This window comes from Glycine max, chromosome 17 (assembly GCF_000004515.6).
Source record: "Glycine max cultivar Williams 82 chromosome 17, Glycine_max_v4.0, whole genome shotgun sequence".
Classification (NCBI taxonomy): Eukaryota; Viridiplantae; Streptophyta; class Magnoliopsida; order Fabales; family Fabaceae; genus Glycine; species Glycine max.
This window is the reverse complement of record NC_038253.2, coordinates 27,170,933-27,243,021: the sequence shown is the minus strand read 5'-3', so window position 1 is coordinate 27,243,021 and position 72,089 is coordinate 27,170,933. Positions and strand designations below refer to the sequence as shown.

At 34.1% G+C, this 72,089-nt stretch overlaps 1 protein-coding gene across 6 annotated transcripts; it reads right to left on the bottom strand.

The window, feature by feature from the left end:
• Positions 1–27,559: 27,559 nt before the first annotated feature.
• On the bottom strand, positions 27,560–53,796 carry LOC100799324 (protein FAM135B). Of its 6 annotated transcripts, XM_006600992.4 has the most exons (17): positions 53,623–53,796; positions 52,618–52,991; positions 52,445–52,530; positions 50,460–50,614; positions 47,215–47,279; positions 46,940–47,119; positions 46,229–46,283; positions 39,979–40,224; positions 39,424–39,557; positions 38,459–38,624; positions 38,284–38,343; positions 37,834–38,082; positions 30,552–30,810; positions 30,264–30,469; positions 29,371–29,421; positions 28,464–28,750; positions 27,560–28,005 (listed from the first exon to the last, which is right to left on the bottom strand). In XM_006600992.4, the coding sequence occupies exons 2-17, from the start codon at positions 52,719–52,721 to the stop codon at positions 28,002–28,004; spliced, it is 2,307 nt and encodes a 768-aa protein (XP_006601055.1). In that variant the 5' UTR covers positions 52,722–52,991; positions 53,623–53,796; the 3' UTR covers positions 27,560–28,001. The 6 variants fall into 6 exon arrangements, with proteins under 6 accessions (XP_006601055.1, XP_006601058.1, XP_006601056.1 ...); XM_006600995.4 differs by having other exon boundaries at positions 27,560–28,750; positions 37,957–38,082; XM_006600993.4 differs by having other exon boundaries at positions 27,560–28,750; positions 52,618–52,798.
• Positions 53,797–72,089: the final 18,293 nt, after the last annotated feature.

Below are 72,089 nucleotides of genomic sequence, written 5' to 3'. Positions count from 1 at the left end.
TATAAGAATTAAACACAATACTAAGATACATCACTTTTAATTAATTGAATTACATTCCACGGATGTATGTAACTATGAAAGTTAATTGATTTTTACATTAATTCTATTAAAAGTCATTACTACCATAAATTCTCATTAATTGATTATATAATGTTTTTTACACTAATCAAATTCATTACTAAATTTTAATATATCTAAATAATTAACGAACGGGTTTGGATATAATTTTTAATTACAAACTTGGTCCCTCGTAATTTCAAAACCGATGTTTACCAATTTGTTATGCTTCTAACAAATTTGGTCCCTCCATAGAAAAAAGGAAACAAATTTGGTACCTCATAATTCTTGGCTTAAAATATGTTTCCATATCTATAATATATTTATTTTTTAATTTACTATTTAATTTTTTTATTTTATTATCTAACATTTTTTCAAACTTTTTACTTTTAATACTTTTTGTTAGTCTACTTCAAATAAATAATACGTGACAAGTTAACAAAATATCATATCATCTATTAAACAATAAAATAACAGGACAATAAAAAAATATATTAACACTCAATTGACTTGATGGAAGCTTGCTTGTGGAGCTTCTATGGAGGCTGGATCTTTGAGCTTCAATGAGGTCCTTCAATGGTGATTTTTCACCATGGAGATGCAGCGGAAGACAAAGGAGAAGAGGTGAGAGGAGGCGCCATCCATTAAGGAATAAGCCATGGAAAAAAAGAGCTTCACCACCAAGATGAGCCTTGGATAAGAAGCTTGGAAGGATGCTTCAATGGAGGAAAAGAAAGAGGGAGAGAAAGAGAGAGGGAGGAGCACGAAATTGAAGGAAGAAAAAGGGAGAGAAGTTGAACTTTGAGTTGTGTCTCACAAGACTCTCATTCATCAAAGTTACAACAAGTGTTACACATGCTTCTATTTATAGACTAGGTAGCTTCCTTGAGAAGCTTTCTTGAGAAAACTTCCTTGAGAAGCTTCTTTGAGAAAACTTCCTTGAGAAGCTAGAGCTTAGCTACACACACCCCTCTCATAACTAAGCTTACCTCCTTGAGAAGCTTCCTTAAGAAGATTCCTAAAGAAGCTAGAGCTTAGCTACACATACCTCTCTAATAGCTAAGCTCACCTCCTTGAGATGAGAAGCTAGAGCTTAGCTACACACCCCCTATAATAGCTAAGCTCACCCCCATGACAAAAAACATGAAAATAATAAAAAAAAAGTCCTTATTACAAAGACAACTCAAAATGCCCCGAAATACAAGGCTAAAACCCTATACTACTAGAATGGCCAAAATACAAGGCCTAGACGAAGGAAAAACCTATTCTAATATTTACAAAGATAAGCGGGCTCATACTTAGCCCATGGGCTCGAAATCTACCCTAAGGCTCACGAGAACCCTAGGGTCTTTCCTTGGATCTCTAGCCCAATCTACTTGGAGTCTTCTAGCCAATGCCCTTGCGGGGTAGGATTGCATCATTCCCTCCACCTTGGAAAGGATTTGACCTCAAATCCCGAGGTTCTTCATACTCTGGGCTCCTTCCCTCAACACCTGTAAAAAGAACAAAAACACATGTATTAGTGGTGTTTGGTATGTTGAAGTAAGGTAAGGTCTGAAAACTCATTTCCTGGGCATCTTCCCATGAAGGAACATGGTTTCTCACCAACTCAATGAGTGGTGCTACAAGTATAGAAAAATATGGGACAAACCTTTTGTAAAAGTTTGTTAAGTCATGGATGCCCCAAATTTTTCTTATACTTGGTGGAGTGAGCCACTCAGGAATGACCTTTATTCTCTTAGGGTTCATGGGAACCCGTTGATCACTATTTGAAAAATTAAGAAAAGTAACGCAATAAAACATACCTTTTTCTGTATTTTCATATTGATTATTCCTACCAAAAAGTATGACAAACCTAAGGTGTCCCATATGAGTACCTAAGTTTGTATTGAAACTAAAAATAAGAACAAACCTACCTAATGGGTCCCTATGTACACACACCATGAAGATGTTAGGTGTACGAGTGATTTTACAAAAGAGGGTTGCACCACTCAAAACATTCATCATACCACCTATTTTAGGGACTTGGTGCCTAATAATACCTATTTTGGGCACCAAAAAAGCACAAGGATTTAAGCTCTTGCGAACCAAACCCTCATCCAACAACTTCTTTACTTGAGGAATAAACTCAAGCCCAAGAGGTGTTGCAATGCTAGCAAGTGTCTTTTTACAAAAGAGAAAATGTGGAGGTTTTCTAAGAGGGAAAGTTTCTTTAATGTTTGTCTTTATTATAAAATGAGTTTCCTTCTTAGCTAACCTCTTGGAGGAGACACTTACCTCCTTACACTTCTCTTTAACCACTAATGGTTGTCCATCTTCTTGGGGGTAGATTTCTTCACTAGATTCTTCCCCTTTTGCTTCTTCACTTTCACTAGAGGAAGGTGAAGTAGTAGCCTCATCTTGGCTACTATAAATGTCTTGGCCCCTCATAATCATGGTTTTTGTGGTGGGGCATTGAGAAGTAATGTGTCCTCTTCCAAGACATTTAAAGCACTTTATAGAGCTAGTTTTCTCTTGCATACTAGCCTTAGGGGCTTGCTTTTCTATTGCCTTCCCCTTATCATCTTTGGGCTTAGAAGGTGTCACCCCTAAGATGCCTTGACCTTGGTCTTTCTTTGGATAAGAGTGAGAGCCATAAGATTTTGAAGTAGACTTCTTTTTAAGTTGTTGCTCTACCCTTATTTCCCAATCTAAGTTAGCCTCTACATTGTCCTTCCCATGGAAGTATGAGAGGTTAATGTTAGCCTCTTGAGGCTTTCTTTCCTTTTCTCTTCTATGGGAGTGAGGTCTAAGATGTGACCTATGCCTTCCTTCGTAATAGTCACGAAGTTCTTCACTTAGGCTCTTGCAAGAGTTATGACTACTATAGGAGGCATGTTTTTCTCTTTTCATTTCTTTCATTATTTTTCTTCTTTCTTCCTCTCTTATTTTCTTTCTTTCATCTTGACTTATTTCTTCCACTCTTTTTTTTCCTTTTTCTTTTCTCTCTTGTTTTTCTTTCCATAACTTGAGGGAACTCAACTCATCTAAGATTTTAGATAAAGGGTCTTTATGACGAGTACCCTCGCCATTAACACTAGATGAATGATGACTCATGTTGGTTCCTAAGTTGTGGTTCTTTCTTGTTGGAGGTTTGAAAACAAAAGGTAAAAGAAACTATGGTTGAAACTAGCCAAATAAACACTAAAAGAGGTGTGAAAGATAAGGTAAAAAAAACTAATTGGTAAAATGCAAGTTATCTAGGCGGTTTGACAATGGAAGGTAAAAGAAATAAGCTATGAAAGTAAGCAAGAAATGTAAACTAGGTGAATCCTAATAGTGTTTGGATGACCACATTCAAGGTTCCCAACAAAACACTCACTATCCTAAGTAAAAATTGCCTAAAATTATTACACACAAATAGAAGTTTGGTAACCTATTGGAGGCTCCCAACACACTTCCAATGAAAGGCCTTTTTGTTACAAAAACTTGAAAGCAATGAAGGTAAGTAAATTGCAAATTACAAAATTACAAAACGGTCCTCAATTTTGGTGGTTGTTCTCTCTTTGGTGATTCACTCAATTTGGAGTGCTTCTTTGTCCAATAGCTCTTAAGGTGGTTGGCCCCTTGCTTCTGGACTCAAATTCTTCAAGGGATGACACCAATCCTCCTTCCAATTCCCTATATGGCAACCCACAAACAAGGAAACAAAGAGACAAGCAATAACCAAAGACCAAAAAAATGAAATGAAAGCTAAACCAATGGAGTTTTAACAAGACAAATTTTCAAGGATTATTCAACAATTAAAGCAATGAAAAGGACATAGAAGCAAGCTAGGACTCAAAGAGAAACTTAGAATGGCTCTAGAGTAGAGTAAAAAAAACTGAAAAAAAAGGCTCAACAAAACTCTAGCTTTGGCACTTGTCTTCACACTAATTTTGAATTGAAATTTCCAATTATAGAATAAATTTTGAGCCAAAACAACAAGCACCCTTCCCTTTCACCTTTTTTTTTTGGATACTGATTTTCCTGCCAACTTGTGCGATTTTTCGTATTTTTTCCTTTTATCCAAATCACTTGTTTCTTTTTTTTATAACTTTTTTCCAGATGTCTATAAAATTCAGTAAAAAGTTTAGCTCAAAATTCGAAGTAACAAATTCTCAGTAATTTTTACAAGTTTGTATGTCCAAGCTGCCAGCACCAGCGATTTGTTTCTTTAAGCATGGTATATTGATTGCCTTGGGCTTACTTTCAACCTTCCTATGTATGTTGAACTCACTAGGATTGTTTACCACAGTTTTCGGAGTTCAATATTCACTTAGGATCAACATTTCAGCCAGCAATTCAATCACCAAAACTCAAATTCACAATAGACACAATCATAAAGAAACCTAAAAGTTCAAGAAAAGGTTCACAATCATAGACTCTCTAAGAATTTTGCATGAACATGTTAAGGACTAATTAACATGAAAGATTTGACTCAAATCAAATAATAGGCTAAAAGAATTTCATACACTCATGAACAAATGAGTTAGACAAAGAAACAAGAAAATAAAATTCAGCACAACATAAGAAATCTTATGTGACAAGTTTCATGACTAGACATGACTTCTATGACAAAACTACAATAGGTGAACAAGTCACTCTAGATTTATGAGGTTTTCTTCTACTTTAATATTTTTGTAAGAATTTTATGTTTAGGTTTCAGCCACAAAAAATAACAAGACAAAACTCAAAGGAACCTAAACTCAACACAATTCATGGTTCAAGAACAAGAACAAGAAATTTGAACCATAGAAAATCAAATCTAACTTCTATAGCAAGTTTAATCGGTGGAAACTCTAAAGAATCATGTTAACAACATTTAGAACAAGACATGTGAGGAGATACATGGAGAAAAATTAAGAAACAACAATGGAAGAGAAGGCAAAGAAAAAAAATTAATGGAGGTTTAAGGAGCACCTACTTGAAGCTCTTGTGCTCTGATACCACTTGATGGAAGCTTGCTTGTGGAGCTTCTATGGAGGCTGGATCTTTGAGCTTCAATGAGGTCCTTCAATGGTGATTTTTCACCATGGAGATGCAGCGGAAGACAAAGGAGAAGAGGTGAGAGGAGGCGCCATCCATTAAGGAATAAGCCATGGAAAAAAAGAGCTTCACCACCAAGATGAGCCTTGGATAAGAAGCTTGGAAGGATGCTTCAATGGAGGAAAAGAAAGAGGGAGAGAAAGAGAGAGGGGGGAGCACGAAATTGAAGGAAGAAAAAGGGAGAGAAGTTGAACTTTGAGTTGTGTCTCACAAGACTCTCATTCATCAAAGTTACAACAAGTGTTACACATGCTTCTATTTATAGACTAGGTAGCTTCCTTGAGAAGCTTTCTTGAGAAAACTTCCTTGAGAAGCTTCTTTGAGAAAACTTCCTTGAGAAGCTAGAGCTTAGCTACACACACCCCTCTCATAACTAAGCTTACCTCCTTGAGAAGCTTCCTTAAGAAGATTCCTAAAGAAGCTAGAGCTTAGCTACACATATCTCTCTAATAGCTAAGCTCACCTCCTTGAGATGAGAAGCTAGAGCTTAGCTACACACCCCCTATAATAGCTAAGCTCACCCCATGACAAAAAACATGAAAATAATAAAAAAAAAGTCCTTATTACAAAGACAACTCAAAATGCCCCGAAATACAAGGCTAAAACCCTATACTACTAGAATGGCCAAAATACAAGGCCTAGACGAAGGAAAAACCTATTCTAATATTTACAAAGATAAGCGGGCTCATACTTAGCCCATGGGCTCGAAATCTACCCTAAGGCTCATGAGAACCCTAGGGCCTTTCCTTGGATCTCTAGCCCAATCTACTTGGAGTCTTCTAGCCAATGCCCTTGCGGGGTAGGATTGCATCATGACTCATATTAATGCAAAATATCAAAACTAAATATTTAAAAATTGTTAGGTAGTACAATAGAAAAAATTATTTTATGGGAATAAATTAAATATATATATATATATATATATATATATATATATATATATATATATTAATTAAACATATAAAAATATATTTAAGTTTAATTCTAGTGTTTTCTTTTTTTCTTTTTCTATCATAAGTTCACGTTAAGAACAAGAACACCCCTTGATAAAATGACATAAGGGGATTCTTTTTACAAACTATTTATCCCACAGGGTCTGTTTTCAAACAATTGCTGGAGGGAGACTATTTTTCTAGGATTCCGTCAACAGGAATGACAAAACCCTTATTTCACCATCACTGTTGGCAGGATACCCCAAAGGATTACGCCAACACCAGAAGCGAAATACATGCATGTGGGTTACGCCAACAGCACTGGCGAGAAATACCCATGCATGCATCATTCACCCATGCACCCTACCCCATGCTTGCCACGCCACAGCATGGGTTATGCCAATATGGGTGGCGGAATACCCATGCTTGTGATTACGCTAGTCCCTCTGGCGGGACAGTATGATCCATGTGGTTCCGCTAGTCCCTCTAGCGAAATATATGTTATATATATGAGAAAGTTAGAGAGAAAAACACAATACAACAAATTGTGTGTTTTTATACCTAAGTTGGGTAAAATTTTCTCCGAAAACCCATCTACCTTCAACTTTTGTAATTTTTAGGTATGTTTTGTGCTATCTTAATTTTTTAATTTCTCACATTTTGTCATTTTAATATACGCGCTATCTTTATTTTTAAATTTCTGAGAATCATTTATAATTTTTTTTAAGATTTAATATTAAGTCTTTTTAGATTTAGATTATTTAATTTTTAAGGGATTAAAATTGATACCAGTTAATTTTTTGTTAATTTTCGGTATGTCTCATATTTTAATATTGGTTGTATATGTTAGTTTTAAATCCTCATATGATTTACAAATTATTTTTTGATATGTCTCCTATTTTAATATTGGTGGTATATTTCATTTTAAAATGATGACATAATTTATATATTTTTTTTCGAATGAACTTTTAATCTATAGTATTTATTAGATTTAGATTATTTAATTGAAAATTTGTTATTTTTTGGTATGTCTCCCATTTTAATATAGGTGGTAATTTTTTTAAAATCCTCACATCATTTATATATATATATATATATATATATATATTTAGAATTAACTTATAATATGTAGTATATTATTTTTTAGATTTAGAGTATTTAATTTTGAAGTTATTAAAATTGCTTCGGAGTTGAATTTTTGTTAGTATAATTAATTATTTATAAAATTTTTTGTAAGTATATTTTGGTATAAGATGAATTTTGTTAGTCTTATATTTCAATGGAAGGGTATATGAAGAGAATGACGGTATAATGGAAAAAAGTACAAAGCCTATTTTTTATAACATTAAAATTAAATTTGATATATTTTTGTTAAAAATTAAATTTGATAAATGATATATTTTTGTTATTCACCAATCACCAGAAGAAAAAAGTATACTTCTATTTTGACATTCATGTTCTTGCCCGTAGGAATTTATTATCACATTAAAATTAAAATTTGAATAGATAAAAAAAATTAAACGGACAATATTTAAAACTTCGAGTCAATTACTTAAAAAGAAAAAAGACATAATGATTCAATGACAATGAAAAAAATATTTTGTATGGTTAGTTCATGGTCTTTAAACTCATTACTAAAACAAGCAAATCAAGATTCGTGTATGCCTAAATAGCAACTTAAATATTATTTTTTTAGGCAGATTTTTTTCTTCATATTTCAAGGTAACAGTAAATTCAAAATTATTCAACATTTAAAAACTGAGACAATTACTTAAAAAGAAAAAAGACATGATTTGTGATTCAATGAAAATGAAAAAAATATTCTGTATTGTTAGATCATGGTCTTTAAACTCATTACTAAAACAAGCAAATCAAGACTCGCGTATGCCCAAGTTGCAACGTAATTTTTTTTTTTTTTTGGTAAATACTTAAATGTGAAATGCTCTTTAGTACAAACATATTTACTTAAAATCTGAACAAATGTAATTTCCCACTAACGCTTATTTTATATTTCAAAATTAGTACGAGCATCGCACATTGTATCTAGCCAGTATGACTGGCGGAAACAATGGAAAAAGTACAAAGTCCATCCCGCTACCTCGAATGGCGGAACCAATGGAAGGGATCTTGCCAGTTTGACTGGCGGAACCAAGCATGGATGGATGGCGTTGATGGATGATGGGATGAATGGCATGGGGTATCTCACTAGTGGGATTGGCGAAACCCTTTGGGTTGATTTACGCTAACACCACTGGCAGAACCATGCATGCATGGGAATTTATGCAAGCAAGGGTTCCGCCAGTCCAAGTGGTGGAACACCTTTAAAAAACAGACCCTCTTCGACAATTGTTTAAAAATAGACCCTGTGGGATAAATAGATTGTAAAAGGAACCCGCTTACGTCATTTTGCCACACCCCTCTCTGCATCCTCTCAACGATAACACCCCTCTCTGCTTCCTCTCAACAATAAATTCTATTTAATAATACAAAGCAGAAAAAAGAAAGAAATGTAACTAAAAACTGTCCATTCGTGACAATATTACAACATGAAAATTTAAAAATTTAAGGAAAATAGCAAAATGAAAATTTGAAAATTTAAGGAAAAGCTTATGGTTGAAGTTAGTTGCTTTTGATCAGCCTTAATATAAATTTTATATTCTCAATTAAAGAATATTAATCCTAAGCCAGCATGAACTCGTCTACCCCTATACCTATTAATTTGGTCAAATGTGAAGGAAACATAAACATAAACTGATGGAGCTCATCTAGAGGTAGGGGTCTTCATGTCATACAATCTAACAAAAATGAGTAAAATTCAAATAAAAAATTAAGAAACAAATAATTATATTAAAAAAAATGCAAAAAAATAATTATTTTATTATTGAAATAGACTAAATTTCATATCTAATTTTGAAAACTTGAGGATATTTTTGACAAAAGAAGTTGAAAGCAACACAATTAGCTTATGGTTGAGAGTTAAAGGATGTTAAGATAGCTTGTTGAATTATAAGTGTTTGGAAAAATTATTTATTGAAATAAATGTTATGTAAAATGAAAATCACAAACTAGGATTGACCTTGGGCATGTGTGTGTGTGTGTGTGTGTGATTTGTTAAAATTGTTGAGTAAAAAATTCTTTGTGTTTTAATTATGACAAAACTTTTGAATACAAATCATAAACCTTATGAGTTATGTTTATTGATGAGTTTGCTTAAGTATATCAAGAAAAGACTCAAAGAACAACAATTGAAGTAAACTCATGACTATCATGAGTCACCCAGAAATGATGATAGGCTTAAAAGCTCAAAAGAAGACTCAAAGTATCCTTAGTTATATATTACAATGAGCTCAACATGCTTATTGGATGAAGAGAAAACTTCAAGCTAAGAAAAAGAATCAACAACTAAAGGACAAGAAGACAATTGCTCTAGATGGAACAATTATGAGCAATTATGAAGAACAACATTGTTGCAACAAACTTGAAATGGAATTTCATAAGCAAAATGAGTTCATTCTGGACATCGTATCTGGAGTTCCATTAATGAAATTAGCATGTTCTTGATGGCTATGGAAATCTTGAAGAAAGAACTTCAACTGTTATGAACAAGTCATGGTCTGAAACTGTTGAATCCACATCCATGATTTTAATTACCACAAACCATTAGCAATGCAAATTGTAAGGATGGTGGATTTTATGTGATGACTAACATTATGTTCAAGTGTTTAAGTGTTAAACTTATTAAGAAGCATACATGTTCATGCATTTTGAGGTGCTCAAAATGATGTTCAGAGCGGTTGTCTCAACATCTGTCAAGAGTAAAGAACTTAGAAGATTCATTGAAGCCCATCTGCATGATAAATAATGCTTCCCTCTTAGTACTTGATTTTAGCAAAGTACAAGACAACAAGGCCATACATAGAAGACTCATCAAAGGCTATAAAGAGAGCATCAAGCATCAAAATAATGCTACATTAGAGTCTTCATTAGAATGATGAAGATCTTGACTCTGAAGATCGAACTTTAGAATTTTTATTTTCTACACCTCAAATAGAGCATTTCACCTTTCATTTGCTTCCACTCACTCTGAAGGCACATAAGAAAGTGGATGATAACTTCATTAGAACATGCAATCAATTTGAAAGCTAAATTTTTCCATGGGAAGAAATGATGTGGAACATTAGAGTGGAAGATTGAAGACATTGCACAACCTAACCTTAGATAGGACACTAACACACCAATAATTATTCTTCACTTTTCTTTTATGAAGCAATCTACTTCATAATGTTTTGTGCTATGAAGATGTGTTAAGATTGATGAAGTTTTGCCACTTCAAAATGACCCTGTGAACTTCATCAAAAGGATCTACTTCAAGTTTGAATCATTTTCTCAGCTAACATTAGAATCACCATTTTGATTTTAGTTTAGAATTGTCATCAAAAAGGTTCCTCATAATGACCTTGTTAACTGTCATGACATGACAACTATCATCTTTGTCTGCTTCCTTTAGAAGTTTGTAGTTGGTATTTTATCTCTTCAGTTGGCATCAAAGCTTAACTCTTAGGGTTAAGCACACTTGACAACGTGAGAGGAAGATCTTGGAAGAAGTGATGACTACACAAGCTCCAACAATGTTCATACCTGAAGATGAGGAACATGTTGTCAACTTGTGTCTCATGACAAATTTTGACAAACAAGAGGTATTTGACTCTGAAAGTGTTTTAGATTATTCAAATCATAAAGAGTTAGAAGAAGCTTTTGACAACTTACTCAATGACACTCTTATATAAGCATTGTACATAATTTGAGATCAGATCATTTGAGATTTGTTTCATTGATATGATCAATATTTCTTTATCTTTTATCTTTATTATTTTATTGTTATTATTATTATTATTATTATTTAATATAAATATAACCACCATTTCTCTTTCTTTTTATTTTAACTAAAAGGCTTACGTGAATAAATCCAATTACCATTCATGTACAAGGTCTGGGGATGAACCCCATCTGGATGCCTATCGCCTTGATTATGTTAAACAGTCATGTTGTAATCGTATTTGGCTGAGTTGCTTGCCATGTAGGCATAAAGGCCATATTTCATTGGACCAACGGTGTTAATCCCACCTAAATTATCCCAATCAGATGTGGAGAATCAAGATTAATTACCTGCTCGACACTTCATGGTTTCTAGGCACTAAAGAAGCAGAATTGTTTTCCAACATGCATCTTTCTTTCTTCCAAATCCTTGGATTGCTACATTTCGTTCTACACCAAAGGTTTGACTATTTTGGTTAGTTTCCCAAACAATCGGTACATTATGTCATGTATTCCATGTCTATCTGTTGTTGTATAAATAAGGTAGTCATAACAATAGGCATTTCCTCATGCATAAGAGCATCATTAGACAACACGATAGACATAGTGCATCCTAAATTGTCATTAGAGAAGTAGGCATCCCGAATTGCTACAACACAATTCCAAAATTTGAATCCATGATCAAGCAAGCGATTTGTAGATTGAAAGGGGAAATCTGCCTTTCAACTGAAATAGGTTCCCAAGTTACTTTCGAAAAGTACTTGTTTGAGAGTGAACTGTAACATAACTTTAGAGATAATTGGGAGGAAAAGATAAATGAATTTGAAAAATGAAAAATAGAAAGCAAGTAAACTTGAAAAAAAAACCAAAAAAAGATAATTATATTGATTTGATTGGATTGTGTGTCCTAATGTTTTCTAAACACCTATTTATACAAAAATATGAAAATAACTGCTTTTTGAACATCCTAGATCACGTTAGTCCACTAATTGTCAGTTGTACTATCAATTTTGGCTATTTTACAAAGGTTTCAGCTAAGGTGGTTCTCATTCACGCCTCGTTGTTTCCGAGTTTTGTTCCTATCTTCAAGGGTTCAATTGAACTCATCTTCATTATCTTTGTCCTTTGAAGCCGTTTTATCTAATTGTTCCAAGTTTGTCAGGCCCATGGTGAGCGAATCTTAGTTGACTTTCCATTGACCCTATCTTTCTTCTAATCATGCTCTTTAACTAATGATAAAAGTTCACAATTCAAAATTAATTTGAGTATATTTATCTTATCACTATCCCCTCAATTTGGCAGCAAACTTTTCTCTTAGCTTTATCATTTCGGTTATTCAAAATAATTTTCAAGTGCCAATAGAAGAAGTATTGTGAGACAGATCACAACATAAGAGGAAAAAGGGAAGCATCAAAATTTAGTATGAAAACAACTTTTCAAAAAATTAAAATCTAAAATATAACTAGCATCAAAAAATATTTTCTAGTAATCATTAAATAATTAGAAGGGAATATTCTATCATAAAGTCTCTCCCTAATTTTTATTTATTTATTTAAGGTTTAATCATCTATCTAGTCCCTATAATTTTAAAACTTATCTCTTACCCTCCATATAATTAATAAGTAGATTTGTTAATCCTGAAATTTAATAGATAAATTTTTTAGTTCTTAAAATTTACATTTTAATTCTCAAAAGGTTTTTACCGTTAATTTTTTTAACTCTATTAGTTAAAGCGATATACACATTTTAAGAATTAAAATATAAACTTCAGATATTAAAAATCTAGGGAGAACAAAATAAATAAATTTAAAAATAAATTAAATGAGTAATTAAATCTTTATTTAATAATAAATTTGTGTCAAAAACGGTTAGAGGGGGGAATAATTGTATCTTAAATCCCATCGCTAATCTATGAATATATTCTCAAAAAATTTGTTGCTGACAGGGGATACGGTTCTGTCACTTTCCAAAATTTATTCAAGATTAACTAAGTTTGTAGTGTTTAAATGTTTTCGAAATTTGATTTTTTAGATCTTAAAGAAATTTTTTATTGGTATAGATCTCAATTTTTTTTAATTTTATTAAAATTTTTAGTTTTTAAATTTTTATTTGACTAATCAAGATCACTAAAATTTTAAAAATTTCAATTTTTAGTTGATAAACAAAAGCTTGAAGTCATTTTTATTTATTTAATGAGATTTCAAGGATTAAAAATTATTTTTATAAAAAACTAGGGACTAAAAATTTTAATGAAAAAAAGTTAAAATCTTAACTAGTCAAACTTTTATTTAAAAATTAAAAATTGAATTTTTTAAAAATTTAAAATGTTGACCAGTTAAACTTTAATTTAAGAAGTAAAAATTGAATTTTGAAAAAAAGTTTATGAAATAAAAACATAGCTAATCCTTTATTCTATCCACACATGTATAAATTGATATGTGTGTGTGTGAGTTTCGGTGCTGTATTCCGTTTCAATGTTTGATCTTTTTAATTAATCATTTCTATACAAACTTAGATAGAAAAATCTTTCTGTGTGTGTTAATTGTTAGAGTCATTTTTGTTGTGTAAATTGAAAAAATAAACCTGAAGGTATATTATTATTATTATTATTATTATTATTATTATTATTATTATTATTATTGTAGTTGTAGTATGGTTCTACTATTCTTTGCAGAGGCAGTTAACCAGTAAAAAGTAAGAGAGAACAGGTAAAGTAAAAAAATAAAAATGACTTCCATTACATAACAAAGCAACACGTGTAATATGTAGTTGGACGGATTTTATGTATAGAGATGACTCAAAAAAACATAGATACCTACGTGCCCCGGTTCAGACAAATTCAACACCTAAGAATTTATCCTTATTCTTTAAACCATATCTTTGAGCATGTGCGTCGACATCAACTTCAAAAAAAATGCAAACTTTTATATTGCGAGAAGCCACAAATCGTAACTTTCAACACCATTAGCTTATTCCAAAAATCAAATCACAAAAAATTAAACCACAAAAAATTAGGCAAAAAAAGGAAAAAAAAATAGATAAAAATAAAACATTTATTCTTCAATAGCCTATCTCAACTCTTTCATGGACAAAGCGTCGTAACCTTCAGTACTGTCGTAAAAATCAAACCACAAATAATTAGATAAAAAAAGGGAAAAAATAGAATATTGACATGAAACAAATTAAAATATGGACGGACGCAAAAGAATAAAGGAAGAGAAACAAAAACAGAATGGATGCAAAAGAATAAAGGAGGAGAAACAAAAGTGGAGAAGAAAAAAGGAGAAGTTGGGGAAGAGAAAAAAGAGGAAACTGAATATTGATAGAGAAGAAAAGAGAAGAAGTTGAGGAAGAGAAAGGGGGGGGGGGGAGAATGTGGACGGATGCAAGAGAAATGGAAGAGAGAGAACAAAGTTCTGAAATTAAGGAGAATTAAATGGTGCGGTGAATTAAATGGTGCGGTGAAATCCGCCAATTAGAAAGTGACATGTGACTTCGTGGTTGTGGAAATAAGGAATTGCACCAGCTGGCACAAAGAAGAGAGAATGGACCTTGTAAAACACAAATCTTCAGAAAAGGATGAAGCCTTCACGTGACAATGAGCAAAGAAACATAAAAGAGGGTTTATTATTGGACAGGTGTCAACACGTCGACTAAAGTGAGCAATGAGCAAAGAAGCATAAAAGAGGATTTATTATTGGACATGTCTCAAGAGAAATGGAAGAGAGAGAAGAAAGTTTTGGAATTAAGGAGAATTAAATGGTGCGGTGAAATCCGGCAATTAGAAAGTGACATGTGACTTCGTGGTTGTGGAAATAAGGAATTGCACCAGCTGGCACAAAGAAGAGAGAAGGGGTCTTGTAAAACACAAATCTTCATAAAAGGATGAAGCCTTCACGTGACAATGAGCAAAGAAACATAAAAGAGGGTTTATTATTGGACAGGTGTTAACACGTCAACTAAAGTGAGCAATGAACAAAGAAGCATAAAAGATTATTTATTATTGGACAAGTGTCAACAGGACAAAGTCCCGTAATTGGACATGCGTCAAAAGGACAGAGCCCCAAGTAATGAGGGGCTTACTTGTATAATAGATAGAGATTACTACTACTATTATATTTGGAAGGAAGGCACCATCAGTTCCACTTTTTTTTTTTTTTCTTCATAAAGTTAATTTTCCACTTTATTTAGAAGTATAACTTAATATTGTTAATATAAATCTTAGCCGGTATATAAATAATGAAGATAAAGGATTTAGAAGGGCGTTTTTCTATGGTACACGTTTGAATGCCCCAATGTCATTTAATTCAATAAACTAACTTATAAGATATTGTAAAAAGATAGTATGCAGGTATATATTATATATAATATTGGTCCTTAATTATACTATCAACTCACAAAAAAAAAAAAAGAATGACTATTTCTTTTAGAATATATATTAAAATAGTCCCTAAAATTATAAAAAAAATTAAAGTCATCAAACATCGATTATGTTAATCCTTATTTTGGCAATTTCGACGAACTCAAATGATCACTGTTTGACGTTCAGGACTACAATTATATTTTTGTAACTTTTATTATAGATGTTTACTTTTATACTATTAATTATTCCAGATATTTTTGGCAGGTACAAACAACAGTGCTACACGGGATTCGTGGGCTGAGGGATACGGAAGAGGAAAAGAATTTGCCAAAAAATTTATCCCGTAACATCTTCTATGCGTTAGGTATGAACAGTACAAAGAAAGTCAAAGTCATAAAAATCACAAAGAGGAATCACAGGTTTATTTTCGTTCAAATTAACTGAAAAGTTAATTAAAAGTTAAAAAGTTAATTGGTAGTTAAAAATTAAAAAATGGTAATTGAAAATTAAAAAATTAATTTATTAAATTATAAGTATTATGTAAAATTAACTTTTAAATTGATTAGAAGCTATGCAAAGTAGTTAATTTTGATGGAACTATCCCTCTGCTCAACGAATCAAAACCTTTGCTAGCTTGCAAATTGATAGTTTTAAATTAGTTATTATGGTTAATCATGTTTGATTGATCGGCTATGACAATTGGTTCGGTTGAAGTAGTTAATAAAAAAAAAAGTAAAAATTAACTCAAATATTTTATCAAATATAGTCTATATCTAATATATAACGTACCAAGTACTGCTACGTTGCTACTTGCTCTACCCATCCTAGTATCTTCAGTAGAGCATTTATAATTAAGGATTTGACGAAGTTATGCGCTGATGTTGTTTTACTGAACCTGAAAATGTTGGGTTAAGATCGAATTTGTCAATTTTGTTGCAAGGGTGGATATATGAATCCGAATATAATATAGAATACTGTACTGGTATGTATTGGTAGCATAAAATGTCATAGATACTTGTATATCAATTCGGTTAGTTTCTTTTATATTTAATAAGGAATGGACAATTTATATTGAACGGTCAAAATTCTTACATGTATGATTAAAATACGTTTAAATATATTCGTGTTCATCCTTACATCAATGTTTTTTTTTCAGAAATCTGATATATATATATATATATATATATATATATATATATATATATATATATATGTATATATATATATATATATATATATATATATATATATATATATATATATATTACCTAAATAACTTGTTTAGTTCTTATAAATAATTATTTTTTATTTTAATCCTTTAATTTTAGTTTTTTAAAGATTTTTTTTAGTCTTTATTTACTGTCAAGTAACAATGTTAAATGATAACATGATAGTGAAATTGATAACTTGTTAACTTGTCATATTATCAAAGAGTCTAGCAAGACAATGTCACATGTAAATGTCAAACTAGTAGATGAGAAATTTAAAAACATAATTTGTAAAAAAAAATAAAAATTACATGTGATTGTTTTTCAGACTCCTCCTTGATGATGTGATTATTCAATAGGTTGTCAACATTGTTGTTATATCCTCAATTAATATTTTTAATTAACAAAAGACACAAAAACAAAAATTTAAATCTTTAAGGGATTAAAATTAAAAAATACTTTATTTTATGGAGACCAAAAGGTTATTTAAGTCAATAATTTTAAATATAATTATTTAATCATACAAATAAAAATTATTTTATAATATTTTTAGTAAACCAAATTAATATAAAAAATATTTAATTTAACTTAAATTTGAAGATAGTAATATATATTTTAATTAAAAGGCTAAATAACTTATTTTTTGTTACAATTTGATCCCTTACAATTTTTAAAACTGTTTGCTTTCAATTATCTGTGTATGAAAATTTGTGAGAAAAATTATAAAAATTTTCTTTCCAAATTTCTATAGTTTAAGATTTTAAATTGTTGGAAAATGACTCAAAAATTTGTTAGCTTAAATAGCAGAGAAAATAAAAGTGTTAGGCATTGAACCGAACTACGTCCTTGAGGGAATGATATTTTACTTTTACTCTCTACTTATACGATTAAGTACACTTGCCTAGAGATGCTTAGGAAATTTACAATTTCTTTGATTTCCAAACGAATTTGGAAATTTCATATCTTCCAAGTAGTCTCTTAGATCTAAATTAAAATGGTTCAAAAGTTGGGAATGGAACCTATATAGCATGCTATGCACTCATTAAACCTACAAATAGATGGGGTGCCACAATTTGTTCTAAGCATTGTGCCATGTGCTAGTAGAACCTACAATCGGATTGGCCACCTGAATGGAAGGCCACGATTTTCAATTCACTAGACAGAGGGCATTTTAACCGCTAAAAAACTAAATGTAGAAGTTAAATAGATATTGGGTGTTAAATGTCGTGAGTTGAACTGTTGTTGTGATGTACATGCACTCATGCATGAATTTGTAGTTGCGACTATGTTTTTAGCAAGCACGTAAGCTGTGAGTCTTAGTAGAGACCTCAACCTAATGCTGGAAAGGTCAGTGGGGTGCCATTGCACTTAGGGCTTGAGGGATATGTAAATGGGAATTTTCAAATGAGACCAAGATTGTTGCAAGCCTTGAATCATATATGGTGAGCCACTACCCACCTAAATCTATATCATGATAAACAACATGATCTTCTACATTGATCATAATTAGTTACAGCCTTCCCTCAATGGTTTATTGCATGTACCGAGTTGAGGATTTGAGTTGTTCGTTGTTGTTGTACCATGTTAAGGATATACCACACCATATACCTTTTTCTTCCTCATTAGATTTCTCGCCCTAGCACCAGCAATCCGTCATAGATCAAACCACCATCGGCTTGTTCCTTTTCGCTTCTGCCATACCTCCGGTGATCCTCCTTCGACAACAATTTCCAGCCACCGCACGCACCGCCGATACTCGTGCATGACGAACCTAGATTTTTGTGCCTGCTCGTCAATGACGAGGCGCATACGCAGAGACGCTACGGCGACTGGACCTATTGCTTCGGTGGTTCCAAATCGAAGAAAGGGAGTTTTGTACCTGCTGATGAATGTATTTTTGTCTAGTTCTGAGAAAGGGAGTGCTTCAATTTTTCCCATATCTGGGAAACGGAGGATGGTTGCGACATTTTAGAGAGGTGCTTCTCTCCGAAACATTGCTTCCCCTTCTCCGCCCTGCAGATTCAACTTCTTTATGATTTGTTGCCGGGCGTCGTAGGCAGGAGAGCAACCATTGGCATCACCATGTCTCCGCCAAAAAACCTGATCCAACAAAAGAAAAGGATATGGTTCGATTCCTTCGCGCGTCACAGTCACTTGCCACTTCTATCGCACTGTGTGAGTGCAACCTCGGGTGGGTAAGTCGTGGCTGTTGTGATGATGATATTCTACAGAGCGAGATGCATTATGGCGTTTGGTGGAAGGAAAAATGGTGGTCAGTATCCAAAATATTTATCAAAACTTGAACATGGGACATGCATATACTCAAATCTCCATTCTTCAACCTGAACTTTATCAATGCTTATATTACAAATTGGCAAAGAATAACATTTTTTTATAATTCTGTTCTTATCATTCTAAGTTGTGCAACCCTATTCCTTTCAATTAATCATCCATTTAATATGATTAGACTCTTTATTTTAAGCAGTTCAAATACTTGCACTGTTATTCCTCTGTATCGGTGTCTGCATATCATCCAAAGCAACAAAGGTTGAATAATTTTATTTCTTGGATACTGTTAGTCCAGTTCATTTTGATGAAGTAATTTTTTTTTTTTTTGCAGTCATCCAAGAGTGTTTTCGAAGAAGAAAAATTATTTTTCGTGAAGTAATCTTTAATAAAAAAAAACCCTATAAATTGCACAAATGTTGTGTGTGTGTATATATATAACTGATTTGTTTACCCCTCCCCTTGTTTTTAACTCTTTTCTTGTTGTTGTTTTGGTAGTTAGTAGAGGAAGGTGAAATATCAACAATGACACTAGTGTATTAATCAAAGATATAATAAATTTTTATAATTTTTAACACATATACATGAAAATGTAGAAGAAAGATAGGTTATCCACTAAAGAAAAAAACATTTTTAATAAAGACAAGTTTGATCGTCTAGAGACTTAATAATAGAGAGTTTTTTTAAAATAGTTTTTCAAATAAACACTTAGTATTAAAGAAGTGGTAGAGAGTATTAATAAAACACTCAATAAACCATAAAAGAGAAATAGAATCACTTGGTTTATACAGGTTCACTCAACCTAAGTTACGTCCAGCTCTCCATAAAGGGTTCTACTAATCAACATTTGATTACAAAACAAGTATTTTAACGTGTCACTCATGACTTTACAAGTATTCTTAATCTCACTTCTGACACTTTTTTAGATTCCTCCTGAATCTAAAAAACTCAAATATTGTTTAACACTAAGCCTCTCCAGGCTTTCACAAAGAGTAGTTTGTATGAATACAAGTATTCAACAACACTTAAAGAGTGGATAAACAATAAAATTCAATTACAAAATGAGTTTGCTAAGCAAAGAATAAACAGATGAAAACTTTGTATTAGTCGTCAAGTAATTTCAACAGAGTTTTGCTTCATATAAGTTTTTTCTTTTTCATCAATATTTCTCACACTTGCTTTTTGGGTAGAGACTACCATATAGACTTCAGTGAGAGATCCGTTACGGGATTAGCATCGATTCCTTGAAAAGACCGTTGTCTCATAGTGGAAGATAACACAACATGGCGTGCTCTTATTTGTAAGGAATTGCACAATAGTACAGACAACACCATGTGCTCTTTGTCCTTAGCAAAAGAGACCTTTAGAGAATGTTTTGTGAGTACCTTCTATTTTCTTCTATTTTTTCCTTTCCTTAAATTCAAATGTTTGAAATTTAAAATAGAGAAAGGCAAAATGAATTTGTATAGGATAGATTACATGTACTTCCCTTTTTCGGTTATCACAATCTTTTTGCCCAATGTTGATCATTCCAAAAGGTGTGTGAGTTGCTTACTCGCTGGACGCATGGAAAAACCAAAAAAATGCTGAGTATCACACTACTTATCATAGAGAGTGGACGCCTTTTGATTTTAGCATATTGGATGCTGGATAGATTGTAAACAGAGCAAACTTTCTTGGACAGTTCAAAGTATTGTTAAGTCCTTTAATATTTGAACCTGTCCACTTGTCAAAAAATCATTAAAATGTCAAGAATTTATACTTTTGTTATTCATCAAAATCCAAAATAGACGAGAAGAGTAGTCGTTCAGACCTAACAATCTCCTCCTTTTTTATAATGACAAACAACATAAATTTTGATGTGTATCAGAGTTTTAATAGAGTAAGATGAATGAATGTAATGCATTTAAACTCCCTTTGAGTTCAATCATGGAAAAAATATGACAGATAAATATATATGACTTGTGTGGCAGCGGAATAATAACTATGATAAATACAGACAAATAAATAACTAAAGAAAAAACACATGGATGTACTCCAAAACCATTTTTATTTAATAAAGATAGCTCTTTACACTCAAAATTCCTTCTTCTCCCCCTTTTGTCATAAGCAAAAATTGGATTTTAAGATAGTAATAATGAGGAACATCATTGTCATTCCTGAGCAGGTGGTGATGGAAGTTGAGAAGGTAAAGGTGAGGATGGAGGAGGTTGTGGTGTTGGGCCTAAGGTTAGTGGTGGAGGTTCAAGAGGTTGAGGTGCAGGTGGAGGTTGAGGTACGGATGCAGGTGCAGTAACAACTCCAAGCATAGACATTTGAGCCTGTTGAATGTTTAGGAGGAGAACAATACCACGATTGGAGAACTGGGTAGTGACGACATTCTGCATGGAGAACATGAATTTCTCATTTTCATGACATTGTCGTTCGGTGAAGGATTCCATTGCTTGCCCTATCATGTCTAGCACTTGATCCTTGGTAACAGTAGCAGGTTATGCATAGTTCAGATGAGTAGGACCTGAGTTGGTGGAGTAGATGATGATGACAAGTGGTTCTCCCTTGTCTCTAGAAGTAGCCTCATTTGAAGTTGTTGAATTCTTGGATGCAAGCTCTAAAGTGTTCGGTTCAACTTCATCAGCTATAGCTTCACTGGATACCTCAAGAGTTTTCATCCATGACACAAGTGTTGGTAAGATCAATGATGACCCAACGTACAATGGTGTCATCCATAGCTTTAGCAGACACTTTAGCTTGGATGGAGGCATCATTTTCTTTCATTGCAGCAACAACAACTTCATCTTCTTCTTCTTCAGCCTTCTTCTTTTTTCTGAGCTTCATGGAGTCGAGTCACATGAGCTATCATTTGTTCTTCAGTTATCTTCTATATCTTTTTGGAGATACCAAAGTTTTTCAGACCTTGATCTTTGTCAGCAATGGCTTTGGCTAGCCTTTTTTGCTTCCTTTTGTTTATGGCGTCCAGGTCCACCTGAGGAGCCTTCTTTTGGCTTTGTTCTAAAGCAACCTTCCTAGATTTTAGGTTAGTTTGGCTAAATTTTTTTTGTTTAGCAATGGCTAAACCCTTGTCTATTAAGGTGTGCTTAGAATCATCATCCATCTTGTTGAAGACATGATACACGCCTTGATCCCACAACATCTTGTTGATGAGAGCAGCGTAATAGATGTCGTCTAGACCACCCACGCCTTTTAGGTTTCTCAAGATTTTGATGTAGATGGTGTGCGGAAGATCAAAAGGTAGATTCTCCATCAGGTGAAAAAGAACAAACTTGTGAAGATCTGACAAAGTTAGTTTTTAGTCTGCTTTGTGGAGAAAACTCTTATTTAGAATGTTGACCAAGTTTTTTATGCCATAGCTAGTGATTTTCTTTAATAGATAGTAAGGAAGATACCTTTTGATCTGTGAGATCACCCAGTCTAATTTTGTAGAGGTTACCTTTTCTCTTGGCATTGAATAGAGGAGACCCATCTTTACATAGGATGGCACACTCATCTTTGTTGAAGGAGACATTATATCCACTATCACATAACTAACTTATGCTCAGTAGATTGTGTTTAAGGCCCTCAACAAATAGAACATTATCAATAGAAGGATAGGGTTGAATACTTACGTTACCCACTGTGGTTATCTTTCCCTTTTGATTTCCTCCGAAAGTGATTGTTCCACCATGATAGGGAGTCAAGCATTGGAACATACACCTTTCTTGTATCATGTGTCATGAGCAACCACTGTCCAAGTACCATGATAAGTGTCTGCTTCTTATTATCAAGGACATCTGCAACAAGAATAATATTTTTCTTAAGTATTCAAATCTTTTTGAGTCCTTTTGTGTTAGCTATAAAAGTATTGATTGTACCTTTCTTAAGTCGATCTTTACACTTGAATGTCATATGACCAGTTTTTCCATAGAAGTAGCAAACAATGGTATCCTTATCATGAACATATACCTTTCCATCATATCCATTTCCAAATTTGTCTAAGGAACATCTACAATATCCTAACAGTTTGTTAAGATTATTCGTTCCATTGACAAATTTGGCTAATGTAGTTTTCAAGGTTCTAATTTCCTCATGAAGTTTGACAACATCTTGAGGTTGACCCTTAACTTCTTGATTCTTCAAAAGCTTATCATTCAAGAATTTCACAAATCTTTTGAGTTCTTTACATTCCACCCAAAGATTATGTTTACTCATTTTGAGATCTTCATAATCTTTGTGTGCTTGTGCACATTCTCTCTGCAAATCATATCTTTCTTCCTTTTGATAATCATGAAGTTCATTTAGCTCCTTCAGATCATTTTGAAGATCTTTTAGTTTGTTTTCCAACTCCTGAAAGTTCTTGCAAAGATTAGCTTTCTCCCTAGCACTTGTCTCAATCTCAAGACATAGCTCAGGCACTTTTTCTTTAAGAGTCATACAAGCTCCACATGTTTGAGTGGACGCGGCTAGTGAAATTTCTATTGATTTTGAAGAGTTTTCTCAAGTTTTAAATGATCTTTGGATAAATTCTTGAAATCTTTTTGCAAATGTTTGTAAGCTTTTGAGAGAATAGATGAATTAGATATAAGTTCATGATAAGATTTTCTAAGAACATCTAGGTCATCGAAATTTACTTCATCTTCCTGATCTGATTCAGATTCATCAAAAGTTCTATCTGCCATTAGACATATGTTGGCTTCTTCATCAGTTGAGATGTCATCTAGATCTTCCTAGGTACTCATAAGGCCCTTTTTTTTCTTTGTTCTTGAATTATTTCTTCTTGTCTTGACCTTTCTCCAGTTCTAGACATTCAGATTTGAACTGTCCAGGCCTTTTGCATTCGTAAAAAATTATAGAGCTTTTGTTTTTATTTTTTTTCTTTGGGCATTCTTCTTAAGGAGTTTTTCCAATTAGAGCTACCTCTGTTTCATCACATTTTTTGGATTTTTCGTGAAATGAAGGCGAACTCATCTTCATCAGAATCTTCCTCAGATTCATCATCAGATGAATCATTGGCCTTAAGAGCTTTGGACGAACTTCTCGATACTTATTTTCTGGAAGATGTTGCCTTCTTGTTCTTTTGGTTGTTGGGAGCCAAAGACTTTTCTCTTTTGGTTCATTCGTCCTATTGAAGTTCCTGTTCATTAACCTTGAGGGTACTAACTAGTTCCTCAAGGGACATAGAATACAGATTCTTTAAGGCTCTTAGTGTTGTTACCTGTGGTCCCCCATTTCCTGGATAGGCTTCTCAAAATTTTGTCAATATGATCATAATTATCATAAGTTCTATCTAAGGATCTTAGTTCATTGAGAATGGTTTGGAAGCATTTGAACATACATTGTATGTCTTTGCCTTTTTCCATAAAGATGATTTCATACTAATGAGTGAGAAGACTGAGTTTGTTCATCTTTACCTGTGATGTTCCTTCGTATGTTACAGCCAAGGTGTCCCACATTTGTTTGGCACTTCTGAAACTATGTACCTTGGTGCATTGTTCTTCGGATAGCATGCACAACATTGCATTTGGAGCCTTGGAGTTGAGTAGGAATCTAAGTTTTTGCTCCTCCATCCATTGGCCTCTAGGAATCTCATTCAGTTGATCATCATATGGAATACAATCTCCATTTTCCACCACATCCCATAGATCTATATGAATAGATTCAAATTGAGCTATCATACGCTCTTTCCAGTAATCATATTTTATGCCTCTGAGTAAAGGTGGTTTGTTGGTGAAGAATCCTTCTTACATATCTTTGATATCCTGGACCTTTTCCTTAGTATTTTTAGATACTTAACCCTTTAAGGCCAAGCGGTGATACAAACTGAAATGACAATAATCACACTAGAAAGGGGTTAAATAGTGTGTTAATCAAATATATAATAAACTTTTACAACTTTTAACACAGATATAGATGGAAATGTAGAAGACAGATAGGTCATCCACTGAAGAGAAAAACACATTTTAATAAAGACAAGTTTGATTGTCCAGTGATTTAATAATATAGAGTCTTTTCAAAACAAATTTTCAAATAAATACTTGGTATTAAAGAAGTAATAGAATGTGTTAATAAAACACTCAATAACTGGTTCACTCAACCTGAGTTATGTCCAATTCTCCTTTACTCAACAGTAAAGAGTTCTATTAATCAAAACTTGATTACAAAATAAGAATTCTGACCTGCCACTCCTGGCTTTACAAGTATTCTTAATACTACCTCTAGCACTTTTTTAGACTCCCCTTGAATCTAAGAAACCCAAGTATTGTTTAACACTAAATCTTTCCTGGCTTTCACAAAAAGTAGTTTGTATAAATACAAGTATTCAACAACACTTAAAGAGTGGATAAACAATAAAGCTCAATTAGAAAATGACTTTTCTTCGCAAAGAATAAACAGATGAAAATTTTGTACTACTCGTCCAGTAATTTCAACAGAGTTTCACTTCAAATAAGTTCTTGCTTTTTCGTCAATTTTTCTCACACTTGTTTTCTAGGTAGAGACTGCCTTTTTTAAACTTCAGTGAAGAATCCATTATGGCATTAATGTCGATTCTTTGAAAAGACCGTTGTCTCACAGGGGAAGATAAGACTACATGGCGTGCTCTAATTTGCAAGGAATTGCACGATAGTACAAACAACACCATGTGCTCTTTGTCCTTAGCGAAAATGACCTTTAGAGAATATTTTGTGAGTACCTTTTATTTTCTTCTATTCTGCTCTTTCCTTAAATTCAAATGCTAGTAATTCAGAATAGAGAGAGGCAAAATGAATTTGTATAGGATAAAATTCATGTACTTCCCTTTTTCGATTATCACAAACTTTTTGCCCAATTCTAATCATTCCAAAAGGTGAGTGAGTTGCTTACTCGTTGAACGCATGGAAAAACAAAAAACACAAAGTATAACACTAATTGTCATAGAGTGAATGCCTTTTGATTTTAACGCGTTGGACGCTAGATAGATAATAAACAGAGCAACCTTTCTTGGACGATACAAATTATTGTTAAGTCCTTTAATATTTGAACATGTTCACTTGTCAAAAACTCACTGGAACATCATTAATTTATACTTAGTATTATTCATCAAAATCTAAAATAGATGAGAATAGTAGTCATCCAAACCTAACAAAAGGTGGCGGGGTGAGGGCAATACTGATGCAATCAAGAACAAGCCAAGGTTGTGACATAATGAATTGTCGGCAAAAAAAAATGTAGCATTGCCTCCGTCAGCGGCGTGCAGTTTTTGGTGGCAAGTTTCATAGGAGAGAGAGTTGGAGAGGAATGATATAGAATAAAAAGTCCTTGATAAAATATTGTACTAAGGTTGATCCAAGGGTTAAGAAAATTTGTGCAGTATGAACCAAAATTTCAATTTGTGCGCCGTAGTCTACACCTATATATATGTGCGCACGCACACACACACACCCATCTACAAAGATATCAAAATTGGGATTGAATACACCTTTAACACACACAAGAGAAAAACCAAGAGTTGAAACCCTAACAAAGATTAAACTCCTACAAAGATATCAAAATTGGGATTGAATACACCTTTAATGTGCAAATCAAAACTTATTCAAGCTCTTTAAACGAATATCTACCCATGATGGAGATTCAAAGATCCTTGTCATGTCGATCTCTTATGAAGAAATGCAGAAAAATCCCTTTAGATGACTCTTAGAAAGTATTTTCAAAAAAGATTGTAAAAAGAGCCACTAGTGAGAAAGAACAAGTGAGGATATTTATAGATTTAACTAATAAAATAGGTTTAATTGATTACCAAAACTTGTAATTGATTTTTTTTTTATCAAAATACCCTTGTTTTGCATTTCTAGAATTGTGATAATTGATTACTGTAAAACCTTAGAAGAGTCACACCGGAATGAAAGGAATTCAATGGTTGTTCAGGCATGAGATAGTAAGGGGAGTTAAATATTTTTTGTCTAATTACACATAAGATGTAACTTTTGATCTTTGTATTTATATACATCTAATCAAAATTATTGTGGGTCCTAATTTATCTTATGACTTAACAAGTGGTTTGAAGCTTTTGTTGAAACTAAATTGGAAAACAAAAAATTCTGGCAGACAAAAATGGATGGAAAAATTTCTCCTTATACCTTATTTTATTTTATATTGTTAATTAATTATAATTTATATTGTTAATTATAATGAAGATCAAACTTTTTATATTATTTTAATTTATGATAAATAAAAATTTCTTTCAAATCATTTAAGTTCATTATATTTTTATAATAGTAAATAAAGATCATACTTTTTAAATTATTATAATTATAATTACTATGACCTAAGTATCTACAAAATCGTATGCCTATTTTTAGAATTGACCATATTTACTATTTGTACAAATTATTAAAGATGCATTAATTATTTTGAATTTTTGTGAATAATTGTTTTAAGTAACAAAAGATTATACATTTAAGACTTAAATATATTTAAGCTCTCTCATAAATAATTGATTTTTATTTCAATCTTTCATAAATTTTTTCATTGTATTAAATCAAGATATATTTAAATTTTTGTTTGAAGTCTATGTAATTAATTAAGTGATGATGTGTAACCCTAATTAGGTGATGACACATCATCACTTAATTAACAATGAAAACTCAACAAAAATTTTAATTAAATAAATCCAATGTAATGAAAAAATTATTAGAGACTTAAAATAAAAATCGATCATTCGTGAGAACCTCAAACATATTTAAGCCTAAAATTACACACGGGAATGCTAGTTTAATCGCACATGCTTCCATAAACGAAAGGATATATATGAATTCAGTCTTTGTATTCAATGAGAACTCCCTTTTCAAAAGAAGCGTAGATTGAGCAACGAAATGTTTTATTCCTTCAAAGAGAAAGTAAAGCAAATTAACATAAGTGAGAATTCAGTTTTTTAAGTTTAAAATATGCCTATTTCTTAGTAGATAATCTATGCCTAATTATTTTTGTTATTGCGTTCCCATGCGCGCTGAATCCCTTCCCCATGGCATTAACAGCTTATCTACCTAACCTAAAATAATTACATCACTATACTAAGAACTGTTTCTAAAGCTATATATGTATACAAGTATTGCAAATAAACATTTGAAGCCGACTAAATATGCAGCTTCGATGCATATCCTCCTGCCAATTTACACATACCAAGATGGTTGCCATTCTTTGATTATCTTGTGAGTGAAATCTGGCCACAACTGGTCTCTTGAAGGTGGTAGGAAGCTTGTCAGTAGGGGATGCTCAAAATTTGAGTATTCACATAACTATCACCTACCTAATAAATAACTAGATTATAAGCCGATATTATAACTATAATCATAACTAAATTTTAAAATATAAGAATAATTTGATATAACTAGTTATTATTTTTAAAATGAGTATATACCTAATTATGAATAAACTAATTATATAATAAGTTATATTCAAAATAAATTACATAACTAATAATGGATGAACAAAAATAAGTTATTTAAAATACCCATTTCTATAAAACTAATTATAATTTTATAATTATAACTATTTTTTAAATAAAAATAGATAATTTGAAATATTCATAACTATAAAATTAATTATAATTATAGTTTTATACCTACTTTTATATAACTAGTTATATAAACCTACTTATTGTTATAGATATTTTTTTAAAACTAGTTTTTTTCAGCATCCCTACTTGTTAGTCTGAATCCCTTGGAAAACCTGAATGCAAACAGGGCCAACGACAGGAAACTCTACCGAAATAGTTCCGGAAATGACCACATTATGAACCTTGCAAAAATGTCAGACTCCAGAAACTCAATATGTGCAGCACGCCCAATGAAAGAGTTTAAATTCTTGCCGTAGGAAGTGGCATCAAAATTGACATCACAACGCATGAAAACTCGATGTTCAGAGGGATTGGCACGGATTTGGTCCAAACAATCATTCAGCATCTCAAGGAACACTCTACCCTTCTTTGATTTGTCACGTGAAGCAGCCTGGCATAATTCTATTCTAGCAGAATGGTAAGGCACATAACCATCCTGGAAAAAAAAATTAGTTTATCTGCCAACGTATTGTTTTGACAAAGTGAAAAATCCAGAAAATCTTGTTTATTTTCTAGGTTTAAATAGGTTTCAGATCCTATATATATACCCAATTTTTATTGAATCCTTGATAAAAAATTTTGTTATTTTAAGTCTATGATATATTAAAAGTTTTGTTGGGTCTCTGTTGTCAATTAAATAATAACGTGATACTATCTTAACGACTCTTCAAATATATATATCATTGAAATGATGTCACATCATTACTTAATTGACGATAGAAATCCAAAATAAAACTTTTGATATATCAAAAGCTCATAACAATAAATTTTTTTATCAAAAACTTAAAACAAAAATTAGTTAGGTATATTTCAATAAGCTAAAAGTTATTTAAGCCTATTTTCTATTTGGATTCATTTCAGATGCGCCGTGATCATAAGACACGTAATTTTTATTATGTAATAATAGATGATCAAGCATCACATGTATTTATATATCAGAGTCAGTCAATCAAATCCAATTTAAAATACCCATATTATACCTTAAATGCAAGTTAAGAAGTGGCAGTAAAAGGCATGTCTAAAAATGATTTTAAGAGTCACAAGACAAGGGAAAACCTGAGGGGAAGATAGCAAGATAATATGCCTAAAATGATCCAGAGTCTTCTGCTGAAAAAGAAGAGAAATGTGAAAAAGTATTAGAAGCTTATCATCCAATTAATTAAACTACACATAATATTTAAAGGTTTAAATACATTTTTATTCTTATAATTTAGAGTTTTTTTCATTAGTGAAAAATTATTTTTTTTTTTTATTTTTAGTCCTTATAAATTATGTTTATTTTGTTTTTAATCCTTAAAATAAGGTTTTGAATAGTGAAAAAAATGTTATCCAAAATATCTAAAGAACTTAAAACAAAATAAACATAATTTGCAAGAAATAAAAATTTACAAGGAAAAAAATAAAAATCACACTAAATTATAAGAACTAAAAATTGTATTTAAGGCATATATGAATGATCTAGGACTTTGAGGAAAGAAACCCCCCAAGTCTCAGTTTAAAACACACAAATTTGAACATTGTCTTAGTCACTTTCAATCCATTTATTATGACAATGCATCTTCACTACAGCCCTTGCTCATATAATTTCCAACCAATTATGTTCATCAATTCTTTGGTAGAATTATTTGTACAAAAATAACCATTGGATGCTAACAAAGTAACTTTTGAAACAATATAATTTTTAGAGAAAAAGGATTATGCAGTGGCAGTATAAAAAATTTTACACAATCATCCAATCACAACCCGTCATGTATGATAAGTTTACTGACTTTTAAAATAATTATTTTAAAGTAATTTAAACAATAATTTATCATTAGATGACAATGTAAAATTATTTTACACCATCAGTGCACAAACATTAAATTCATAATTTCCAACAGTATAATTCGACAAATCTTGCTCATATAATTTCCAACTGAATATTTGATTCCAAAGGACACAGTTCTTACCTTACACAGTTTATAGATGAATGTATTTTGAATATCCTGATCATCTGTGAAGGTGAGTTGATGAATACACTGTGTGCCTTTTAGTTTCTTCAAAAGCCACAATCCAGAATTAAACAAAGAGTTTGAACTGTAAAGATACCCCAAGTGTGGACCAGATACCGAAACATATGTATATAGATATCTTAGAAATGGCTCCATCATGCTCTCTGCAAACAAAGGACAAAATTTAGCCCCTAATTTCAAGCGGATGATTTGACGAACACCATCACTTCTAAAATGTTGACACACCTGCTAGTGCTGTTCTTATAATAAGGTTACCAATAGAATGTCCAACGAAACTTAGCCTAATATCTCCTAAATTCCCATATCTTGAGGCCTTGTCCATTTTCTTTCTAACAAAAGAAATTACTTCCTGAGCCAGCCGATGACCCATTTCTCTGAAGTCTCCTGAAGTTTTATCTTCATTAGTCTCCGACATTAGAAATTCTACCTTGGGATCTATCAAAAGCCATTGATTTCGAATAAGCCGTAGATCCAGATGATGCCCCTACAACATTTTAAGTGATGAAGAATAAGCATTCAACCATCTTTCAACAATGAAAAAGATACAAATAGAGTAAATCTGTCAATGCTGTGCTTTGATGTAATTCTCTACATAGCCAGTTCCAAATCAAGATGAAAGAGCATGGTTGTGTTAGGAAGTTGACAAAATGATGACCAACATAAAACTTTGTTGAATCTTTATGGCATGGATAGACAATGTGATTTTAATTTAGGCATTGCCAGTAAGCAAGGTTTTAAATATTGGTTCATGACCGCGATTTGGACCGCAACCATCATGATTTTTTAACTGTTAGTGATTGCAATACAACTGCAATTGGGACCATATCGGCCACATTTATCCGCGATTTGCCGCGATATTAACAAACGCAACGAAACTATAGCATAGCCGCAACCAATATTCAAAACCTTGACAGTAAGTAATGCTTTGTATCCTGTGTGGCTCAAGTGTTGTTATCAAATTTGCTAGGGTTGTACCAGCCCCCAGGTGAAGTAGAAAATAAGCAATAGTTCTCATATTTCATGAAACCAAGATTCATTTTGGAGCATGGAATATTGTTACATTTACATGCATATATATGGAAATAGTTGAAACCATGATTAGGAGGAGAGAAAAGAATAGAATTGGATAAAGTGAAGTGCATAAAGGACAAGGTAAAGTTTTGGTTACAAAATGAAATATCAAGGACCAAAGGAAGGTTATTCCATAAGTTATTTAATGAAAGGCATGCAACTATAATGTACTTGGATAATTTATAAACTAGAGAGGAGGATCAAAATAGTATCTTGCATCATAGAAATAAGGAGTTCAAGGTAACAGGAGCACTAAAGAAAATGGACAATGTAAAAGCAGTTGGACCGTATAATATACCTATTGAAGAATGGAAATGCTAAGGGATAAACTCACCCACAAAGCTGTCTAGTGAGTAATGAGGTCTAACTGTCTAAGAAAATGCCAATGAATGGAAGTAAGGCTGTTAGGAACCAAAATTAGAAAATAGAAGAAAGTAAAAGAAAGATGAAATTTCTTGATTGTAAAAGAACAGAAAGCAGGAGAGACAACCCTCCTCCAAGGCTAATGATCAATTTACAAAATGATACAGATCTCCCTCTCTCCTATCTTCTTCCCCTATTTATATCTAATAAACCCCTCTAACTAACTCATTAATAGTCTAACTACCGTAACTAATCCCTTCTCCTTATATCCTAACAAAGGCACTTTGATCCAAGGTTTTAAATATAGCACGCTATAGTGCCACACCACTATAGTGGCATAGTATAGCAAAGTGGTCTTTGCCACTACAAGGTTTTTGGTTTGCTAGCTTTTTTAAAAGACAACCAGCCAATTCTTCATTTTTTGCTTGCCCCTCTTAGAATGTGGGTTTGAGCCTAACTCAACCCCAAAAACTAGCTCATATGGAAAGGGTTATCTTCCACTCATATACTCTATCTTGACACTATCTCTAGCCAATGTGCGACTTGAGTTTTTCCTAATACACCCCCTCACATCCAACACTTTTGGGTTTGGTGCATGATCCTTTGAATGGATCTTGGATAGTCTCTGATATCATCTTAGAATGTGGATTTAGATCTAACTCAACCCCAAAAGTTAGCTCATAGGATGAGGGTTGCCCCTCACTTATATATTCTATATTTGCTTGGTGTCTAACCAATGTGGGACTTGAGTTTTTCCCAATACACCCCCTCACGCCAAACACTTTTCTGTAAGTTAGGCCTAAACCTACATTCTAAGATAATATCAGAGCCTAATGTTGATCCATTAAACGGGCCACCGACGATATTATTCACACACCAAGCCCAAAGGTGCTGACTTTGAAGGGGTGTGTTTGGAAAAACCTAAGTCCTACACTGGCTAGATAAGACTGTTGAGTGTGTAAGTGAGGCTGAGTGTGTGTTAAGTCTAAATGTATTGTCATGTCGAGTGTATGAGAAGTTTCAACAGCCGTCTTCTCTCTCTCTTCTCTGTACTCTATATATTCCCATGATTAATAAAAGCAATATGTGGTGTGTGTGTGAAGTTTACCACACAATTCAAATTCTCAAGTTGGCATCAGAGCGGGTTCTCCGGCCACCATCGTTGTCGCAGCCTTCCGTCGTCCGCCATCAAATTCACCGGCGAGTTCAGGGTTTTGTGCGCCTCGAGGAGCACGACACAACCCTGCAAATCGTGTGGCCAGATTCTCCAGCAGCGCCTCTTCCCGGTGTGTGAAGCCCACGCGCCGATCTCCGGCCACCGGAATCGTGCCGGACCTGTCTCAAAGGGAGCGCCGTCTTCCCCTGTCCACGTTCCAGTCTTGGGTGCAGTGTTTGTGTGTCATCTTGTGCTTCCTCCTCTCTACTCCGTTAGGGTTTTGCTTTTTCCTTGTCAAAAATGGCTTCTTCCGGTCTTGTTTTTTCATTCTCTGGAACTCCCACCGTTACTACTGCCAAACTCAACTGGAAAAACTATATGTCTTGGTCTGCTTCCGTGGAGTTATGGTTTCTCGGCCAAGGATATCATGATCACTTGGAAAAGGGAGTTGATGCTGTTCCGAATGACAAGAGAGCTGAATGGGAGAAGCTGGATTTTCAGTTGTGTGCAGTGCTATGGCAATCTGTTGAACCGGATGTTTTGGAGATCCTTAGATCATTCAAAACATGTTGCTTCTTTTGGAAAAAGGCACAAGAGATATTTGCCAATGACATTCAAAGTTTGTTTGATACAACCCAGAAAGTTGCTGCTCTCAAACAAACCAACCATGATATGATTGCGCATGTAGGTAATGCTAGAGCAGCAGTGGAAGAACTGAAGAGATTTCTTGCAGCAAAATCGTTGGAGGAAGTGAATAGGAAGCTGGACAAGTTCTACATGGTCCTTATCTTGAGAAGTCTACATTCAGATTTTGATCATGTGCGTGATCAAATTCTTGCAGGTGACCAAGTCCCGTCAATGGACTCCCTCATTACTAGACTTCTTCATGTGCCTCAAGCTTTGAAAGAAGAAAATTTAGCTAAAGTTGTGGAAACATCAGCCACGGCTGCATCTTGTGGAAGAGGAGGAGGTCGCAACAATAGAGGAGGCCGTGGTGGAAGGAGTGGACGCCCTCAATGCACATATTGCAAGAGGATGGGTCACACACAAGAAAACTGTTATTCCTTACACGGTTTTCCTGACAAGGTAGCTCATGTTTCTAAAATAGAAAAATCAGAGTCTAAATTTTCTGATGAGAAATACCAGGAGTATCTACGGCTCAAGTCTACAAAAGCCGACAATCAAGCACAATCTTCCTCAGTACCATATGTTTCATCAGCATGTATTTCTCAATCTGTGAAAGACTCTAGTCCTTGGATACTTGATTCAGGTGCTTCTGATCATATCTCTGGTAACAAATCATCCTTTTCATCCATGTCTTTTCCAAAAATTCCTCACTTTGTTACTGTAGCTAATGAGTCCAAAGTTACATCTCAAGGAATTGGTCAAGTTTCTTTGTCTTCTTCATTAAAATTGAACTTTGTATTATTTATTCCTCATTGTCCCTATAACCTAATTTCCTTAAGTCAGTTGACTCGTTCTTTAAACTGTTCAGTAACCTTTAATGCTAATTCTTTTGTTATTCAGGAACATGGTACGGGTCGTCTGATTGGAGAAGGACATGAATCACGAGGACTCTACTACTTAGAATCCAGCTTTCCTGTGTCATGTTTTGCAACTTCAGAACCCATGCTTTTGCATGATTGTCTGGGTCATCCAAGTCTTCCCAAGTTGAAAATAATGGTTCCTAGTCTTAAGAATCTTCGAGTCTTAGAATGTGAGTCTTGTCAACTAGGAAAACATGTTAGATCGTCTTTTCCCAAAACTACACAAAGATGTAACTCGCCTTTCTCTACAATTTATTTTGATATTTGGGGACCAAGTCGTGTTACATCTTTTGGTTTTAGATATTTTGTAACTTTCATTGATGAATTCTCCAGATGTACTTGGGTTTATCTAATGAATGACAGATCTGAACTTTTGCCTATATTCATGTCTTTCCTTAATGAAATTGAGAACCAATTTGGTAAAACCATTAAGATTTTCAGAAGTGATAATGCCAAAGAGTATTTTTCTCATCATTTGTCCTCATTTTTATCCTCTAAAGATATTTTACATCAGTCTACATTTCCTCATACACCACAGCAAAATAGCATAGCAGAGAGAAAGAATCGTCATCTCCTTGAAACTGCACGTTCTCTAATGTTAAACACCAATGTTCCTGCACATCATTGGGGAGATGCAGTTCTTACTGCTTGCTTCCTAATAAACAGAATGCCTTCCTCTTCTCTTGAAAAACAAATCCCTCATTCCATTATTTTTCCTCATGATCCATTGTATCATGTTTCTCCAAAAGTGTTTGGTTGTACATGTTTTGTTCATAATCTCTCTCCTGGTTTAGATAAACTCTCTGCTAAGGCCATCAAATGTGTCTTTTTAGGTTATTCTCGTCTTCAAAAGGGTTACAAATGTTATTCTCCAATCAAGAGACGATACTATATGTCAGCTGATGTAACCTTCTTTGAGGACAAACCCTTCTTCTCACCCTCCATGGACTATTCTTCTTCTCTCCAGCAAGTTCTTCTAGTTCCATATCCTTGTCCACTAGATAATCTTAGTCAAAATGTTAGGGGAATTCCATCTGCTCCACCGAGTCCAATTGAAGTTACTCCTCCACCTCTTCTTACATATCACCGCAGGTCATGGCAAGCTGGTTCTACTATACCCGAGTCTCCTCCTTGTGATTCCCATCCGCCTCCAACAAATCCTCAAACCATGGATCCTTCTTCCTCTACTCCTTCTCATCATCTTGATTCAGATTGGCCTATTGCCATCAGGAAAGGTACTCGATCTACTCGTAATCCTCATCCTATTTATAATTTTTTGAGTTATCATCGGTTATCTCCTTCATATTTCTCTTTTGTTTTCTCTTTGTCTTCTCTTACTGTTCCTTCTAATGTTCATAAGGCACTTGGTCATCCTGGATGGAGACAAACTATGATTGATGAAATGCAGGCTCTTGAAAATAATGGTACTTGGGAACTTGTTCCTCTTCCTCCTGTCAAGAAAACTGTGAGTTGCAGATGGGTCTATACTGTTAAGGTTGGGTCCAATGGTGAGGTTGATCGGCTTAAGGCTCGATTAGTAGCTAAAGGCTACACTCAAATTTATGGTCTTGATTATTGTGATACTTTCTCTCCTGTAACCAAAATCACCACAATTCGCATGCTTCTTGCTATAGCTGCCATGCGCCATTGGCCCCTTCATCAGCTTGACATCAAGAATGCCTTCCTTCATGGTGATCTTGAGGAAGAGATTTTTATGGAGCAACCTCCTGGGTTTGTTGCTCAGGAGGAGTATGGCCTTGTGTGCAAGCTACATCGATCTTTCTATGGGTTAAAACAATCTCCTCGGGCTTGGTTTGGTAAATTTAGTCATATTGTTCAACTTTTTGGGCTGAAACGAAGTGAGACAAACCATTCGGTTTTTTATTGTCATACATCTCCTGGAAAGTATGTTTATCTAATGGTTTATGTTGATGATATAGTGATTACAGGAAATGATGCTACTAAGATAATCCAGCTTAAAGAGCACTTATTCAGCCATTTCCAGACCAAAGACCTGAGACATTTAAAGTACTTCCTTGGTATTGAGGTTGCTCAATCAAGAGATGGTGTCGTGATTTCACAAAGGAAGTATGCACTTGATATTTTGGAGGAGACAGGCATGCAGAATTGTAGACCTGCTGATAGTCCTATGGATCCAAATCAGAAGCTTTTGGCAGATCAAAGTGAAATTTATCCTGACCCCGAGAGATACAGGAGACTGGTGGGAAAACGCATTTATCTCACCATTACAAGACCTGATATCTCCTTTGTTGTTGGAGTGGTTAGTCAATTCATGCAGAGTCCTCATGTCGATCATTGGAATGTCGTTATGCGAATTCTTAGATATGTCAAGAAAGCCCCTGGACAAGGATTGCTATATGAAGACAAAGGTAATACTCAAGTATCTGGATACTGTGATGCAGACTGGGCTGGCTGTCCCATGGATAGAAGATCTACATCAGGATATTGTGTTTTCATTGGAGGGAATCTTATTTCTTGGAAAAGCAAGAAGCAGACTGTTGTTGCTCGATCCAGTGCAGAGGCTGAATATCGATCTATGGCTATGGTCACATGTGAACTTATGTGGATTAAGCAATTTCTACAAGAGTTGAAGTTTTGTGAAGTTGGGCAAATGAAGTTATTCTGTGATAATCAAGCAGCCCTTCACATTGTTTCCAATCCAGTCTTTCATGAGAGGACTAAGCACATAGAGGTTGATTGTCACTTTATTCGAGAGAAACTATTTTCCAAGGAGATTATCACTGAGTTCATTAATTCTAATGATCAGCCAGCAGATATTTTGACTAAGTCCCTAAGAGGAACCAGAATTCAGTCTATATGTTCCAAGCTTGGTGCATATGATTTATATGCTCCAGCTTGAGGGGGAATGTTGAGTGTGTAAGTGAGGCTGAGTGTGTGTCAAGTCTAAATGTATTGTCATCTCGAGTGTATGAGAAGTTTCAACAGCTGTCTTCTCTCTCTCTTCTCTGTACTCTATATATTTCCATGATTAATAAAAGCAATATGTGGTGTGTGTGTGAAGTTTACCACACAATTCAAATTCTCAAGTAAGACAAAGATAGAATATATAAATGGAGGACAACCCTCACCCCATGAGCTCGTTTTTGAGGTTGAGTTAGACCCAAACTCACATTCTAAGAGATTCAATCTATAAATTAAGTTGGACAATACAACAAGCTAAGGTTGAATCATTCGAATACTACCCGGGTTTGATCCTTGACAGAAACAGTTCTTGGTCAAACTTTATTTACCTCTTGGTTGAACTCCAGACTAGTCAAGGTCTCTTTCCCCTTGATGAACCGAAGGTTTAGACCAAAAAAAAAAAGAGGAGCTCAAGTGTAAGACTTGCCTGAAACCCATGCACAAAGACAACAATCTTCAACACACGGGTACTAGTTTGTGGAGCAGATATCTTGTTTGCAGTGTCCAAGTTGAGTCCAGTTTGAAAGCTATGTGAATTTACAAGTTCTACCTGTCTCAAGTATGAATTGTCACTGATAGTCCGACGTGGTGCATTCATCACACGTTCAACAATGACAATTGGTATGCTTGAAGGATCACCGAATATATGCATGTCTTGAATTGACCGGTTGTTAATCTGCAAAATTGAATCCATTAATAGGCCATATGCAAATTGTTAGGATAGGCTTAGGGAGGTCCAGGAATGGTCTCAAAATTAAATGGTTAAGAGATTATATAGGATATCGTTAGATATTGATATTATAAATTATTATAGTTTTATTGTAAATAATGAGATGTTGACACATGGATAAATAATGGTACAAGAGCTAATAACTACCCTCATTTGTGCAATGCTTCTTCGATGAAGTTCTGCACGTGTAGCAGCAGTCTGAGGAGGCTGCATAATTTAAGGGAAAAAATATGCTTTTAGTTATTTGCACCAAATTTTTTTTTACCAAGTTCCAACTTCACAAAGCATCTTTCCTGATACGAAGGAACAGTCAAGTATTTACCTCATCAGGTAGTTTCCACAAACTGGAAACTCTTCTGTGTACACCACTATTTATATAATGATGAGGCATCTCGACCTTAGAGTACACCATCCATATTGACCATTCAGCTTTTCGATCCTTAGCCCAAGCATCATGCAAAAATTCTAGAATCTTTGTTTTGTTATCCCTAAAAACAAGAATATTGTAGCTGATTAAATTTCATGATATATACTCATGCATGGATAACTATGAAACACGGACACCTCTCTTGTTTGTCATGTCAGACATATTTTCAACACCGACACACTCAGACACTTGTCCGACACTACTTATTAGGTGTCTTGTTCAAAAATTACTTTTTGTTGGCTTAAACACTTAAGCTGTCACCTTTTTACACAACTAATACACTTGAAATAACATAGAAAATTGGTTTAAAAAGATGAACATATCATCAATTTAGATATTTTGTTACGTTACTCATATTTCATTTAATTAAAATCTTTTTGTTTGTGTGTATTCGATGTCCCTGTGTTCTATATTTTAGACATTAGTCAGATCGAAGTGTCTGCATCTGTCATGTCCAGTGTCCATGTTAAAGTTCGTGCTTCATAGAGGGGTAATGAAAAAGGCGACAAACTATAATTGTCACAGTTAACTGGAACATTCTCACATTATATGCATGTCAGCATGTGAAAACTGAATGCAGATTTGTACGCAAAACTATCATCTGAAACCAAGTATAGAAAAAAAACTGAATGAGGGGAACAGAAGCTAATGATGTCATTTATCTGCCTCCAGAAAATGTTCCATAACAAACAAAATGGGCAGTTAAAATCAAAATATATATGCTTGCTCATTAAAAGGTGTGTGAACACAAAAAAAAAAAATAGACCTCTTAACCAAAAAATTGAAACAGATTCAAACGTAAAATTTAGAGAACCACACATTTTTGGTTAATTTTGATGATATATGTATGATAAGCATACCTGTGGAACTTCAGAAATATGTTCCATAAATACAACAATCGATTTCCCACTGAATGATAACAGTTCAACAGCTCTCTCTTTGACAAGGAACGAAGCTTTTCAGCAGTCTCAAAATCTAAAGCTCTGTCTGCTCCCTGTACAAGAAGAGACCATTTAATTAATAAAAGGCTTAAAAATGTTTGAGATTCCTAGTATATACCTGATTTTTGTTTTGAGTTCTAATAAATTTTTCCGTTGTTCTGAGTTCCTAGTATATTAAAAGTTTTGTTCCGAGTCTCTGTCGTCAGTTAAGTGATGATGTGACACCATCTCAACAACTCTTCCAATATATATCAATCATTGAGATGTGTCACGTCATCACTTAACTGACGACAGGGATCCAGAACAAAACTTTTAATATATCAGAGACTCGAAACAATGAAAAAATTTATAAGGGACTCAACAAAAATCAAGTATATATCAAGGGCCTAAAAATTATTTAAGCCTTAATAAAACCATAAAGAGCGACATAAAAGGAAAAACAATACAGCCAGATGAATAAAGTTAAGGAAAGACCTCGAGACCATTTTGTGGCATGCGTTGACCTGAAATTTCAACTTCTGTAGTAAACTGATTAGCTTGCGGAACAGAATTTATTAATTTCATATCGTTCCTTTTTGACACAAACTCTGGAATATCAATAGCCTGATCAACTGCTTTGCTAAGTTTTTGTAGTTCTTCAAGTAATATACCATGAGCTGTTAATAATGCTTTAACAATCATGAAGGCTTTCAACTTTACAGAGGCAGCATCACTCAAACCCTGGTTAGTCACATAAGGCATTCAGTTAATGCCCAAAAATTAATGTCTAAAAAGTACTAAACCAATAGAACGAATAGGCTTAAATATGTTTAAGATCCCTAATAAATGATCAGATTTTGTTCTGGGTCTCTAATAAATATTTTTGTTTATTAGAATGAATGTATAAAAAAAACTGTTACAAACAGTTATTACAGGACAGTTAGACAGCTAACTACTTTTCTTTCACTAACAGAATTCTGTTAGTTTGTGATTAGCTTCAAGGTCTAGAGGTTTATAAATACCTCCTTCGTAACTGCATTAAAGACTAACTTTTTCAGAATCAATAATATCAGTTTTTCCTTTTTTTGTTCTCAATGTTTTTTCTTATTTTCTCTGTTCTCTCAGTTCTCTAAATCTGATATGGTATCAGAGCTTGTTTCTTCGTAAAAGCTCTTCTCTTCAGTTTTTCAAGCTGCACCTTCACTTCCATGGCTTCCGCATCTCAAGGTTTCAGTTCGCATTCATTTCCGACAACGATGAGAAATTGGATGATTCCAACTATCTACATTGGTGACAACACGTCGAACCAGTCATTAAATCGCATAAGTTGCAGAGGTTTGTGGTTAATCCAGTCATTCCGCCTCAATTTCTCACATAAGATGATCGAATCATAGATCGCATTAATCCTGAATACGAAGCTTGGGAAGTGCAGGACCAAACGTTGCTTGTTTGGCTTTAGTCGACACTCTCGAAGTCTGTCCTTTCTCGTGTGCTAGGCTCAAATCACTCCTATCAGGTATGGGAGAAGATTCGCGAGCATATCAATCTTCACACCAAGTCTAGGGCACGGCAATTACAAACCGCAATGCGTGCTGTCTCACTCGAAGGGAAAACAATGGATGAGTACCTTCACAAAATTAAAGGCTACGTTGACGAGCTTGCCGGCGTTGGAGTTCCGGTACGGCATGAGGAGCATGTCGATGCTATTCTTGAAGGTCTACCTTCGGATTATGCGCCAATAGTTTCTATGATTGAAAGCAAGAAGCGTATGCCATCAATTGCAAAGATTGAGGCTCTGCCTTATGGCCATGAAACTCGTCTTGTTCGGTACAATCGAGACACTCAAATGCTTGCGTCTCCATCCCTGAATTACACTCAAGGTTATTCGTATGGAAGCTCATATAAAGGTAATGATTCTGGTGGCTCTAGAGGAGGTTATGGTAGAAGTAACGGTGGTCGTAATACTTCGTTTGATCGAGGTGGTGGTCGCGGTGGTTCTGGAAGAGGCCGCGGTGGAGGCAGATTTGCTAACTTCCAGTGTCAAATCTGCCTCAAGTATGGTCACACTGCTAATGTGTGCCACTTTCGTTCTGATATGAATTTTCAACCTCATGAGTCACTCACCTTTGTTGATCCAACTACACTCCAACCAATCCCTTATTCGATTGCCTCGGGTAGGACCTCAAATACTTGGGTTAATCCTAACTCTAAACCAATTACTCAGTAGTCCAGCCAGCCTAGTGTGATGCTTACCAATTTGACACCTCAGGGTAATGGTCAAGCTAGCTCAACATGGATTCCAGATTCTGGAACTAGTTTTCATGTAACTGGTGAATCACAGCATATCAAACACCTGTCACATTTTAATGGACCTGACCAAATCTTTATAGGAAATGGTGAAGGTTTGAGTATTTCCAACATTGGTTCTTCATCTTTTTTGTCTCCTAATGACTCTCATATTACTTTCAAACTTAATAAGTTGTAACATGTTCCTTCCATTTCGAAAAATTTGCGAAGTGTTAGTCAGTTTGCTAAAGACAATGTTGTTTTCTTTGAATTTCACCCTCACTTATGCCTTGTCAAATCACAGGGAACCAATAAAGTGCTCCTTCAAGGTGCTGTGGGTGCTGATGGTCTCTATTCTTTTCATAGCATCAAACTCCAGGATCACAAACCTCAGTTGTTACCAACAACATCTTCTACTACTAATAAAGAGTCTATTGTTACATCTAGTTCTGATTTTTCATCTCCTAGCACTGTTAACCTTTGGCATGCTAGGTTAGGATACCCTAATAGTCATGTACTAAAACTTGTTCTTGATCAGTGTAACATTTCTTCATCTAATAAAGTGATTTCAGATTTTTGTGCCTCTTGTTTTGTGGGAAAATCTCATAGGCTATCTTCCTATGCTTCCACTTCAGTTTATTCTCCTTTAGAACTTGTCTTCACAGATTTATGGGGGCCTTATCATTTAACCTCCTACTCTGGTTTCAAATACTATGTATCGTTTATTGATGCCTTTTCACGATATACTTGGATATTTCCTATTAAAACCAAAGCTGAAACTGTGTTTGTTTTCCAAACTTTCAAGTTATCAATTGAACTTCAACTTAACACTAAAATAAAAAGTGTTCAATCTGATTGGGGTGGTGAATATAGACCCTTCTCTGCTTTATTAGCTTCCTTTGGCATTTCGCATAGGCTAATCTGTCCACACCCTCATCATCAAAATGGTGTAGTTGAAAGGAAGCATAGACATATAGTTGATCTAGGACTCACATTACTTCATCGTGCAACTCTACCTCTACAGTTTTGGGATTATGCTTGTCACTGCAGTCTATTTGATTAATAGGTTACCCACTGCAGCACTCAACTTTGCTATTCCATTTGTCACTCTTTTTAACAAAGAGCCCGATTTTCACTTTCTTAAAACATTTGGCTGTGCATGCTTTCCTCTGTTGAAACCCTATCATACTCACAAACTAGATTTCAGGTCTTAAGAGTGTGTTTTCTTGGGGTACTCTTCTTCACATAAAGGCTAAAAATGTATGTCTTCAACTGGTAGAATTTACATTTCTAAGTATGTTTTGTTTAATGAGTTGAGGTTTCCATATTTAGATCTGTTTTCTTCTTCCTCCAGTTCAACACAGAATATTACTTCCTATTTCAGCCTCAATCCTGACCTATCTCCTCCTGGTTCAGCCTCTACACCTTCACTTTCCCAAATACCTTTCTCCAATTCCCTTTCAGCTCCCAATGTTCCTCCTGGTTTCTCTGCTACTGCCTTAAATCAAAACTCACTTGAATCCACCTCCGCTCATCCTCAATCGTCCAATATAGTGTCGTCTAGTGAATCTATACCAACTGCACTCTCTCCCACTCATCCTCAATCATCAAAAACTATGTCTCATAGTGAATTTGTGTCTGCATCAACTCTAATTCCCATTAACACTCATCCTATGCAAACTAGGTCTAAATCTGGAATACACAATCCTAGGCTGCATCCTTCATTATTTCTTACTCATTCTGAACCTAAAAGTGTAAATCAAGTCTTGGAAAGTTCAGAATGGTTTGCAGCTATGCAGGAGGAGTATAATGCTCTAATGAGAAACAGAACTTGGGATTTAGTTCCATTACCAGCTGGTAGACAAGCTATTGGATGCAAGTGGGTCTTTAGAATAAAAGAAAATGCTAATGGTTCAATCAATAGGTACAAAGCTAGACTAGTTGCTAAGGGATTTCATCAAGTTCATGGCTTTGACTTTCATGAAACCTTTTCTCCTGTGGTAAAACCAGTTACAATTAGAGCAGTTCTAACTCTTGCTCTCTCACAAGGCTGGGACTTATTTCAGCTTGATGTCAACAATGCATTTCTAAATGTATTACTTGAGGAAACTGTCTATATGACTCAACCTGCAGGTTTTGAAGTTGAAGAAAAATCCTTGGTTTGTAAACTTAACAAGGCTTGGTTTGACAGGTTAAGGTCAACACTAATACAGATTGGGTTTGTAGGAAGCAAGTGTGATCCCTCTTTGTTCATTTATACACATCAACAACACATTGTCTACATTCTAGTTTATGTAGATGATATCATCATCACAAGAAGTTCTAACTCTCATTCTACAGTTAACTTCGATATTGAATACAGCCTTTTCTCTTGAAAAGCTAGGTCACTTAGACTACTTCTTGGGGCTGGAGATTAAGTATCTTCCTAACAGGTCTATTTTGATGTCTCAAAGTAAGTATGTCTGAGATCTACTTCATAAAACTCAAATGGTTGAGACACACTCTATCTCTACTCCTATGGTTGCAAACTGCAAACTGCAAACTGTCCAAACATGGAGCTGATCTATTTCATGATCCAACTCTCTATAGGTCAGTAGTGGGTGCCTTGCAGTATGCTACCCTTACTAGACCTGAGATTAGTTATGTTGTTAATAAGGTTTGTCAGTATATGGCTAATTCATTGGATTCTCATTGCGTTGTGGTCAAAAGGATATTAAGATATCTCAAGGGTACTATATTTCATGGTTTATTCCTTCAACCTGCTTCTGTTTCAAAACCTATGGCACTCTATGCTTTCTATGATGTTGATTGGGCATCAGATATTGATGAAAGACGTTCCACATCAGGAGCAGCTATCTTTCTTGGCTCAAACTTGATATCCTGGTGGTCCAGGAAGCAAAAAGTCACGGCAAGGTCCAGCACTAAAGCTGAATATCGAAGCTTGACCCAAACATCTATTGAATTAACCTGGATTCGAATCCTTCTAACAGAATTACATGTTTCTTTTCAAACTCCTGTGATTTACTGTGATAATCAAAGTGTAGTGTCCATAGCTCACAATTCAGTGTTCCATAGTAGAACAAAGCATATGGAAATTGATGTCTTTTTTGTAAGAGAACAAATTTTGGCCAAACAACTCTCAGTTGTGCGTCTTCCTGCCTTAGATAAATGGATAGGTGTCTTAACCAAGCCACTTTCCTCAACAAGATTTGAAGCACTAAGGGACAAACACAATGTGAAGCATTTTTCTGTAGAAAAACCTTCCCCTTGAGTTGGGGGGGGGTATTAGAATGAATGTATAAAAATAACTGTTACAAACAGTTATTGCAGGACAGTTAGACAGCTAACTACTTTTCTTTCACTAACAGAATTCTGTTAGTTAGTTTGTGATTAGCTTCAAGGTCTAGAGGTTTATAAATACCTCCTCTGTAACTGCATTATAGACTAACTTTTTCAGAATCAATAATATCAGTTTTTCCTTTTTCTGTTCTCAATGTTTTCTCTTATTTTCTCAGTTCTCTAAATCTAATATTGTTGTTGAGTCCCCAATATATTGAAACTTTTGTTATGAATCAATACTATCAATTAAGTGATGACACGTCACCTAATAAATTAATCTTTCCAACATTATCAATGGTTGGGATTGTATCACGTCATTACTTACAACAGAGCTCAAAGCAAAAGTTTTAATATATCAAGGACTCAACAACAAAATAAATTTATTAGGGACCCAAAACAAAATTCGATCATTTATCAAGGACCTTAAACATATTTAAGCCGAAAAAATATATAAATAAGAATCTGATCCCTGATTACTATAATACCAAAACATAAGTTTACCGCACTTCCTACACAAACATCTTTTAAAATGCTTTTTACCCCTTTATGGTGCTGGCAGAAAGCTTTTAGTAGAGCCTGGAAGTCAAACATCTCAAAATCTTTGCATTAACAAGAAGTGCCTTTTATGATCATCACATTCTTTATTTTCCACTCAACTCTTTCTAAAGCTATATTTTGGGCATGAAACTTTTTCATATTAAATGTTATTATTTTTTTCGAATGATGGATTATTTAAACAGTAAAACTATTTTTTTTTTTGCATATGCTAACTATCATCCACATGGTAAATAGGTTCAGATAATGCATAAGGTAGAACTTGGTAAAGTCATAATATAAGCACAAAACACAAAGCAACCCACATATAACATGTACATCAGTATAGGTGAATATATGCAAAGATTAACTTTCCACTTTTGACTATGCAAAGTTGGATGCAATAAAAGAGATAACAATGGCACAAATAATATGCTTGAGCGCCAAGTAACATGCCAGTTTTCTAGAAGCCCAGGGTATAAATGAATGCAAATTTAGATTTGCAACAAGTATTTTGAACCATAGCAAATTAACAAGAACTTCAACATTGATCTCAAAAAAGAGACATCTAATGTTTAGAACATACTTGATCCAATGTGTCGTAACTTTTATTAGCAACAAATTCAGCATTACGAGAATTCCTGAAACAAAGCAAGTGAAACAGGTTACTCTATGTAATAAACATACATAGAAAAAGTTCCAATCAAATACTCCCGTGGTCCTTTATAATAGTCGTTTAATGATTTTGCACTCCAGCCAACAAAATTAATGACTCCACTATTTTCCTATTAAATTTGCAAGCATTTTTCCAATTGTGTCCTTGGTTTGAAACAAATCACTTCAACCATTCCCCAACTCTCTCTCCCTAATTAACTATCACGACTCTTTTTTCTCTCTCTCCGTAACTAACTTGTTTTTCTATTGGTTGACCTATTTCTCTCTCCCTAAAACAAAACACCCATTTTCCTATTGATTGACTCGTTTCTCCCTCCAAGTCAACGTTCCTTTTTCCAAGCCAACCTTTATGTTCTCTATTGAAGCATTTCTTTCCTTTTTTATTCAATTTTATAAAAAAAATGTAAATAATTAATTGGAATAAGGGTATAATTGACAAAAAAAATTAATGTTATCTTGGACTTTGAAAACAATAGATAAATAGGAACAAATTTTGGTTAAAAATCCGACAATTAAAAAGGAACGGAGGAGGGAGTATATTAAGTAAACTTCTCAGAAGAAATAGAAATTTTAAAATAAAAGTCTAATTGATTCATACTGAAAATTAGTTAATGTGACAAACCTGGGTGCCGTCGATGCAGCTTTCAGTAAACTTACATGTATACTGACATCAACCAGCACTGCATGTAAAGCATCAAAATGTACAGGACAATAAGAATGCAATCCTAGAAGAGCTTTTGGAGGAATTCGGAATTCGTGGACAGCAGCAGGGTAAGCATCCAGCGAAGCTTGCAAGTCAGCACTGTAGATGATGATGCACTCAAGTCAGTGTGAAAATTTCACTAAGGAAAGATCAATCAAAAAGGAAAGTGTACTACTTTAATCATAATCACTCACCCATTTTCAAATGTGGGAGCATACATAAGCTCAAATTTTAAAATTACAGCTGTTGTAGGTAAAACCTGCAATTTAGGAACCACAAAAACACAGTTAAATTAGATAAGAAAATTGAATTGAAGAGCAAGGTAGTCACAACAAGTGCACTCTTAATTAAAGAATTAGACAGCTCTGTGTTCCTCCAGCTATAGTGATCCTGTTCCTGCATCAGAACATGATCTGATAGGATCACATGGGAATTGTGTTCAGACTTGTAAAATCACACACTAACATGTCCAGCAGAAGTCTCAAACTCCAAAAAAGACATGTTGGTAGGTGGGGCTGTTAAAATAAAACACACCAGACAAAACTTCCTATCATGAACTAACGATTCCCAAAAAATTAAACTTATAGTTGACAACACATGAATGGTTCTATATTACATCTCCAAGATGTCCCATCACACAAGAGCCCTTTGGGAAAAGAATGGACAATGCACAAGCCCACCTACCTTGTGCTCAAATCCAACTTTTGTATTAGAAGAAGGCTTAACTACATTTTTGGTCCTTGCAGTTTAGCGCTTTTTTCATTTTCGTTCACATAAAAAAAAAATCGTTTTAGTCCTTACAAAATATGATTGTTTTGTTTTCCGTCCTTAAAGTGCTTTAGATAGCATTTTTTGTGTGTGTTCAAAGCACTTTTTTACTGTTCAAAGCGGTATCTAAAGTACTTTAGGGATGAAAAACAAACAAACACATTTTGCAAAGACTAAGACGAAAAAAAATATATTTGCAAGGACGAAAATGAAAAAAGTGTTATCTTGCAGGGATAAAAAAATATATTTAAGCCTTAGAAAAATAAGGGGTGGGTGATGTGGATCAAACTGTCGACACACTGATCAAATAGGCTCCAAAACCATGTCATGAACTAACAACCCCAAAAGCTTGTTAGATAAAGACACGCAAATGGTTTTATATTACATTACTAACACTAACTGACCCAAAATTAAACAATTGAACAGTGTTATGAGAACTAGCTTCACATAAACTCAAACCTAATTTCACCTTTCCAGTCCATTCAAACATTCTAGATTCCTTCCTATAGCAGTGATGTTCAACCTAGGTCCATGGAGCTATGCACAACTTCAGCACTGCAATGAATTACAACTGAGCATTGGGTTTTATAGCTTTGGATCTCCTTGTGATGACTCTGCTATGGGCTGTTTGGCCTGTGTTTTGGATTGAGTGCTGGAAAAATCTAACACTCACGTTAAAAGGCAATAATAATACCAAGGTTTTAAACATCGATCCGGGACCGTGATTTGGGCTGCAACATCAAGGATTTTTAACTGTCCGCGACTGCAACACATCCACAATTGGGACCATATCCATCACATTTATCCACGATTTGCCGCGATATTAACAAATGCGACGAAACTGCAACGCGACCGCGACCAATACTTAAAACCTTGAATAATACAGTAAAACTTGGCAACACTCAGTGCCCAGTCAAGTTTATAAGGGATTGAAAACTTATCAGCCTAGTCAAACCATAGAAGTCAACAGTGCATTTGCATTAACTACTATGAGTTGTTGATGTTTTTTTTTGGGGGGGGGAGCTTTTGGAGAGCAACAACTCCACACTGTTATCTGCTATTAGACCTTCTTTAGAGTGGTTTTGTGGTAGAAAGCAAAGCCCTTTTAGATTTGGAGCTTTGATACCACGTGAGTAGAGAAAGAAAGAATGTGAGAAAAAAGAAACATATTTTAGCTTCTAAATTTAGTTGAGGGAGTATACTACTCATTAGAATGATCTATATATAATAATAATGATTACAAAGATAATAAAGAGAACTACTCTTTAACTCCTAAGATACATTGAACTCAGTGAAACACAACTAAGCTACTTGGAAGAGTTATAATCAATTAATCATTAAATGCTCCTATTTCCAACATAATCTCAGATTTTATGATTCTATCTCCCTTGTCTGACCCAATATAGGAACTACAAGTTGGGCAACCTTGCTAATTTATTAGAAAGGGTTAAGTAATTTAATTTTGGCTATTCTAGAACCCCTCTTCATCTCAACCATGGGATTAAATTCCTTTTTACATTTGTCCAATGGTTGATCATTATTTCAAATAAATGTCAAGATAAACATGTGCAAGTTCAAATCTGATAAGCAAGTCCTAGGTGATATCATGGAGAAAAAATAAACAAAGTTTCTTTCATGAGTTGGTTGGCTTGAATATGACACTTGAACAATTTAATAAACATGAAACCTCTGTTGGTTAAGATATTGAAATTTAAAGCATTGTTGTCAAAGACTTAAAACCAATCATTAGTCTTCACCTAGCAACTTAAACTTTTGCTGGAGTTAGTCGTTGAAATGGTATCAAATCCAGTATGATCATTATAGATCAAGGGTTCCATCTTTGCAGTTCACATTATTAAAATTGATGTCTAGCAGAAGGTAGAGATGGCTTGTATGATCCATATGTAAAGTCCAAAGGGCTCTTAAGTGAGGGAGCATGCTAGAGATATAAAACTAACCGTGAGCCTTATTCATCTAATAACTTAAGCTTTTGGGTGGGAGAGTTGTTCCATGACAAATACAAAAGGATAGATGGGATCTATGGTGGGAGTATAATCTAATGGTGCTAGGGTGGGGGAAAACACCTGCTTGTTCCTTTATGTCCAATTCTGCCATTGATTTGGTCATGTCTAGACTGGATTCATGAGCTCATCTTAGTGGTTTAGGGAATATCTTGGCTCATAAATCTCAAATTACTAAGTGAATTTTTAAATTTTAACCAATTTGACTCATTCTACTCAATCAAGTCATTATGAATAGGAACCCTATCAACCCTAGTTAGCAAGTAAAATGGCAGTAGCAAAAAAAAAAAAAACAAAAGAGAAATATGGTAGCCACAGCTATTCAACCACAAACGTAAATCACTGTGGCCAGATTAAACCTATTAAATATTACAAGCAGTCCTCACATAGTCACATCAATTAATTTGTAACTAAATGAGTCATTCAGGGTCTTGTGTTGTATAAGATCACTAGACACTTGTGTCACTGCAGGAACATTTTTGCTTGAGTGCATAAACAATTTATGGGTAATTACATGTCAACCTTGTTAACAGAGTGGTATGATCTAGGAGATCTCCCAACAGATAACTTGACGCCCAATATTGGCATCTCACAATATATCCTTTCCCCTCAATAACCTCAAGAAAGAGAAGAAATGATAGAAAGATCACCTCAAATCTACCAAGGGATAAGTTGAATGAGATCATCATACATAAATGAATGTCCTGCCTAGCATATTTTATCCGAAAGGGCTGTGTTGAGAAACTGTTGTCTGTATCATCAATCCTCCAAATACCATATATACTGCTAGGACCCAGATCTCGAGCTGCAAATCATAAAATTTTCTACCACATCAGTGTTATTATTAATTCAGCACATACAAAATAGCTTCTGCAAAAAGTTTTCATATGAGAAAATATGTAGGTGCACAAAGAAAAATATAAAGTGTGATAGAAGAAGAGATATAAGGTTGGCCCATGGTTGGGAAAGGGTGAAGTGAAAAGGGAGGGGGAGAGGCCATGGGTTTGAATCCCCCTAACTGAAATTTCTTACAAAAGCTAACAAACTAACATTTGTCGATCAAAAGAAAAAGTGTGATAGAAAAATTACAAAACAAGATACCACAATCTCATGTGCTTCAGCGTTTCCCAAAAAGTTCTTGACAAACAACACATCCAAATTTATAGTTCAAATAGTTACAAATTAAATAGCCTCCAGATCCACTTTTTTAACTACAAGGGGCCTCAAGTCAAGTATCAACTTTTATTACAGACAAGGATCATTGAGTTCATCAAGTAAAATTTCAAGTAAATAATACTTTAAACCCTAACCTTGTGAACGAATAAAGCATTTTTTTGGTACAATTTTGGAAAAAGCATTTGAAAAGAGCAATGCAATTTTTTAGGGTATTCAATAAAGAAATTATTGGTATTCAATAAAATACTCTGTTTGGATATTTAATATCAAAATTTAAAGAAATTTCCATATGTTATTCTTTGTAAAAATTAAGAATTTAAAATTGCACTAAAATAGGTGGGATTTTTAAATTCCTCGTCCTCCACCTTCATCCAATAGAAGACGTTTCGTTTTCCCCTGTCATCCCTCACCTTCACACTACTGCACAAACTGAAGAGATTCCCTACTGCCAACATCCTCAGACACCTCTCTGCCATCATTGCCAAACACACTAATAACAACTCCAAAAGCACTTCTACAAGTACACAACCAATGAGTTCCACCTTTGCCAAGTCACTAAAACAACAATGAGTAACTACAAAACGGTGTCATTTAGATCCTCTCAACATCCTTTAAAATGCTCACAAGCAACGACAAGACAAGCGACAACAATCCACACATTTTCAGGAATCGACTTCTTTGCTTGGAAATCGCAAGCGAGAAACTTCAAAACCCTTCTGAATCATTTCTCAAAACAAAGATCAACAAACCTTCGATTTCAAAGAGTCGTTTCTCAAAACAGATATCATCAAACCAAAGAATTCTCTGTGACCATGGATTTTTTCTTGGGTTGGTTATGTGTGGCAGAGAGAGAGAGAGAGAATAAAACTAAATGAACAAAGACTGTAAAACACTTGAAAAGTATAATAATCCAAACAAGTTATTTCACAATCGAATGGGATTTGATTGCTTTTAATTTGAGTTACTTTGCATTTCAAACTCTTTGACATTTTAAAACTCTTCATTCAAACGCACTCTAAAGTTTATTTAATTTCTAAAGAGAAATCTTCTCAGCCCTTGTTGATATTGAATGTACTTCAAAACCATATCCCTCAATTTTTAGGATTTCATAAACTATAGGTATACAGGGATAGATGTATTTATTGTAAATAATTGGTATAACTATTCTAGTAACAACATACAACAAGGGAAATTTACATTAATCAAGACTCCCCCTCAAGCTGATATATACATGTCATACACATGAAACTTGTTACATATGCAAGTTACCAATGACATGGTGATTTCTGGGGTGAGGACCCCTTGTCCAATGAAATGGCAGCAGTGCAGCACAATTACAATACTTATCAGCAGGTTAAATAATTGGCAAATTTTAATTTAATATGCGGTTTAGTACTATATGATACATAACCAGTTCCCTCAAACACGAGTAATATAATGCATAATCTTGACAAATTACCTTCGTATTGAACAACTCTAGCTGGGATTCCAAAAGATACATCTTCATCATCTTCCCATCTCATAGTAATTTTAATCTGATACCATCTGCATAACCCAAAATATGCATGTCAATTAGGTAACCAAGGAAACTTCATAACAAAAACTGGAAAGAAAATAGAGATTGGTGTATACCCCTGCTGAAAAAGGTCAAGATTGTGAAACCTATGAATGTATATGGCAATCTCCTGTACAGCTTCAAACATAGCCACCGCTCTGACCTTAAGAGAGTGTGGCATTACATCAGGAAGCCACTTTGCTGGCCAGCTTCTGTATTTCACACCAACAGATAATCCTAGTTATGTGCAACGATAACCTGTAATAACACACGTATCTCATTCTCTTAAGTCATAATAAGCAGTGAATTCATGTGCCCCCCTTCAGTTCTTATCATATCAAATCATATTTGTTGCATATTGCTAATTCTTGGCCAAATTAACCATCTATAAAAATGAAACACTGGATTGTAATCTGTAGCATTCACTAGCTCCCTCCACGGTAAACTACAGCTGCAAATAAGAACAACAACAGGACACTATCACAAAGTGAGATAGTAACATAAAAAGACACAACAAAGACATTGACAATAGCGAGCTTTTGTAAGAAGCAACAACAGCACACACACGTGCACATGCACATGCAAACCGAATACACATGACAAACAATCGCCATAGGCAGTTTATTTAGTGAGATTAATATTCACTTGCTTCCTAGGTGGTGACCAAACTTTTGTTAAGGTGTTCATGTCATGGCATATGCGGTCAGCCTAATATGACTAAACTTTGAAGTGTCTGAATAACCTTAGAATCATGGAAACAAATCAATTCACATGATATAAAGAGGAAAATAAGGTCAAATTTATGCTGAGACGGTTTTCCTATATAATAAACACACCGTAGCAACAAATAATTCGATAGTATAAAAATTAAGTTCGTAAAAAGAACAAAAACAACTAATATGGTGATTAATTGGGCGTAGCTAAACACGTTTTCAGGCACAAAATGGCATGCATATCGAATAAGAATTACCGGGCACCGGAAATTCCGAAAACGAGGCTTCTACGGTGAAAAGTTAAAAGGATAAGGCAATGAAATAGAACGATAGTAAGAAGAAGATGCAAATAGGAAACGTAAGAGAGACCTGAAATTGGGAATGTGTGGGAATTGCTAGGGTTCGTGGTTGTGTGAAAGATGGTTTTTTCTGTTGCTGCGAAAAGTAGAAAGAAAGAGAGGAAGAAACGCACGCCGAGGTAATCTGAGATGTTATTATGCGGATTTGAACGACGTGTGCTGTTCCTCGTTTTGATTGGTTTGCGCCAACTCGTACTGTTATTGTTGCACTTTGAATTTTGGACAGTTTGTGTGCGTTTTGATTGGTTATAAAATATATATATATATATATATATGATTTCAATTATATATAAAATAAAATAAAATAAATCTATTCACCATCTAGAACTAGAATTTTCAATCAAGTAACGATTATAATAGATATAATTTTTAAGGTAATTAATAGTATTTTAGTATGCATAATATACAAAATAAATATTTTTATATAACTAAAATTTGAAATTAATAAATATTTTGTAATACATAAAGTATAGTATAATTAAAATTTATAATAGAAATTATATTTTATATTTATACTAATAAATAATTTATATTGTAATACGAGAATACATGATTTTGAAGTGAACGATGATGATGATATTAGGGAAGTAAATAATGATGTTAGTGATGGATCTTATAATTCATTTAATGATAATGATACTCCATTGGCTAATAGTTTGCAATGAGGGTTGTTTGAGAAAAATGTTGAAGTTGTACCATAGACTATTAATGATTTAGTTGATATTTTAAACATTGATATGAGAAATAGTAGTGGTGATAAACAAGGATAGATTTATAGAGAGACAGCCAGGACCTTTAGCCCCCTCAAACTTCTTTCAACAATAATATATAATAATATTTTTTTGAAAAAAAATTACTAATAATATATATTAATTAATTAATATAATATTTCTAGTAAAAATAATATATAATAATATACTAATTAATAATTAAATACTACTTCAGTAAAAATAAAATATATATATATATATATATATAATTAATAAATCTGATAATTAATATTGTTAGCATTGATTATATAATAATCTTTTTTAATACTAATATTTATAATAATATATATTGTCTTTGTTTTTTTCACAGTAATAATATATATTCTCAATAATTATAATCTAACTCAAAGAGATATATATACTAATTATTAGATCTTATAAGAATGACATTTCTATAAAAAATTTTATCAATTACTATTATCTAGGTTAACTTTGTTTTGTATATGATTATAAGTGTCATTCATCTATCTATATGTCTAATTATTAACATTAATTATGATAAACATATTTATATATATTATATATAATCATTATAAATTTTGATGATTTTTAGCTATTATTATATTTGATAAGTTTTTTTGTAAGATTATTATTGTGAGTCATGTTTAATTATTATTGTGCTTGTGAGACCAAAAAATATTTCAAAACTTGAAAAAATTATGAGTTATAAACATATGTATTTTCTTCTTGTATCATTTGAAATAAAATAAAATAAACTATTTTAATGTTATGTGTAAAACTAATAAATAATTTTAGAAAAGTTATTATTTATTAAATATTTATTTGTTAGAAGTTGGAATAATTAAAGTACAAACAAAATCTCCCCCCCCCCCCCCTTCCTAGATTCGTCCCTAGTGATGAAGTGGCAAGGTATTTATTTGGTGATTTGGAAGCAGCTTAGTTGTTTTACTATTGGTATACTAGTGAATTTATTGTGAGGAGGAGCAATGTTGTTAAAAGTTGTAAGGGGAAAAATATAGTAAACATTTGTTTGTCATAGAGAGGGTCATCGAGAAGACATGGGATTGACAACTTAATTAAGGAAGCGTAAACCAAAAAATGATAGTAGATGTGGTTGTGTTGCTAAGTTTATTGTTAATGTTAAGAAGAACTGGTTGCGTTGGGAAGTAAAGAAATTTATGGATGACCATAATCATGAGCTGTTGGAGGAAGATTCTTGTTCAATGTTACCTTCGCATATAAGGATGATTGTAGGCAATGTTTTGCAAATTGAGAATCTTAAAAAAGCTAGGATAAGGGTTCCTCAAATATTTGGTTCATTTGCCAACATTTGTGGTGGGTATGATAGTGTTGAATTCCGTAAGAAAGATCTTCACAACCACATTGCCAAAAAAAGAAGATAAGAGTATATAAATGCTACTAGAGCTTTAAAGTTCCTTCATGGTCTGAAAATGACTAATCCTGTGATTTTTATAAAACTCACAATGTACAATGAAGGAAGGTTGCAACATTTGTTCTAGAGTGATGGTGAAGGCCAACATAATTATTGTAAACCCCAAGTTTTGAGTACTGGGTCTGGGTACATACCTTAAGGATAATCCTTATCAAGACCTTGTTATATTATTTGTAATTTGATTGTTAATATTATTATTTTCATTGTTCTATATTACCATTTGTCTTGTGTTTGTGCATGTCCATGTACATGTGTGCTTCTTGTGCATTGTATTTAGTGATAATGATATTATGATTATTTGTTATTGTATTATATTTCTTGTTGATAGTGTCATTGTCATTATAGTTGTATTATATTGTATTTGATGCTAGAGGAGTGTTAGATAAACTTGAAAAGTTTCCAAGTCTAGTGGAGTTTTATGATTAAAACCCTAGAAAGATTATGTCATATCTTGAGTTGTATGTGTGTTGTTTAAGGTGTTGTATGTGCTATTGGAAAACTTGATGTAAAAGTTACAATTCTTTCCTACACCTTATAAACCAAATCCGACCACTATCTTAGTGAAAATTGACCCAAAGTTTCACATGATCAAGAAAAACATGTTTTTAAATCTCATATTGGGCAAAATAACCTTATGAATCTCTTTCTTCCTATATATAGAGAGGAGACCACCAAGCCTTAGGAACACCAAAGTTAATATTGGGCTCAATGTTAGTTGCAAAGCCCCTTATAGTTAATATTTTTATCTTTCCCTTTGAGTTTCCAACCTCGAGGCATGTAGGCGACTTGAGTTTGTGTTTTAAATCTCACCCAAGTTTTTACCATAGTAAGAGTTGTCGTGGAGATCATGGTGGACAATGTCATTGGATCAATGTGTTCATGGGGGTGGTCACAAGATCATCTTCCTTTTCAATGTTGAGGAATTGATTCTTTAAAGGTTATGGAGAATGGGTTCTCTCTTTCTCTTCTATTGTATGAGTAAAAATAAGTCACGAGTAGGTTGTATGATCTAAGGTTTATGATTTTAGCAAGTTTATTTTCTTGGATGGGTTGTGAATATCCCGAAGCATTTAATTTTGTTATGATTTGGATGAATTTGACTATTGGATTTTTTTTATGTTTTGCTCTTTTAAATAAATCTATGTGGTTGATTCATATAGATTACTTTAGCCACATGATTATACATGAAAGCATTCTTGATCTTCAAATGGAGGATCTTGATGCCTTTATGAGCAGCCAAGACAAGTCAAGAATAGATTGCAATAGTGTACTGTAACTTTTTATTCAATGTACTTTTGAAGACTCTTCCCACTCGAGTGGCATGTTCATCTTTCAGTGTAGGAACGTGAGATCTTACTTGGCTCTTCTAGATGATCTTTTTTAGGAAAAGAATGAGTCTCACACACATTCATAATTGAACCATTCTTCAAAATATAGAAGCTTTTCCATGTAATCATTCATGGAATTTCGCTGTAGTTATAGCTTGGCAGGAATAGGCTTCTAATCATCTTAAATTCTTCCTCATCATCTTTGCAGCGGAAGTGAGTTTTTGTTTAAAGGACTCTTGGTTGATGCACGATGTATAAGAGCTTTCCTTAAAGAAGATTAATCTCCTTTCTCCTTGAAGATCATAAGTTGGGTGAGTACCACAACAATTATTTCAATGCTTTAATAGTAGCTTGCTCAAAATGCAACTCAAGAAGATTGCTTAAGTTAGAAACTCCTTCTTACACAACCTTTTATATGCTTGTTCAACATCTTTCTTTTCATCGGCAGGTTCAAAATTGGCATCTGAAGTTATTTTGTCATGAGGGGATCTTTTTCCCTCATTACCCTCTTCATAATATATAGAAACTCATCCATTTTGCTGTAGTTTGAGGTCCTTGAAATTCATTTTTCATAATAGGTTTATTTCACCATTCTTCAATACACTTTTTCATGGTTGCCCCAAGTGAAAGCCCACCATCATTCTATAAGATGAGTTCGAAGTAGTTGTAGTTTCAGATTATGGTTTTCCACTAACATATCTTCAAGAAGAATTTTCTTCTTTACTTGTCAAAGTCCTCGAGGGAATGATACTACTTTCATTGTCTACTTTTTTGATTGGGTATGCATGCTTAGAGATGCTTTGGTAATGAGGGAAATTTAGAGGTGTTTCACCCAATATATTGAGAGTTTTTGAATGTAACAATTTTTTCTTTCGTATTCTTGTATATATTAATTTTTATTCTTCAAAAATTAAATCTTGGTATATAGGCTTTAGAATAATTTTGTGTTATGAGAGTGTGAACCCAAATTGTCTCATTCAAAACATGACATGTGCTTCTTGCAACATGTACTAGTCTAGCGAAGAGAGAGAAACGTGTCGTACTGTCCTTTTTTGCAAAAGTGGTTATCTTTTTTGTAAGCACATTCTTCCTTGTTTCCATTACTTCGTGTGACTCAACATATTGATCTATGGATATGCTTATCTTGGCTTTGTGACAAACAATGATAAGGCAAAATAACAAAGAGAGGGAGTATAATTAAGACAAAATAAACTTTTTCAGGATAAAAGAGCTAAGCATGAGTTACCTTTTGTTAGAGTATTGTATTGAGAAGTGCAATATTCAACTACACTATCTCAAGTTAGTAGTTAGCACATTGTGTCAGTTTGTAAAGTTAGTTATTGACAATTGTTGATGGTTGTCATAACTAACTAATTGCTTCCTAACTACCTAACTATATTGCAACCAACCTCATAACTCTATAAATAGAGTGTTGTAACTCAAGATTGAATCACCTCAATAATATTTTTCTCATTCCTTCTTTGAATTTTATCTTCTCTCTTTTCTCCTTTTTTATGATCTAATTAGAGTTATAATATGATCCATTAGTTTTCTAATATGGTATCTAAAGCTTGAAGAGATCTTCAATGGCTACGAACAACAACGCATTTCATTTTGCTTCTTCTTTCCCCAATTACATATCACATAAAGTAGAAGATTCAAGCTTTCTTTTATGGCGTCAACTAGTTAAGCCTATTATCAAATCAAACAAACTTCAATGATTCATTGCTAATCCGCAAATTCCACTTTGATTTCTCTTTAAAGAAGATCATGAAGTTGGACGTGAAAATCTAGTTTATGAGGCATGGGAGTAGCAAAATTAGGTGTTATTAATTTGGCTTCAATCCATTCTTTCTACACTGATTTTTTCTCATGTAATCGGTTATAATCACTCCTATGAAGTCTAGGAGCACATCCATGATTACTTCCACAAGCAGAGCATCGCCACAACGCGTCAGTTGCACATTCAACTTCGAGCAATGAAACTTGGAAGCAAGTTGATGCAATAGTTTCTATCTCAAATCAAGGTACTCGCTGATGCTCTTGCTTCATCAGGAAGCCCTATAATGATTCAAGAGCTCGTTGATTCAATTCTTAAAGGTATTTCTCCAAATTATCACTCGATAATTGTGATCATTGAGTCTCGTCTGGATGATCAATAATCAAGTAGCATTGCCTTCGATTAATTACACTCGTGCACATCAGAGAGCAAATTTGCATTCTGAAAATTACACTATGCCAAACAAGTTAAGTTCTCAATTGGATCCTGAAAGTTGGTTTGGTTTTAGAGGTGGTTCTATGCACAATAGCTATAATAAGGGTGGCAACAACGACGATCAACATGGCAACAGTAATGGTGGCTATGGTTGCACCAATGCAGGTTGATTTGTCAATTTCCAACTTTAATCGTGTGTGCAAAAACATGAGTTCAATATTATTTATTTTCCCTTTTTATATTTTTTTATTTTTTGGAGTTGACAAGGGTGTTGCCCTTGCTCCTACGTATCATCAGGTGTGATGAGGAATTCAGACCTACATAATTTTTTAAGTCCGAAAGTTTGTGTGTTACATTGATTTTATACTTTTTGAAAGATTGATTTTAATTGTGAACAAAAGTCGTTTAAGGCGTTGGACCTTGAAACGATGTTTTAAACTTTGAAAAGCGGGGAGAGTCGTTAAGGCATTGGATCTTGAAATGATCTTTTGATTTTTGATAAAAGGCGGAGATAATCATTAAGGCATAGGACCTTGAAACAATCTCAAGCGATATTTGATGAAATGAAGAAGTTTATGAGTTGGTTTTATTTTGGTTTTGCTTATTAACCTTCAATCTTTTTTTTTAAAGATAACTTGCGACAATAATGATTGGTTAAAACTTGCTTTACAAGAAGAAAATGGGATTTCTGATGCTAGAAGAAGGAGATGAAGATGCACAAAACAAAAAAAGACCCCTAAGGGTGCATAGATCGCATTCAAATCCTTAAAACAAAAACTAACCGGATGACGAATGAAGAACGATATAGAATTCGATTACGGTCGCAATTCGGCCTCGTTTTTCTCTTCTTTCTTCTTCTTCTCTCTGATTTCTCTCAATTTTTCTCAATGCTAGACCTTGGAACCCTTTACTCAGCCTCCCTCACGCCTATTTATAGCAAAAGATGGCATTAGGGGTCATGGCAGATCGCCCAAGCGAGTTGGAGCTCGCCCAGGCGAGTTGTTGCTTCATCTTGAAGTAACCTTGTCAGCCCAGGCGAGCTGGTTACTTCACCCCTAAGCTATTTGGGGGCCCAGGCGAGCCAGAGACTAGCCTGGGCGAGCCAGGGCCCAGAAAAATGCCTAAAATGACCTTTTTGCCCCTCCCCTTGGGTATTGTCATACCCTAATTTCGTCTGGGGACCATTGTTTGATGGCATGCAACCTTTGCTTGACCGCTTCGAGGTACTTGGCACCCATTGTTGCACAATACGTGAAGTTCCATAACGTGCCGGAAGTCAAAAGAGAGCATTGTTGCACGATCCGTAAAGTTCCGTAACATGCCGAAAATCAAAAAGAAGTATTGTTACACAATTCGTGAGGTTCCGTAACATTCCAAAAGCCAAGAAAGGGATGATTACGTAATCTGTAAGGTTCCGTAACATTACAGAAGGAAAACAAGTATCGTTGCGTAATTCATAAAATTTCGTAACGTTACGGAAAAAGAATCAGCAAAAAAAGGTAAGGGGTGTATTTAGTAATCAGGGGATGCAAATAGCAACCAGGCCCACTTGGGCCTTCCAGGATGTTCCTCTAGAAGGCGGTGCCTTCTGGAGGAAGCAACCTAGCTCGCCTGGGCGAGCTGGGTGGCAAGCTCCTCCCTCATTTTCCTATAAATAGAGGGAGGAGGGAAGAAGAAAAACGTGCAACCCTCCTGGTATCTATGGATCACTTGAAATTAGTGAAAAAATTGTTTCCGTGAAGAAAATTCAAGCCGAGGCGCTTCCGTAACGCATCCGAAATGTTTTCGTGGGTGATTCTGTGAAGATTTTCCGCCGTCTTTCGTTCGCTCTTCGTCGTTCTTCGGTCTTCAACCGGTAAGTTCCTGAAATCGAACTTTTCAATTCATTCTATGTACCCTTGGTGGCCCCCACTTGTTTTGCGTACTTTTATTTTCATTTTATTTACTTTCCGTACCCCCTTTTGTTGTGCTTTAGTCATTTATTTAAGTCATTTTCTCGCCTAATCAAAAAATAAAATAAATTTCCACCGATCATTTGAATTGTAACATCCGTTAATTTCTGTTAAAATGAAATCTGACCGTTCGGTCATGCCGTAACCACGTTGGAAACCAAAAAAGAGGTAAAATAATAATATAATAATAAAAAATATCTTTTAGTAAAATAAAACAAAAAAATCAATCGGACGTTTCTCTTTGGGATTTTTCTTTCTTAATTGAATTGACTAATAACTAAAGTGAAACTAAGGCTAAAATCAACTCACAAAATCAAGCTTTGTCCGCAAAAATCACTGAGAAAATGTTTTAAGGTCCAACGCCTTAAATGACCACCTTCCAAGTAAAAAGAATCGCTTGATTCGTGCCTTTTGAAAGAACTACGTAGGTCTGATTTCCTCTTCGATGGAGGGTACCTAGGAGCAAGAGCCCCGCTTTTGTCGACCTCAAAAATAAAAAAGAAATAAAAGTTTAGATACATAATTTCACACAATTTTAATCTATGGCTATTGTCCTTTGGGACAAACGTGAGAGGTGCTAATACCTTCCTCAAACGTAAAGATAACTCCCGAATCTGGAATATTCTTCATGACCGGTTTCCTTTGCTTTTTCTAACGTTTTCCTTTCAATAAACGTTGGTGGCGACTCCGCGCATTTTCCTCCTATGGAAGACGCACCAATGAGCCTCGCCTCGCTCACCCGCAAAAGAGTAGGTTGCGACAGGTACTTTTCGCATCCTGATCAAAGCATTGAATGATCATCTATTTCGCACTGTAACTGGCATTCAATACCGTAAGTTGACTAGCAAGGATCAAAAGATCAATAAACGATAGTTTCCAGATTAAATTAGGGTATGACACATTCTTAGGTACGTCATTTCCTAATTGCCTTTACATTTTCTTCATCCACACTTATTCCTTTTGAGCTAATGAAAAAACCCAAGAACACAATAGATTCAAGGTAAAAAGAACACTTTTTAAGATTGGCATACAATTTATTTTCTCTCAAAACATTAAAACCAACACGTAAATGATCAACATGTTCCTCTAATGTTTTGATATAGATCAAAATGTCATCAAAATACACTACAACAAATTTTCCAATGAAAGCTCGCAAAACATGGCTCATTAACCTCATGAAGGTACTGGGTGCATTAATTAAACCAAATGGCATCACCAACCACTCATATAAACCATATTTTGTTTTAAAAGTTGTTTTCCATTCATCCCCTTCTTTCGTGTGGATTTGATAGTATCCACTCTTCAAATCTATTTTAGAAAACACACACCAACCATGAAATTCATCAAGCATATCATCCAATCTAGGGATAGGATATCTATAATTTATTATGATTTTATTTATGGCTCGGCAGTCTATACACATGCATCATGTCCCATCTTTCTTTGGAACCAAGATCACAGGACACGGGCTAAGACTTCCTCTTAGAAATCCCTTTTGCAAAAACTCATCAACTTGCCTTTGAATCTCCTTTTCTTCTTCTGGACTTGACCTATAGGCTGGCCTGTTTGGAAGTGAAGCACCAGGAATGAAGTCAATTTGATGCTCAATACCTCTTGAAGGAGGTAATCCATATGGAATTTCTTCTGGAAAAACATCAACAAATTCTTGTAACAAGCAAACAACCTCATAAGGCAAAGAAGAGTTAAGATCATTAGTAAAATAAACATCCTTGTACATGAGTACAAGTAGCTGCTCTCTAGCAATCAAAGCACTCTCAACCTCTTTTTTCTTTGCAAATACACTCACTTTCTTATTTTTCTCTTCTTTATTTTCTTTTTTATTCTTTTTTTTCTCACTCTCATTTTTCTTTTCTTTTCTCTCTTTTTCTTGAATTTTCAATTATTCTTCTCTCAACTTACACTCTCTTACAATTCTGATTTGATCGACATAGGCCTCAACGGGTCGAAGAGGTGTTAACACAATGGTGCGATTGTTTAAAACAAGAGCATATATATTTTTGTAACCATCATGTGTAACCTTTATCAAATTGCCAGGGATGCCCTAGAAGTATATGCGTAGCATGCATAGGTATCACATCACAAAGAACTTCATCCTTGTATTTACCAATGAAAAAAGAAACCAACACTTGCTTGGCCACCCTTATGTTTCCATAATCATTCAGCCAATGAAGTCTATATGGATTAGGGTGCCTTAATGTGGGAAAACCCAATTTCTCAACCAACAAGGTGCTAGCAACATTAGTACAACTTCCACTATCAATGATCAAATTGCATACCTTGTTTTTTATGTGGCTTCTTGTATGAAAAATATGCTCACGTTGCTCCTCATCACCTCCTACCTTAGGCTGCATGTTAAGAGCACACCTAGTAACAAGCACATCTTCATTTATAGGTTCAACAACATCAACCTCACTATAATCCTCCAATGGTGGCATTTCATCATTACTTAAGCTCTCACTCTCTATGTCTCCATTGTCCAACAATATCATGGATCTTTTATTTAGAAATTGAGAAGTAATATGTCTAACTCCTTGACACATGAAACATTTGATATCACGAGATCTAGAAGATGAATTAATTTCCACTTTACCTTTAGGTGCAACCAATTAATTTTTGGACTTAGCTCCATCTTTTGACTTTGTCACAGATTTGTTATTTTGCTAATTTGACTTCCATGAAGAAGTGGAAGCAAATTTGGAAGTACTCTTAGCTTTCAATTACCTCTCTACTTGAATAGATTTGTGTAGTAAGTCCTCCATCTCCATATAATGTTGCAATTTTACCACATCGGCTATCTCCTTCATTAGACCTTAAATGAATCTAGTCATAGTTGCCTCACGGTCTTCTTCAACATTGGCTCTAATCATGGTTGCTTCCATCTCCTTGTAGTACTCCTCCACACTCGTGGAACCTTGAGTTAGAGTTTGCAATTTTCTGTGCAAATCCCTATGATAATGGCTAAGTACAAATCTCCTTCTCATGACAATCTTCATCTCCGCCCATCCACTAATAGGCCTTTCACCATTCCTACACCTACTAGTCACAAGTTGATCCCACAAAATACTAGCATAATCAATGAATTCAAGAACAACTAGTTTAACCTTTTTCTCCTCAAAATAATTATGGTAATCAAACACATGTTCAGCCTTTCTCTCCCACTCCAAATATAATTCAGGATCATTTTTACCTTGAAATGTAAGGATTGTCATCTTAATGCTCCCTAAATGATTATCTCTTCTTGGTTCACCTCTTCACCTTCTTCCATGACTTTTTGCATTTGAATACTCCTCCTCCTCCTCCTCCTCCTCCTCCTCCTCCTCCTCTTCTTCTTCTTCTTCTTCTTCTTCTTCTTCTTCTTCTTCTTCTTCTTCTTCTGAAGTTGATTGTCTACGACTTCTAGATTGGAATGGAGATTACAAACAATCCAATCTCAAGTTTAAAGCTTGAAATTGTTCATTGGCAGCTCTAACAAACAACTTGAGATCCACTCCTTCTTCTACAAGAATTGTGTTAGAAGTGATTATAAATCTAAATATCCTCACACAAACACTCTCTCACATGTTTACACTAAAAAAAGATAAAAAGATAGACTCAAAGAAATTGATACTAGATGGAGTTCAAAAAAGAAAGATAGACTCAAAGAAATAGAACAAAGAAAGATGAAACAATAATATAAAGTTAAACAAAAGGAAAAAAGCAAACAAAGGAAGAAACACTGAAGAAGAAAGAAAACACAAAGGATAGATAACACCTGATTTAAGAATCGAAGCTCTGATACCAAATGATAAGAGAACACTTAGGATCGTCTTGAAAACAGGTATAAAAAGAAAGGAACTTGACCCTAACCATGACCTGCCAGTAGAACCAAAGTTATCAAAAAGAGCATGACCCTAACTGTGACCTACCGATAGAACCAACACTATCAGTTCTTAACCCAAGAACAAAGGAAAAACTCTCACAATAGAGAAACTCTCAAATTTCATTAATCTTCGGATTCTTCAACAAAGTATTTAAAGAGTCTATTTATACCCCTACTAATAACCCTAATTTAGGCCAAGGCCCAATAACTAATCTAATAATTAAAATACTTTAAAATAACAACAAAAGGTGGTGACAACCCATTACAAGTCCACAAATAGGCCCAAAATACAATTAAAAATGAAAATAAATCATATTCTAAAAGTTGTCTAAAATTTATGTTGGCTTAATTATTACCCAATATTAATAGTCCACCAAAATTGATCAACTCAGCCCATGGATGCTTCTTGCCTTGTAAATTGAGCTTCCCGAAGTGATTCTTCAAGTTGGCCTCAAAGCACCTTCATCAATTTGTAGGAGAGTGACCCAATTAGGTGCAACCCTTAATTCACATTGGTCTTCTTTCTTTTTTTATCTTTAGAATCAAGTCTTTCAATGCTTGCTTCATCCTCTTAGTCTTGGACCTTGTCACAAGACCTCCAATCGCCTGCAAAGGATCATTAGACGAGCTGGTTGCACCTCCATCAAGAAGGATCCAAACATAGACTATGTGCAACCAACAATATCAGCAAACATCTCAAGAAATCAAATCATCATTCAACACCAACTCATCTTCCCATCACTTAGACTTAAGAACATGTTCAATTTTAGTTATTATGTAGTTAAATCAATGACTTAACAAGAATTTAAGCATCATACTCTCTTGCATACATGATTCATAAAACAATTTCACTCTGAATCACAGCATGCGCAAGCATGTACCTTTTCAAATTTTCTATCATTCTCTTTGAGAAATTAGCATTACATTTGATAAACTCATCAAGACTTCAATTGAACATTTTACCACAGCATGCAATAAGCTAATACATCAATTAAATCAAAGAGAACAAAATTCATTGGTTAGGCAACATGCCAATCAAACATATACACATGTAACACTAATTAAACGTCCACATCATATTCACAAAGCAACTGACATCAAAGATAAACCTCTCAAGCTAAGAATCAAGATGCTTCAAGTTCAATAAATTCACAATTCAATGACAAGGAATTTAGAATATAAAGATTGTAACACACACATTTAAACGTGTAGAGGCTATGGAGGGCACCATGACTTATTTGGGTCTACCTCACTACTAAAAAAGTAGTATTTTACGATGCACTTTCGACGACGGTTCCCCAAAAACCATCGTAGTATATAGGACAGTGAAAATTTTATAAATATGAGTTTTTCAATGAAGACTTCGAAACTACCACTCTACGATGTTTTTTCAAAAATCATCTTAGAATGGGTCGGATTCCAAGACGATTTCTGTAAAACCATCTTAGAAGACCATTATTCGAAGACAATTTTGTAAAAATCTTACGAAACCGTAGAAGTGAGTTATTTTAATTTTATCTCTACCTCTCCTTTCTCTTTCTCACTCTCTGTCTTAGATTTGCGAATGTCGTGACTCTTTGTTTCTCACGATTAGATATGCTACCAACCCTCACGTTTTTCCCCCCTCGCATTCTCGCTCCACCAGCCCCTCATGGAAGAAGCATAGCCCCAACCCAGACTCCTCTGTCGTGAGACGTTGACGCTTCTCATGGGATGCCCTGACCCGGACGAAACTGAAAACGAGGATCCGAAGTTAATGGGGACACTAGATGAAGGGACAACTATCATTTGCCCCATCTACATCGTAAACATCTCCTCCATGAACCCTTTGCCTCATCTCAGCATGAAAGGCACTCCCATCGTAAGCTCTCACACATTTTCCCCTTTTGTCAAATATCCAATGATTCCAACGATTGTCGCCACACTCAAAATCTAGAGATTCTGCCTTTTACTGTGGAGGTTTCTAGAACTGATGATGACGGTTGTGATGGAGATTGCAACGAAGAGTGAAAAATCTAGAGATTCCACCCCTTTTTTGTTCTATTTACCTCAAAGTGGTGGATAGGGATTTTTCACTCTATAGCATCCCATTCCATTGTGATTTGTTGAAGTTTCTGATGGAGTAGCGAAAGCTTGTCGTCAATCATGCACATTCAATTTGTTAATATTTTATATATGCTTTCACTTGTCAATTGAATTTATCGAAATTTCAACTTCGGTTGATTTTGTTTTTTGCAATTGGTGTTCATATAATTGCACATTTGGTTTTGGTGATTCCATGGGATATCAATATTGAGGGATTAAGGGAATATATAAGCAAGTTTGGTTAGTTGGAAGATTGCATTCTCATGAAGGTTAGCCTTTGCTTTCCATTTGTTGGTTAAGTGTTGAAAAGTGACAAGTGAAGAGGATGTGGGTTGTTTGTTGTTCCAATTCAGTTGTCACTGTTTTCCCTAGTTGTCTTAGATTCCCTCCACTGATCGCAATTTCAACAACACCCTCTTCGATCCGCTTTCAAAATTCTCCACCCCTCCGTTCCACTACTTCATGTAATTTCCATTCAACATCTCTCTCTTCAATCTTCAAACGTGACTATTCTAACATAATACGATTTCTTCGTTTGTGCCAGGTCGCTAATACTCTCTTCTTCTCTTATTCGATTATATGGTTGTGTTATGCTTATGTTGCATTCCTTGTTTCTGTCAGGAATTTTATTTCAGGACATAACCACGCTACTTCTTGATACAAAGGCTTTCAAAGAAACCATTGACTTGTTTGTTGAGAGGCATAGAGATCAAAACATCAATGTTGTCGTAGGCACTCTACGCTCCCACACTTCTATTCTATCCATAATTTCATGCTTATGTAGTAATGCACACTTCTCATCAAATGAATTTGTTTTTCCCATTTTTTGTATCTACTTACGTGTATCATCTCACGATCTTTTATTTGCCTCGTGCAGCCAACTTATTTATTGCAAAATTGGGTATAGTGAGGGTGTGGTAGTGATTTAAGGATTAAGACTTCATGTTAGTAAAGAACTGAAAATATCATGTTACGAAAGAAAAAGACATAATAGGCCCTATGTAAAGCACGAGGTACTCCTATGCCACGAGTTTAGTACTAGGTGAAGAAGAGTTTTATTGTTATGTTCTTCAGCTTTTGATATTATACGAATGATTACCTTTTTTTTCTTCCAATTCTAGGAATGTAGTATATTATTTATGATGATAGTCTATGAGCATAAGTCATAATTATGTCTTTCTCTTGACTTGTTTCAAGTACAATATTGATACTATTTGTTGGAATGATCTCTTGAATAGCAAAAATTCATTATTTCACTGAGTTCCATAAAAATTTCCAAAGTGGGACTTTGTTTTTAACTCCCAACATCAGAAGATAGTGGAAGCAAAATTAGATACCTATCAGTAATAATGTTCCTCGAATTCTCCATGGTTAAGTAATAAGGTTACACTTTTTACATTTGTCTTTTAATGTGGCAGGTACTACAATCTTCCTGCTTACTACAAACGTGAAATGGAAAAAGAGATGAAAAATGGTTTTAAGAAGGTCCAGGCAACAGAGCGCACTATTTTCAATGATGAAGAACAACACATGTATAATTTTGTACATGTTGCTTTTACTATTTAATCTTAAATTGGTTTGGCAACCTTTATCTTTTAAAATTACTCTGCATCTACTATTATTTGATTTATTTTTTTTTAGAAACAACAATGTTGAAAATTATCTTTGGTTTTCTTCATAGAAGTGTTGTACTTAAAATACTTCTAAAATTACTCTACATCTACTATTATTTGTTATGGCTTGATGTTTAACGTGTTGATGTTTCTATTTTCTTTTAATTACTTCAAAGTGTTTGGTTTGGGCAGATTATTCTTTGGAAAGTTTCCCCTCACCACAACAAATCTTCAACTCATCAAGAAAACCAAAGATAATTTTCAAGTAAACTTATTGGACATGAAGGTTAACCTGTATCTGTCTTTGATGACAGGAGGTGAGCTACTTTTTTCAAGTCCTATTATATCACTAATTTATATTCATTCTTAAAGATAATGACACATGTTGATTGATCTCCTTTTATTAATGACACTTGTTGAATTTGACTATACAAAGAGAGAGCAAAACTTCTTGAATTTAAGTGGAAGAAGTTGATATTTGTTTGTTTAGTTTTTGGTCCTTGTTATGTTATCACATTGTCTTATACAACTAAAACTTTTAGCATACTTATAGTTATACTTATAGCTTCAACTTCAGCATCAATTTATAAGTGCCGCTTCTTATAGTATAGTGAAAAGTTTTCAAGGTAGAGTATATGTTCAGATCTATGTATTGCATTGTTGTTGAAATTAGCTAAGTTTTGGATGCATTGAACCTCATATTGGTAAATAAATGGAAAGTTAACCCCAACAATTATTGTTCTTCAGCTATTCTTAAGTTTGACTAAGTCAGTGTTGAGATTTGTTGTTGCTCGCACCTTCAGCAAGGTAAGCCAGGCTTTAATTACTCAAATTTCACTAATGTAATTTTTATGCTGTCGTAGAATGTGAAAATAAGAATATTTGACATGCCTCTCAAGTCTCACACCTCGCTTCCATTGGAATGAGTATTTTTATTTTTTCCTTCTAAGATTGGGAGTTGATAGAAAATCAAGACTTTCATTGTTCCCTAAATATTCTAATGAGATTTGCCATGGTCAAACATGGCAAGGTTTTTCATCATTAAGCGTGTCACCAATATTTTTGTTTTCTTTTAGGATGATTCCCGGTAAAAATACATGGCATAATTTGAGTGAATAACTTCTTTCACTACATGTCTTTTGGACCAAAATAGCATAATTGAAGATAGGAATCTAATATCAAATAATCTAGGTGAAAAAAAATGAGCATTTAGTAATTAATTGAGAGAAATTAGAGACCTTAGTTAACTATCCACAAAAATCATTAGGGTGAGTAGATATGAGCTAATCATAAACAGTTACAGCATCACTGGCATGGCCTCAATCTGAGTAGGCTTTCCCTAGAAGTAATTGAACCCAAGAATTGCAGGAATATAAGAAAAGCTAAATATATAAGGGATGGGAAATCTCTACTTGAAACTCTTTTATCATTATATATATATATATATATATATATATATATATATATATATATATATATATATATATATAAAATATTAATTTTGATTGAATAATTGACAGTTTTATGCTATAATTAACCTTATGGTGGTACATATTTTAATAAATTTTGATAGTCTCATATTTTCTTATAGTATAAACAAATTCACCCCCACAATGGTTTGTATATGTCCTGTAACAATACCATATGATTTCAAGTGTTTATGCACTACATTTTATTTGGAGTAATCTAAATAATATTGCTCAATCTATCTTCATTTGTTTATCACTAGTTAACAATTTTATTTGGGTTCTATTAGATATGAAGCTTTACCATGAAGACTGCATGCAGTAAGCATGAGATCATCATCCAGACAAATCCATAGAACTGTGAGTACATCATCATCAGTGCCAGTGATTTTGATGTCGGTAATTATTTTAATATCTACATGGTATAACAGTAAAAAAAAAAAGAAAAAAAAATATATTCACATAAATGCAACAAGAGTAATTACAGAATTTAAGCGTAGTGGGGTACTCCTCTAGTGGAATTTAATTTGCAGATCAACAATCAAGTTTCTTTGATTAGTTAAATTCAGTTTTATGTAAGCTAATTTTATAGAAGTCAATAATATTTAATTATATGTCAATCTTATATTGGATGATAGTGTAAAAAAAACCTTTATACTGGTAGTATATTTTAATTAAATTCTTACTAGATAAAACAAGTGTTGCCCATTTTGAAATTTTACATATTATTCCTAATGTTGTTTTTGTAGCTTCAATAATGGAATCTGGAAGTGTTCGTGCTCCTCTTGATGAAGAGTTAATTCTAAAGGTATACCAATGATGTTGTTTGTCATTTTTAATTAATTTAGTAAATTCACCAATAAATTTATTTTAGGTTAATTGGCTTTTCTTTAACGTATCTATAATTCTATATGCCATTATCTTACTTGAATCATTAAAATAGCATAATAGACCGCAAGAGATCCAGCCACATGCATTTAAATGGACGTTGTATTTATCTTGTTGGTCAGTTTCTTGGTTGGCTTCTTGTTCTTAACATGGTATGATTTGGAAATTACTTTGGCATTAAAAATGCTTTGAATTTGACATGCAGGAATGATGGGCTATGGGAAAACAATGGTGGGGAAGATAATGTCGCAAGTAAGCAGGTTATTCATTTTGTGATAGGTTAGTATGTTAATTATTTGTAAGAATTTTAAAGTGGACTCTAGACTCAATTACCAAGCAGTTGTTAATTCCTGCACCTCCAAGTTGCTTCCCGCACCCTGTCTAGAATGTTTATTTTACATTTTGAATTGGTCATTCTCGAAGCCATTAAGGAGGTGTAGGAAGCAACTTGGTAGGTGCAAGAAGTAATAGCCTTTTGAAATAAGGAGGACAGTTGGAAAGCATTATGATTTTATTTGTTATACTCTTTAGTTAATGTTTAGTTGTTTTTAACTTTTTGATTCTCCTGTTTCTTTAATCTCATCTAGCATCCTCATTGTCATCTATCTTCATATTATCTTTATGTTATAAGCAGCAATGGTGCTTAATTATTTTAAGTGGATTGGCCACATAGAAAAAATAGGCTTACATTTCTTTTTAGTCCTTGGAAATATGATTGTTCATTTTAGTTTCTTTTTTTTTTAATTCTTACATTTAGCAATGTGTTTTTAGTCCTTTATAAGAGACTAAAAGTACATAATTTTAAACCAATTGAGCTCAATCAAGTAAGTTATTATCAGCATCTTTGATGGTTAAACATGTTTGCA

Coding starts and splice junctions, on each gene's coding strand:
- LOC100799324 (XM_006600992.4), bottom strand. CDS start 52,721: ATGCCACACTCTCTTAAGGTCAGAGCGGTGGCTATGTTTGAAGCTGTA. Junction 40,225..46,228: donor GTTACGACACATTGGATCAA/GTATGTTCTAAA, acceptor GTGACTAACCAG/GGTTTGAGTGATGCTGCCTC. Junction 38,625..39,423: donor ATATTTCTGAAGTTCCACAG/GTATGCTTATCA, acceptor TCTTGTTTTTAG/GGATAACAAAACAAAGATTC.